At 48.6% G+C, this 72,089-nt stretch overlaps 1 protein-coding gene across 1 annotated transcript; it reads right to left on the bottom strand.

The window, feature by feature from the left end:
• Positions 1 to 18,245: 18,245 nt before the first annotated feature.
• LOC123060766 (peptidyl-prolyl cis-trans isomerase) lies at positions 18,246 to 28,230 on the bottom strand. Its single transcript, XM_044483601.1, has 6 exons — positions 27,920 to 28,230; positions 25,886 to 26,030; positions 25,590 to 25,678; positions 23,770 to 23,824; positions 23,483 to 23,568; positions 18,246 to 18,630 (listed from the first exon to the last, which is right to left on the bottom strand). Exons 1-6 carry the CDS (start codon positions 28,109 to 28,111, stop codon positions 18,475 to 18,477), a joined length of 723 nt encoding a protein of 240 aa, XP_044339536.1. The 5' UTR covers positions 28,112 to 28,230; the 3' UTR covers positions 18,246 to 18,474.
• Between the last annotated feature and the right edge of the window lie 43,859 nt (positions 28,231 to 72,089).

Raw genomic sequence — 72,089 nt, 5'->3', positions numbered from 1 at the left:
CCCGCTGGCCGCTGGACCGCCCGTCCCGTGCGCTGTCGCCCCCGTCGTGGAGGTGTTGCCGCTGCGCTGGGCTGACTTGGTGGAGGATGACGACCCGCTGCTGGCCGTCCCATCGTCTCGGTGCACGCCTCCGGCTCGCCGAGCTGTGCTGCGCCCGACGTTGGTCGACGAGCCGCGCCGAGGAGGTCCCTCCCCATCTCATGCTCACCGGCCTACATCGCGTCCCCTCCTCTCGACTCCAGGCCAAAGGGCTGACCTTGGATCTCGGACCGCTCGCCGCCGCCGCGCTCCGGCGTGGGGCGTCGCGGGGTGGTCCGACCTGGGTCATGCCCGGTGCTCGTGGCGCACGACGACGGCCCCTCCTAGCTCTCGGCTTGCTCCCTTCCCGTTGGTGGCGTCTCCGTCGGTGATCGTCCGCACCTCGCCGTTCCGGCCCTTCATCGCTTCGTTTGGCTCCTCGCCACTCCGGATCACGCCTGGCCATCCTCGTCGACACCCCCTGCCTACTGGAGCCCCTGCGCCGGCGCCGGCCACGGCCACGGCGGTGGTCGCGGCACTAGGGGAAACCCTAGCCGCTTCTGCCCCGCCTCGCTGGCTGGGCCGCCCGGCTGTGGACCGCCACCATGTTGGGCCAGGGAATGGGCCTCGGACCTGGGCCGACTCCGACATTTCCTGACCCAGCCTAGGTCTCGGACCTGGTGGGCCGGCCTGCCCTGCCATCCGGCCTATTTGGCCTCTAGCGGGCTTCCCTCGCCTCCCCACTCAACCCTCCCGTGCCCTAACCCTCGCGCACCCGTCTCCCGCCGCCAGCACCCCACACCCTTCCCCGTCGCCATCGAATTCGCCGCCGGCCTCCATGCCCCGCGATTGGAACCGCGGCCCAAGCGGCGTGCCGACGACCGCCGCCCCGACGTCTCCCGTGCGGAGGAGCGGCGCGACCCTAGGCGCCCTTCCCCCGACTCGATCCGCCATGAGGCTGATCTCCGCCGACACCTTTCCTCCCGCGGCGATCGTCGGTCCTCTGCACACGACGACCACCGCTCCCCTCCCCGTCGATCTCCTCCCCGCGCTGATCGACGTGGCCGCTCCCGCTCCCGCTTGCCTCCCCCGGCCGCGGACCGGCGCGAGCCCCGTCCCAGGTCGCCTTCCCTGGCACGCCGGCGGGAAGCCAGCCGCTCCTCGGCCCGCGGCAATAGGCCCCATTCCCCCGCCCGCTCCCAAGGCCAGCAAGCCCTCCCTCCCGCTGTCGCCTCGGTTCGCCGGTACCAGCCACCTCGGGGGAGCCGAACTTCCCCCCGGCCGGCAATGGGGCGGGACGGGGCCGACCCGGTGGCAAGCGCAAGAAGAAGCGCGGCCTCGGACATGCCAATGGCGCTGCCCCGGCCAGTAGCTCCACCCATGACCTGGCTGCCTCGACTACGACCGCTCTCCTCCCTGACGACCGCTCCGCCGACCTCATCAAGTGCTTCAACTGTGGCCTCTCCGGCCACTCCCAGGTGGCATGTACACACCCTCAGTGTTGCTATCTCTGCTCGGACCCAGACCACCCGCCTTCCTTTGCCCTGACCGTCCGGTGGCGGAGGAGCTGATGATGCACGGGCACGGGATTGAGAGCCTCGGCTACTTCCACATCGAAATGCCCGACATCCCCGTCCCCTCACCATCGCTCCTGGCCATTGTCATCGTCAAGGATGGGGTGGCCTCGCCGGAGATGATTGAGGCCAAGCTCAACCACCTCTACCACTGCACCTGGGATTGGCAGGTCACCATGCTGGCTGAAGGCCAGTTCTCGGTCGTCTTCCCGGACGTGGTCAGCCACGGGTACGGCACCCGCAGCGAAGACATCACCCTAGCCCTCAATAAGCTAGTGGTGGACATCTCCGTGCCGGTGCGGGACCCTATGGCGGTCGCGGTCCTGGACACGGCTTGGATCCTCATTGGTGGCCTACCGAACATCGCCCGTTCCGAGCGGGTCATCCGGAACATGTCTCGCATCCTCGGACAATGTGGTGGTGGTCGACGAGCTCTCCCTCCGCAAGGAGGAGGAGGTCCGGGTCAAGGTCAAATCCCTCGACTCTTCCAGACTCCATGCCACGATTTGAGTGTTCTTCAATGACCAGGGCTTCGACCTTCGCATCTCCCCTGAGCCTCCCAACCACATTGGCTGCCCCCGCATCGACGACAACTTCTTGGGGGGCGGCACAGATGGGGGAGGCGTCGGAGGCTACATCAGCGACCGAGACCCCCGTCATGGCCACCCCTCTGGCTCAGATGAGGACAACGACGATGACTTCGAGGACAGCCCCCCCACGACCAGCCTCCTGCGCCGGCCGCCAGGGGTGGGGCTGGGGCGGGCCGTTCCCACGCTGTGTCTCCCCCGTCCCCCGATGACGGCCTCGACGCCTCGGATGCTAGTCTTCAAGTCTTCCCGGCTTCTTCGCCCCGCTCCCCCGGTGATCCCTCCCTTGGCATCTTTGCCTCCCCCCCGCCCGGGTCGTCCCGGCGCTGCTCGCCCCGCCCTCTCCCGCAACGCCCGATCTCCAGATGGAGCCGCTGGGGGCGACAGACTCGGCCCCGGTCCCGCCCCATCCAGTGCTCCCAGAGGTGGAGGCTGGTCCGTCTGCACGGCCGGGCCTTCCGCCTCTGGTGGATGACGCGACTGCGGACCCGCCACCCTCCTCTGGCGCTCCCTGCGCGATGATCCCTGCTCCTCCCCCGGCGCCTCCGTGTTCCGCTTTTGAGGGACTAGCGGTGGTGGTGACCACCCCGGTGGCCGGTCCTCCGCCTCCCCCTCGGACTGCGGCCTACTCCAGGAGGGGCTATTCGACCTCGACCCCGGTGTCCTCCTCGCGCCACAGTGCTCGGATTGAGGCGGCCAGGCCAGTGGGTAGTCCGGCTCTACCTATCCCCGAGCAGGCCGCTCTCCGGGCCACTGCCCGGAACCTCGAGTCAGGTACCATGATCATCCCGGCCACCCCTGCTACTTGCTCCTTTTCTGCTTTGGAGTCGGCTCCGCTTGGCCACCTTGCTAAGGTGGCAGCGGACTCGGTCATAGTGTTCAGGGAGAGGTTGCTCCCCCGCTAGTTCAGATCAAAGCCATCCGTGCACGGGAGATACTCGATGGTCAGCTCGTCGAGGCCCGTGCACGCCTCCCTCCCCCTCGGGAGCGCCGCCCGGGGCTTCCTCGAGCGCCCTTCCTCGCGCGGCGGGCACTCCGCCTAAGATCCGAGGCCGCACCCGCTCCCGTACCGCTGCCCTCCACGCCCAGAGCGCCTCACGTGTCTTGGGGTCAAGCAGCCCCCCGATGGATGCGTGATGCGAGCCCTATTCTGGAACATCCGTGGTTTCGGCCAAGATGGTCGTCGCCACCAACTCATAGAGTACATGCAAACCGAGCGAATCGACATTGTAGCCATTCAAGAAATGATGCACACGGAGTTCTTCCTGTCGGAACTTGAACATCTGAGCTCCAACCTGTTCGCCTGGCACTGGCTCCCTTCTAGTGGGAGTACGGGCCACTCGGGTGGCATCCTCCTAGGAGTGAAGGATGACACCCTTGAGGTGGGGAGCATGGACCAGGGTGAGTTCTTTGTTAGCATGGAGGTCTTCAAGCGGGCCCTAAACTTTAAATGGGAGATCATTGCGGTTTATGGTCCGGCCGATCACCGCCGGTCTGAGACCTTCCTCGCTGAGCTCCGGAGGAAGGTGGCGTCGGCCCAGCTACCGGTGGTAGTGGGCGGCGATTTCAACCTCATCCGGACGGAAGAAGACAAGAGCAATAATTTAGTGAACTTTCCACGGATGCAAATGTTCAAAGATTGCATCGCTGATATGGGGCTGTGTGAGCTCGATCGATTCGGGGCCAGGTTCACTTGGACTAACCGCCAAGTTGATCCGACCCGCTCGGTCCTCGATCGAGTCTTCACCTCCCCTGAGTGGGACATTCGGTGTCCCCTAGCATCACTTTGGGCAATTACGCGGATTGGGTCTGATCACGTCCCCCTTCTCTTCTATTCGGAGAATGAGCGCCCCCCCTGCCGCCACGCTTTCGCTTCGAAACCTTCTGGTTGCGTCAGCCAGGATTTACCACCGCGGTGGCCGCCAGATGGCACGAGGCGAGGGATGCCCCCCACCGGGCCCTGTCAGCCGTTGATTCCTAGCACTTCTGCGCCAAGCGGTCACGGCAATTCATGAAAGGGTGGGGTGCAAACGTGGGTCGGGACATCCGTGAGAGGAAGAAAGCCCTCCTTGAGGGCATCCAGGTCCTCGATCTGCGGGCTGACGCCGCTGGCCTCTCGGCAGATGAATGGATGCTGAGATACGACTTGGAAGACCAGCTCACGGTCATCTACACTGACGAGGAGGCATACTGGCGCTTGCGGGGTACGCGGAACTGGGTCCTCAAGGGGGACGCTAATACTGCCTACTTCCAGGCTATTGCTAATGGCCATATACGCCGTAACTCCATCCCCCTCCTGTGGGATGCACCGACCCTCCTACAGCGGCCTGAGGACATCCGGGCACATGTCGACGGCTTCTACAGAGACCTATTCTCTACCTCCCCTCGGGGAGGTCTTGCACTAGCGCAAGACATTTGGCCTGTCCACTGTTGTGTCTCGCCTGCGGATAACGCGGCCCTCACGACCCTCACGACCCCGTTCTCGGAGGCGGAAGTGTGGGAGGCAATTAAGGGCATGAACCCTTCCTCGGCTCCCGGCCCGGATGGCCTCCCAGTGAAGTTCTTCCAGACCTTCTGGGAAGTGATCAAACCTGAGGTGATGGCCCTATTTGACGAGTTCCTGGTTGGGTCCATTGACCTCGCCCGGCTAAACTATGGGGTAATCACTCTCATCCCTAAAGTGACGGGAGCCTCAGACATCCGTCAATTTCGACCGATTACGGTGATTAATGTCATCTTCCGCATCCTCGCGAAGGGGTATGCCATTAGGGTGGCCCCTATTGCCGACCGGATCACTCATCCTGACCAGTCGGCCTTCATCCAGGGCTGCTATATCCTTGATGGAGTCTTGGTGTTCCACGAAGCTCTCCATGAGGTGCACGTCAAACAACTCAAGGTAGTCTTCCTGAAACTAGATTTCCACAAGGCCTATGACACTGTCAGCTGGACCTTCCTTCGGGAATGTCTGCTCCGTAAGGGCTTCAACGATAGGTGGGTGACCAGAGTGATGCAGATGGTGTCATCAGGCCGCATCGCGGTGAACATTAATGGGGAGATCAGCCCATTCTTCCCCACATTTTGTGGGGTGCGCTAGGGCGACCCCTTCTCCTCGTTCTTGTTTAACATGGTTGTCGATGCGCTAGAGACCATCCTCGATGAGGCCAAGGCGACGGGATCGCATATAGTTGGAGGCAACGGGATTTCCTTTCTCCAATATGCAGACAACACCATTATCATGGTGGAGGGGTCGGAGAGTGATATTTTGAACCCCAAGTTCCTCTTATTGTGCTTCCAGCAGATGTCCGGCCTTCGGATCAACTTCGATAAGAGTGAGGTAATGGTCTTGGGCTACGCCCAAGACAAGCGACAGAGCATAGAGGATCGGCTTAATTGCCAGCTTGGGTGTTTCCCCATGACTTATCTGGGGATACCCATTAGTGATGCCAGGCTTATGGTGGCCGAGCTGCGCCCCACTGTGGGGAAGCTCCAGCACCGTATCGAGCCCTGGCAGGGTCGGTGGCTTTCGAAAGCGGCCCGTACGGTGCTCATTAACTCGTCCCTCTCCAGCCTCCTATTATTCATCATGAGCTTCTACAGCCTTTCGGGGACATTACATCACGAGATTGCCACCGTTCAGGGGCGTTTCTTCTGGGCGGGCGAGGGTGATAAGCAGAAGTACCACATGGTCTGGTGGTCTGAGATCTGCAAACCTCGCGACCAGGGTGGCCTCGGGATCATGTCCTCCAAACGCATGAACATTTCCCTTCTGACTCGGTGGCTCTGGCGGATAGGCAACGGAGATGGTGGCCAGTGGCTTCGCATCATTCAGCAGAAATACCTCTGTTGGGGAACGTAGTAGAATTTTAAAATTTTCTACGCATCACCAAGATCAATCTATGGAGTCATCTAGCAACGAGGGAGAGAGGAGTGCATCTACATACCCTTGTAGATCGTGCGCGGAAGCGTTCAAGAGAACGGGGTTGATGGAGTCATACTCGTCGTGATCCAAATCACCAATGACCTAGCGCCGAACTGACGACACCTCCGCGTTCAACACACGTACGGTTGGGAAGACGTCTCCTCCAACTTGATCCAGCAAGGGGGAAGGAGAGGTTGATGGAGATCCAGCAGCACGACGGCGTGGTGGTGGAAACTACGGCGATCTCGGCAGGGCTTCGTCGAGCACTACGAGAAGGAGAGGTGTCACGGGAGGGAGAGGGAGAGGCCAGGGGCTAGGGTGCGGCTGCCCTCCCTCCCCCCACTATATATAGGGTCCCTAGGGGGGCGCCGTCCCTAGTAGATCCAATCTCCAAAAGGGGGGCGGCGGCCAAGGGGGTGGCTTGCCCCCCAAGCCAAGCGGGGCGCCCCCACCCCTAGGGTTTCCAACCCTAGGCGCAGGGGGAGGCCCAAGGGGGGGGGGCGCACCAGCGCACTAGGGGCTGGTTCCCCTCCCACTTCAGCCCATGGGGCCCTCCGGGATAGGTGGCCCCACGCGGTAGACCCTCGGGACCCTTCCGGTGGTCCCGGTACAATACCGATTACCCCCGAAACTTTCCCGATGGCCGAAACTTGACTTCCTATATATAAATCTTCACCTCCGGACCATTCCGGAACTCCTCGTGACGTTTGGGATATCATCCGGGACTCCGAACAACTTTCGGGTTACCGTATACTAATATCTCAACAACCCTAGCGTCACCGAACCTTAAGTGTGTAGACCCTACGGGTTCGGGAGACACGCAGACATGACCGAGACGACTCTCCGGTCAATAACCAACAGCGGGATCTGGATACCCATGTTGGCTCCCACATGATCCTCGATGATCTCATCGGATGAATCACGATGTCGAGGATTCAATCAATCTGTATACAATTCCCTTTGTCAATCGGTACATTACTTGCCCGAGACTCGATCGTCGGTATCCCAATACCTCGTTCAATCTCGTTATCGGCAAGTCACTTTACTCGTACCGTAATGCATGATCCTGTGATCAACCACTTGGTCACATTGAGCTCATTATGATGATGCATTACCGAGTGGGCCCAGAGATACCTCTTCGTCATACGGAGTGACAAATCCCAGTCTCGATTCGTGCCAACCCAACAGACACTTTCGGAGATACCTGTAGTGTACCTTTATAGTCACCCAGTTACGTTGTGACGTTTGGCACACCCAAAGCACTCCTACGGTATCCGGGAGTTGCACAATCTCATGGTCTAAGGAAATGATACTTGACATTCGGAAAAGCTACAACAAACGAACTACACGATCTTTGAGCTATGCTTAGGATTGGGTCTTGTCCATCACGTCATTCTCCTAATGATGTGATCCCGTTATCAATGACATCCAATGTCCATAGTCAGGAAACCGTGACTATCTTCAACGAGCTAGTCAACTAGAGGCTCACTAGGGACGTGTTGTGGTCTATGTATTCACACATGTATTACGATTTCCGGATAACACAATTATAGCATGAACAATAGACAATTATCATGAACAAAGAAATATAATAATAACCATTTCATTATTGCCTCTAGGGCATATTTCCAACAGTCTCCCACTTGCACTAGAGTCAATAGTCTAGTTACATTGTGATGAACCGAACACCCATGCAGTTCTGGTGTTGATCATGTTTTGCTCTAGGGAGAGGTTCAGTCAACGGATCTGCCACATTCAGGTCCGTATGTACTTTACAAATATCTATGTCTCCATTTTGAACACTTTCACGAATGGAGTTGAAGCGACGCTTGATATGTCTGGTCTTCCTGTGAAACCTGGGCTCCTTGGCAAGGGCAATAGCTCTAGTGTTATCACAGAAGAGAGTCATCGGGCCCGACGCATTGGGTATGACTCCTAGGTCGGTAATGAACTCCTTCACCCAGATTGCCTCTTGTGCTGCCTCTGAGGCTGCCATGTACTCCGCTTCACATGTAGATCCGCCACAACGCTTTGCTTGCAACTGCGCCAGCTTACTGCCCCACCATTCAAAATATACACGTATCCGGTTTGTGACTTAGAGTCATCCAGATCTATGTCGAAGCTAGCATCAACGTAACCCTTTACGACGAGCTCTTCGTCACCTCCATAAACGAGAAACATATCCTTAGTCCTTTTCAGGTACTTCAGGATATTCTTGACCGCTGTCCAGTGTTCCATGCCGGGATTACTTTGCTACCTTCCTACCAAACTTACGGCAAGGTTTACATCAGGTCTGGTACACAACATAGCATACATGATAGACCCTATGGCCGAGGCATAGGGGACGACACTCATCTTTTCTCTATCTTCTGCCGTGGTCGGGCATTGAGTCGTGCTCAATCTCATACCTTACAATAAAGGCAAGAACCCCTTCTTTGACTGATCCATTTTGAACTTCTTCAATATCTTGTCAAGGTACGTACTCTGTGAAAGACCAATGAGGCGTCTCGATCTATCTCTATAGATCTTGATGCCTAATATATAAGCAGCTTCTCCAAGATCCTTCATTGAAAAACACTTGTTCAAGTAGGCCTTTATACTTTCCAAGAATTCTATATCATTTCCCATCAACAATATGTCATCCACATACAATATGAGAAATGCTATAGAGCTCCCACTCACTTTCTTGTAAATGCATGCTTCTCCATAAGTCTGCGTAAACCCAAACGCTTTGATCATATCATCAAAACGAATGTTCCAACTCCGAGATGCTTGCACCAGCCCATAAATCGAGAGTTGGAGCTTCCACACCTTGTCAGCATTCTTAGGATCGACAAAACCTTCCGGCTGGATCATATACAATTCTTCCTTAAGGAAACCATTAAGGAATGCCGTTTTGACGTCCATTTGCCATATCTCATAATCATAGAATGCGGCAATTGCTAACATGATTCAGATGAACTTCAGCTTCGCTACGGGTGAGAAAGTCTCATCGTAGTCAACCCCTTGAACTTGTCGATAACCCTTAGCGACAAGCCGAGCTTTATAGATGGTTACGTTACCATCCGCGTCTGTCTTCTTCTTAAAGATCCATTTATTTTCTATGGCTCGCCGATCATCGCGCAAGTCAGTCAAAGTCCATACTTCGTTTTCATACATGGATCTCGGATTTCATGGCTTCCAGCCATTTGTCGGAATCTGGGCCCGCCATCGCTTCTTCATAGTTCGAAGGTTCACCGTTGTCTAACAACATGATTTCCAAGACAGGGTTGCCGTACCACTGTGGTGCGGAACGTGTTCTTGTGGACCTACGAAGTTCAGTAGCAACTTGATCTGAAGTTTCATGATCATCATCATTAACTTCCTCTCTAGTCGGTGCAGGCACCTCAGGAACAATTTCCTGAGCTGCGCCACTCTCCGGTTCAAGAGGTAATACTTCGTCAAGTTCTACTTTCCTCCCACTTATTTCTTTTGAGAGAAACTCTTTCTCTAGAAAGGATCCATTCTTGGCAACAAAGATCTTGCCTTCGGATCTGAGGTAGAAGGTATACCCAATAGTTTCTTTAGGGTATCCTATGAAGACGCATTTTTCCGATTTGGGTTCGAGCTTTTCAGGTTGAAGTTTCTTGACATAAGCATCGCATCCCCAAACTTTTAGAAACGACAGCTTATGTTTCTTCCCAAACCATAATTCATACGGTGTCGTCTCAATGGATTTCGACGGAGCCCTATTTAAAGTGAATGCGGCAGTCTCTAAAGCATAGCCCCAAAATGACAGCGGTAAATCGGTAAGAGACATCATAGATCGCACCATATCCAATAGAGTGCGGTTATGACGTTCGGACACACCATTACGCTGAGGTGTTCCAGGCGGCGTGAGTTGTGAAACTATTCCACATTTCCTTAAGTGTGTGCCAAATTCATGACTCAAGTATTCTCCCCCACGATCTGATCGCAAGAACTTGATTTTCTTGTCACGTTGATTCTCAACTTCACTCTGAAATTCCTTGAACTTTTCAAAGGTCTCAGACTTGTGTTTCATTAAGTAGACATACCCATATCTACTCAAGTCATCAGTGAGGGTGAGAACATAACGATAGCCACCGCGAGCCTCAACACTCATTGGACCGCACACATCAGTATGCATGATTTCCAATAAGTTGGTTACTCGCTCCATTGTTCCTAAGAACGGAGTCTTGGTCATTTTACCCATGAGGCATGGTTCACACGTGTCAAATGATTCGTAATCAAGAGACTCCAAAAGTCCATCGGCATGGAGCTTCTTCATGCGTTTGACACCTATGTGACCAAGGCGGCAGTGCCACAAGTATGTGGGACTATCATTATCAACCTTACATCTTTTGGTATTCACACTATGAATATGTGTAACATTACGCTCGAGATTCATTAAGAATAAACCATTCACCAGCGGAGCATGACCATAAAACATATCTCTCATATAAATAGAACAACCATTATTCTCGGATTTAAATGAGTAGCCATCTCGAATTAAACGAGATCCTGATACAATGTTCATGCTCAAAGCTGACACTAAATAACAATTATTGAGGTTTAAAACTAATCTCGTAGGTAAATGTAGAGGCAGCGTGCCGACGGCGATCACATCAACCTTGGAACCATTCCCGACGCGCATCGTCACCTCGTCCTTCGCCAGTCTCCGCTTATTCCGCAGCTCCTGTTTTGAGTTACAAATGTGAGCAACCGCACCGGTATCAAATACCCAGGAGCTACTACGAGTACTGGTAAGGTACACATCAATTACATGTATATCACATATACCTTTAATGTTGCTGGCCTTCTTGTCCGCTAAGTATTTGGGGAAGTTCCGCTTCCAGTGACCACTTCCCTTGCAATAAAAACACTCAGTCTCAGGCTTGGGTCCATTCTTTGACTTCTTCCCGGCAGCTTGCTTACCGGGCACGGCAACTCCCTTGCCGTCCTTCTTGAAGTTCTTCTTACCCTTGCCTTTCTTGAACTTAGTGGTTTTATTGACCATCAACACTTGATGTTCCTTTTTGATTTCCACCCCTGCTGATTTCAGCATTGAATATACCTCAGGAATGGTCTTTTCCATCCCCTGCATATTGAAGTTCATCACGAAGCTCTTGTAGCTCGGTGGAAGCGACTGAAGAATTCTGTCAATGACCGCGTCATCCGGGAGATTAACTCCCAGCTGAGTCAAGCGGTTATGCAATCCAGACATTTTGAGTATGTGCTCACTGACAGAACTATTTTCCTCCATCTTACAACTGAAGAACTTGTCGGAGACTTCATATCTCTCGACCTGGGCATGAGCTTGGAAAACCATTTTCAGCTCTTCGAACATCTCATATGCTCCCTGTCTCTCAAAACGCTTTTGGAGCCCTGATTTCTAAGCTGTAAAGCATGCCGCACTGAACGAGGGAGTAATCATCAGCACATGACTGCCAAGCGTTCATAACGTCTTGATTCTCTGGGATGGGTGCATCACCTAGCGATGCTTCTAGGACATAATCTTTCTTGGCAGCTATGAGGATGATCCTCAGGTTCCGGATCCAGTCTGTATAGTTGCTGCCATCATCTTTCAGCTTGGTTTTCTCTAGGAACGCGTTGAAGTTGAGGACAACGTGGGCCATTTGATCTACAAGACATATTGTAAAGATTTTGGACTAAGTTCATGATAATTAAGTTCATCTAATCAAATTATTCAATGAACTCCCACTCAGATAGACATCCCTCCAGTCATCTAAGTGAAACATGATCCGAGTTAACTAGGCCGTGTCCGATCATCACGTGAGACGTACTAGTCAACATCGGTGAACATCTTCATGTTGATCGTATCTTCTATACGACTCATGCTCGACCTTTCGGTCTTCCGTGCTCTGAGGCCATGTCTGTACATGCTAGGCTCGTCAAGTCAACCTAAGTGTATTGCGTGTGTAAATCTGGCTTACACCCGTTGTATTCGAACGTTAGAATCTATCACACCCGATCATCACGTGGTGCTTCGGAACAACGAACCTTCGCAACGGTGCACAGTTAGGGGGAACACTTTCTTGAAATTATTACGAGGGATCATCTTATTTAAGCTACCGTCGTTCTAAGCAAATAAGATGTAAAACATGATAAACATCACATGCAATCAAATAGTGACATGATATGGCCAATATCATTTGCTCCTTTTGATCTCCATCTTCGGGGCTTCATGATCATCGTTGTCACCGGCATGACACCATGATCTCCATCATCATGTTCTCCATCATCGTGTCTTCTTGAAGTTGTCTCGTCATCTATTACTTCTACTACTATGGCTAACGCTTTAGCAATAAAGTAAAGTAATTACATGACGTTTATGTTGACACGCATGTCATAAATAAATTAAGACAACTCCTATGGCTCCTGCCGGTTGTCATACTCATCGACATACAAGTCGTGATTCTTATTACAAGAACATGATCAATCTCATACATCACATATATCATTCATCACATCCTTTTGGCCATATCACATCACAAGGCATATGCTGCAAAAACAAGTTAGACGTCCTCTAATTGTTGTTGCAAGTTTTTACGTGGCTGCTATAGGTTTCTAGCAAGAATGTTTCTTACCTACGCGAAAACCACAACGTGATATGCCAATTTCTATTTACCCTTCATAAGGACCCTTTTCATCGAATCCGATCCGACTAAAGTGGGAGAGACAGACACCCGCTAGCCACCTTATGCAACTAGTGCATGTCAGTCGGTGGAACCAGTCTCATGTAAGCGTACGTGTAAGGTCGGTCCAGGCCGCTTCATCCCATGATGCCGCCGAATCAAGATAAGACTAGTAATGACAAGTAAATTGAAAATATCAACGCCCACAACTGCTTTGTGTTCTACTCGTGCATAGAAACTACGCATAGACCTAGCTCATGATGCCACTGTTGGGGAACGTAGATGAATTTTAAAATTTTCTACGCATCACCAAGATCAATCTATGGAGTCATCTAGCAACGAGGGAGAGAGGAGTGCATCTACATACCCTTGTAGATCACGCGCGGAAGCGTTCAAGAGAACATGGTTGATGGAGTCGTACTCGTCGTGATCCAAATCACCGATGACCTAGCGCCGAACGGACGACACCTCCGCGTTCAACACACGTACGGTTGGGAAGACATATCCTCCAACTTGATCCAGCAAGGGGGAAGGAGAGGTTGATGGAGATCCAGCAGCACGATGGTGTGGTGGTGGAAACTACGGCGATCTCGGCAGGGCTTCGTCGAGCACTGCGAGAAGGAGAGGTGTCACGGGAGGGAGAGGGAGAGGCCAGGGGCTAGGGTGCGGCTGCCCTCCCTCCCCCCCACTATATATAGGGTCCCTAGGGGGGCGCCGGCCCTAGTAGATCCAATCTCCAAAAGGGGGGCGGCGGCCAAGGGGGTGGCTTGCCCCCCAAGCCAAGCGGGGCGCCCCCACCCCTAGGGTTTCCAACCCTAGGCGCAGGGGGAGGCCCAAGGGGGGGGGCACCAGCCCACTAGGGGCTGGTTCCCCTCCCACTTCAGCCCATGGGGCCCTCCGGGATAGGTGGCCCCACGCGGTAGACCCCCGGGACCCTTCCGGTGGTCCCGGTACAATACCGATTACCCCCGAAACTTTCCCGATGGCCGAAACTTGACTTCCTATATATAAATCTTCACCTCCGGACCATTCCGGAACTCCTCGTGACGTCCGGGATCTCATCCGGGACTCCGAACAACTTTCGGGTTACCGTATACTAATATCTCAACAACCCTAGCATCACCGAACCTTAAGTGTGTAAACCCTACGGGTTTGGGAGACACGCAGACATGACCGAGACGACTCTCCGGTCAATAACCAATAGCGGGATCTGGATACCCATGTTGGCTCCTACATGCTCCTCGATGATCTCATCGGATGAACCACGATGTCGAGGATTCAATCAATCCGTATACAATTCCCTTTGTCAATCGGTACGTTACTTGCCCGAGACTCGATCGTCGGTATCCCAATACCTCGTTCAATCTCGTTACCGGCAAGTCACTTTACTCGTACCATAATGCATGATCCCGTGATCAACCATTTGGTCACATTGAGCTCATTATGATGATGCATTACCGAGTGGGCCCAGAGACACCTCTCCGTCATACGGAGTGATAAATCCCAGTCTCGATTCGTGCCAACCCAACAGACACTTTCGGAGATACCTGTAGTGTACCTTTATAGTCACCCAGTTACGTTGTGACGTTTGGCACACCCAAAGCACTCATACGGTATCCCGGAGTTGCACAATCTCATGGTTTAAGGAAATGATACTTGACATTCGGAAAAACTACAGCAAACGAACTACACGATCTTTGAGCTATGCTTAGGATTGGGTCTTGTCCATCACATCATTCTCCTAATGATGTGATCCTGTTATCAATGACATCCAATGTCCATAGTCAGGAAACCATGACTATCTTTTGATCAACGAGCTAGTCAACTAGAGGCTCACTAGGGACGTGTTGTGGTCTATGTATTCACACATGTATTACGATTTCCGGATAACACAATTATAGCATGAACAATAGACAATTATCATGAACAAAGAAATATAATAATAACCATTTTATTATTGCCTCTAGGGCATATTTCCAACAACCTTCGTGGCCAGCCTCTCGCCTTCTGCCAGCGATCTGGGGGCTCCCAGTTCTGGCAATCCATCATTCAGCTCCTCCCTGTCCTCCGGATCGGGACCTCGATCGAGATTGGTTCTGGCACCGCCACGCTATTCTGGTTCGATCGCTGGACTAGTGACACGCCCCTTGCGGCTCGCTTTCCGGACCTGTTCTCCATCGCGGTTGCCTCACAGATCTCCGTGGCGACCGCCCTTATTGACTTAGGGTGGCTCGCGTTCCGGAGGCCTTTTGGTCCGGCTAAGAATGCGGACTGGCAGGAGTTGCTTGATTGTATTGCTCTCCATGAGCCTGATCTCATGACAGATGATGACCGCGCGAGATGGCGCCTCGAGCCGTCTGGTCAATTCTCCACCAAATCACTCTACATGGCCATCGCCACTTCGCTCTGGCCATGAGGCGCTCTCCTCCATTCGGGAGATCCGCCTTCCCCTGAAAATTAGGATATTCTTGTGGCAATGGATTCGCGGCCGCCTTCCATCTGGCATAGAGGTTCTGAAGCGCAATGGCCCTGGTGATGGGCGTTGCCCGCTCTGTGGGCCTGAAGAAGATTCAAACCATATCTTCTTCACCTGCGTGTCCGCGCAGTTCCTATGGAGCTGTTTCCGCGAGATTGTGGGTGGAAGCTGGGACCATAACAACTTCCCCGTTCTCTTCGCCGAACTCCAGGCGACCCCTCCCCCCCCCCCCCGTGTTGCGCCACATTAGGTGGCTGACGATTGGGGTTCTTGCCTGGACGCTATGGACTGTTAGGAATAAACTTGTGATTCAGTGTATTCCTCTTCGTCGTGCTACTGACGCTTTGTTCAAATGGTCTGGTTACTTGTAGCTTTGCGGCCGCTTAGCCGTTCCAGGGAGAGAGACGCCATCACCTCCATCATCACCTAGCTTCGCGCGATGGCTCTCCGGTTGGCTCCACCGCTTCCCCCGCCATCAACAGAACCATATTAGTTTGTTGTCTTCTCGTCGCCGCCGCCACCGCCGTCTAGGGGTGTTTCGTTGTGAGTCTGTGTTGGGCTTGTTATGCTATGCCCACAGCGGAACTTGGGTCTGTGTATGTTGGTCTGTGTGTGAGTGCTGGACCTTGTCTGCGGTGGCATCGTGTTGTTGTGTTGTGTGTTCTGTTGTTACCTGATACTCTGTGCTTGGTGGTTGCTTTATTTATAAAGCGGGGCGAAAGCCTTTTTCGGTAAATTGTTGCTGCCGGTCCAAGCGAATTTCCTCCGTTTTGCATGATTTCAATGACTTCCATGCAATCACCTTCTACGCATATCTTGTTGCATCCAGTTTCACTTGCGGGGAGAAGTCCATCTCTTAAGCCTCATGCTTCCGCCGTAGCCGCTTCTTCAACAAAAGGGATATTGCTGCAAGATGCCGCCACAAAGAAACCGGAGTGGTCTCGAAGTATAGCACCTGTAGCGCCAGTGCCACTGTCAATGTTGAAACCTGCGTCCACATTCAGCTTGATTGTGCCCTCTGGTGGTTTCTCCCAGCCATGTCTCCTAATTCTGTTGTGCTTGAATTTTGCTCTTGAGTAATTTTTTGCGAGTGTCGATATTGTTTGTGCCGATCTGGTAGGCTCGTACAGTTGCTCGCCGTGTGTATATCTGCGTCGTTCCCACCACAAGTACCACACAGCTGTGGCAACAAGGTCATTGCGCTGAACATCATTAATCAATGCCTTAATTGGATTCTTGGACAAGAGGAGGTCAGCCATCACCAAGCCACCCTCTCTTTCCGCCATGCACACCTCATTCACCACCGCTGCCATACCTAGTAAACGCCACACCTCCTGTACACGAGGGCACAAGAATAAAGCATGCCGGATGCTTTCACAATCTGAACTGCATAAGGGGCATTGGGAACTCGAAATTATATGTCTGTTCGCTAAGACTCCTTGACATGGAAGAGCTCCAAGCAAAGTTTTTCACACATGAATTTTCACTTTTGAAGACACATGTAGTTTCCAAATGGTCCTCCAAACTAGACTAGTACTTGAGGCTTGTATCGAATTTGTCATCCTCAACTTTCGTCCGTGTTGGTGTTCCCATTCTTCATGATACGCTGACCTCACCGTAAAATTTCCGCTTATGTTAAAATGCCAAAAAACAAAATCATCCATCATCCCTAGAGCCAAAGGAATGTTGAGGATACTTGTGCATCAATTGGCCAAAACAGATCATTAATTAGCTGTTCATCCCAAGCTCTATTATCCGCATCAATGAGTTCCGACACCTTGGTAATTACAATGTTCGCCCTTGGTGTCATGACTTTCCAAGTGGGGCTGCTTGGTACCCAAGAATCCTCCCATATATTTATTTGAGACTCATCTCCTACTCTCCATATATGACCTCTTTTGAAGGTCTGAATACCACTCCAAATGCTCTGTCAGGTGTCAGAGCTGCCCTTCTTTAAGCTGCACGTAAGGAGGTTGCCCTCTGAAAAATATTTTGCTCTTGATATTCTGGCACATAACGAATCTGGCTCACTCAAGAGCCTTAAAATTCACAGCTTGTTTGTTGAGGCAAGGAAAGAATTCACAGCTGGGAGGACGGAAATGTTGACGGCCTCGGTCAGTTCTTCTTCCGCTCTGCCACACTTCGTTGAAAAAAAAGGAAAAAAAGATAGCAGCCCACGACAACAGGTGGAGCAACGCACGCAGCCCATATAACCCATAAAACACAAAAAAGCCCATGCCGGATGAACACAAATGCAAACCTGGCCCACCAAGGGACAAACACAAACGCCAGACAACTGACACAAACACCACCGCAGAGTTTCTCTTCTCTCTAAAAAAAACACCACTGCAGAGCGCAAGACAAACATTTGCTTTTTTTTTGCAAGTATCTGGCAGCAATTAATCATGTGGTGACGTTTTTTTTTTTGAATTTTTAACCGCCCCCTCCCCATTAATTTTCTGCCTAGTCTTCCTGTTGCTCTTTTTCACATTTGTGATGCCGATTCTTTGAAAACCAGTGTTTAATCTATGGTAATTTGTTTGATCCAAAATTGCCAATGGCAGTCAGTGTTTAATCTAGGGTAATTTTCATCTCAGGGCGTAGGGCTATTATCCATCCGGTGACCTGGACATGAGTAAAATCATGATGTCACCTTCATCGCCCACGATTTGGCTAAATTTCAACATTTTCAACATTGGTAAAATCATGATGTCACCTTCATCGCCCACGATTTGGCTAAATTGCCAATGACCCTTATTTGATTTGGCTAAATTTCAACATTTTCAATCAACTCATTTCAACCATAAAGGAGAAAGAAGACTAACCGGTAACCATAAATTTCAACCAACTTTTATTTGGTCAAACTTTATCATTTTTCATAACATCTCGACTTGAAGCACACTCTAAGCGTACCTCCGTGTCGTCAACACATATTTTGCCACCAAATGGGATTCTATGCTCTAAATCCGACACAGGAAAAACTTCCGATTCACATGGCAGAGAAAGAGTAAATCATGTTTAAACACATGGCATTATTTCAGTTTACCATATGAATACTGTACTGTTTTCCCTGCAACAATATTACAGCCGTGAAACAAAACAAGGTCTCATAAGATTTCTTTACTCAAAAAAAGTCGACTAGCTGGCTGGAGATTCAAGTAACCCTTTCCCCAGAGATTATAGCCGCAGAAAGAAAAGAAGGATATGTGAGGCAACCCTGAACCCTGAGCTATTGACCTACTCATCAGCCGTCCAAGGGCAGCTCACCACAATCCACAATTCGACAGGGCTGCTTGGGAATATCGGACCTGCTGGTTTCTTGCGATTCAAGCTCCCTCACAACGTCCATGCCCTCCAACACATGTCCAAACACAACATGACGGTCGTCCAACCATGGTGTCTGAGAAAAGCATTCCATTATTTTGAGTCAGAATAAGCACAAAGAAAATCTCAACGTAAAGGTTCTTGCGGATAAAACAAACAGGGAAATTCTTCAATTGGCTGGGGATAATTTATTCCTCATAAGTTATCCTATCCAATCTAATCTCCTGCGTTTTGTCTTGTTTATACATTGATAAACGCACTACAAATCTACCATCCCAAGTGGTTATTAAGTTATACTATCACTGGCTGGGAATCGCCGCCGAGCATACAAGTGCCCAGGCTAAGGGGGGCCGGTCGCTAACTCTGCTCACCATCTTGCAAAATTGGCGGCGGCGCAATGGCTGCATCTTCAACAGCACAAATCTGGATTGCAATCCCTTGGCCGAAAGTATCTAGCCGGATGTGGAACAGTGTGCAAGCTAGCCGACCGCAAGGTGCTGAGGAGGCTGCTGTTTCACACGACATCCTCCTGGCCTGCCATAGGCAGCAGTAATAGTAGGGCTTTGGTCTCATTTTGCCTTATTTTCGCTTCCTTTCCTCATTTTTGGCAGTTTTTAGGCTTCGCTAGCTTAATTTCTTTTTCAAGAAAACGCAAATGGCCTTTGCATTTCATTGCATTGGAAAGATAGGGAATTTAGAGCAACTTCAACGGGCCGACCCAAACGGACGGCGCTTTTGTCCGCTTTTTGTCCGTTTGGGTCGGCCCGGCGGACACAAACGTCCGGCGCTGTGTTTGGGTCGGCGCGAGCGCCCAACGCTAGCCCGACCCATTTTGTCGGCGTGCCAATTTTTTTTTAACATGCATTTAATTAAACATAAAAGCCGGCCACGGAGGCCGGCGAAAGTCCACATTATGTTAATTAACATTAAAAAACTAAAAACTAGACGACACGCAGCCCTAGGCGTCCTCGTCGGCGTCTGCGTCGGGGCCGGTGAGGTCGATCAGCATCGGCGCAGGTCCGGACCAGGGGAACGCCGTGTTCCAGAGGGCGGCGATGTCGGGCTGCACCGCCGCTCCCTCGGCCTGGCGCGCCTCCTCTTCGGCCTCACGCTCGAGCATCTGCAGGCGCTCGCCCTCCCGGCGCTCCTCGGCCAGCCGAACGCGGCGCCAGTGGTCGAGGTAGGCCGCCTCCTGCTTCTCCGTCGCCCCGAGCCAGATCGGCGGAGCGCTGACCCACTCGTGCACTACTCCGGTCCAGGAGTAGCGCTCGAGGGGGGCCGGCTCATCCGGCTCGGCTTTGGGCACCGGTGATCCAGTGACGGGGGGCTCGACAGCGGCCACTAGGGGCGTCGACGCAGCAGGTGTGGGCTCGGCTGTTGGCGGCCCATCCGCATTTGGCCCAACAGCAGTCGTGGGAGGAGGGGGGACCCCAACTTCAGAGGAGGGCTCGGGCGCGGGCAGGATGGCGAGGGAGGCGGCAACGAGGACGCCTCTTCCCGCCGAAACCGTCGCGGCGCGATCGTGGGGCTGCGGTGGCTGGTCAGCGGAGATTCCTGGGCCCGCCCGGGCGACAGGAGCGGGCGGGATGCCACTTTGCCCCGGCAAGGCGGCAGGCGATCCTGGCTCTCCTGAACAAACTGGCGCAACGGGCTGCAGTCTGGGACCTGGCCCAAAAGGGCAAGATCCCGACACGGCGTTGGATCAGCAGCGGCAGGGGTGGGACCGGCGGAATCATCCTCGGGATCATGGGGGGAGTCGGTGTTCGTCAGCTGGCCTCGGCACAACCGTCGTGGCGTCGTCAGCGGGCTCGACGGCCGCATGCGTCAGGCCTGCTTCCAAAGCCTGCCTTTGCGGGGCCCTTCTTTTCCCTCTTTTTCCTCTTTTGGCTCGGTGACGAGAACGAACGGGGCCCAACTGACCCGGCCATGACAACATGCCATCCCGCGTCGGCAAGGTGGGCAGCACCGCCACTGCCGCCGCCGGCCGGGGCCAGGAGGTTGCCGTGTTCGTCCCGTCGGCCTGTCCTGAGCGGTCGACGGCGTGCCAGGCGAACGCGTCCATGGCCATGCCGTCGGCCCAGCCGTCCGACGCAGCGTTAGTCTGCCTGCGCTTCCGACCATGGCGCCGCGCCCGACCAGGTCCGGAGCCCTGGCCATGCCCATTGCCGGCGCCATCGCAGCCGGGGTTGTCGTTATTGGCCTGGGCACCGGGAGGGGGCGCTCCGAGCGGGGTCGCACGTACGAGCGTGATGGAGATGGGATACGTGAGCGTCCTGACCACCGGCGCCTCCGAGGGCACACGAGACGGCAGGAGCTCGACGATCTCCAGGATGGCGGCGCGGCGGACGTCGGCAGGGTCATGCACACGGCCGGATAGGCGGAGACGACCAGGTCCGCGCGAGAGCGCGTGCGGGGATGTAACCTCTTGATCCAGCAGCTCTCCTCGAGGACGTGCTCGGCGGTGGAAAGATGCCAGGCTTGGGCGGGAATGCCACGAAGCTCGAGCTCGACGCGGTGTTCGAACACGCCGGCGCCGGCATGCGCGAGCTTGCACCATGGTCGTAGTGACAGCGCGAAGCGCGGCGAGCTGATGAAATGCTCGCTGAGCCAGCGCATGGTGTCCAAGGTGGAGAAGAGGATGAGGAAGTCTTCGGGGTGGTGCTCGTGGACGGTGAAATCGCCTTCGGATAGCTCGAGGGAGCGGTAGAGCAGTTCGGCCACCTCGGCCGCGATCACCCGCGGCCTGTTGCCGGTGATGGAGGCCACCATTGCACGGCCAAGGACCCGCTCAACCTCCTCCATCTCCGTGGATTGCGCCATGATGACACGCACGGGCACGTCGGGCCGCGGCGGGGGAGCCGGGGCCAGCTGGGGAAGCGCAGGTGGTGCCGGGGGTGGGTGCGCGGCGGCGCACTGGGGGCGGGCCGTCCCTGCTTGGGGCATCACGAGGAGGCCGCGCGTCGCCGTGGCGCCGGTAGTCGCAGTCACGGGATTCGTGGCCAGAGGTGAGGCAGCGCCTGCACCAGACGTCGTTGGTGCAGTCCCTCACCCGGTGGTGGTGGTCGAGGCAGCGAAAACACAGCCCAGCAATCTCCTCCGGTGACGAGCTGCGGCGGCGGGGAGGCGAGGAACTGGGGGTGCCGTCCTAGCGCGGGCGGCGGTGGCGGTTCCTGTGTCGCGGCTGTGGAACCCATCAGCGTCGAGCACAGCTCCGCCTGAGACGCGGTGGACTTCCGAGCGGGGTCCAAGGCGTTGCCTGGCGGGCACGCGGGCAACCAGCGCGGCGCGGCCAAGGGCCCCAGGTGCCGGCGAGGCAGCAGTGGCCGGCGGGGTGAGGGCGGCGTCCCTGTACGAGCGCGCCGAGGACTCGCTCTCCGAGCTAAGCCCGCGGTCACCGGAGGACACGCGCTCGCCGGAGAGGGTCGCCCGACGGTCGACAAGGGCAGCACCAGGTGATTCCATGGCAGAGGGTGGGGGGGGGGGGGGGCTGGGAGGCGGCCGGCCGGCGGGGGCGTCGGCGGCAGGCAGCGGGGGCTTGGAGGAGCTAGAGGGTGGGAGCGGAGCTAGGTGGGAGTGGAGCCATCCTGTGGTTACTCGGAAAGAGGGCCAGTACAATCTGTCCTTTCCCATTACTCGCTAGCTTAATTTCCCATTCTCTTCTTTTCGACTTTGGCAGGTTTATCATTTAAGCTTTGTACCATCTTGGCGTTCTTCTTCTAATACAAAATGGCACACATCTTGGTGCGTGTAAGAGAATTGTTTTTGAAAATGGCATGGCGATGACATGTAAAATGTCATGAATGGGAGAACCTATACAGCTGTAATATGGAATGTGCCTTTTTCACCACATATTGTGGGAAACTTAAAGAAATGTGGAAGGTGCACTTTTCAACAGCTCTAACAGCTATAAAGAATCAAGTAGTAACCTAAAATGAAGTTCTGAAAACAATAAGATGATGAAATATTAGGACGTGTACAATGATGCTGTGCCACATATGATAAATGATGAGGTGGAGGAACGAGAAATCAGAAAAAAGGGATTGTCTTCTCTTAATTAAGAGATTATCTCTTAGGAACAATATCTCTGACAACATATTTAGTTACTATAGAGATAAGCACTGGCGGAGCTACGTGTAACAAAAATAGGCCAAGGCCCGCCCAGCCAGTAGCAAATGCAGTGGAGAATTCAGAGTAGACTGAGCTGTGAAAGAAAAAATAGTGGATTTCCTTTGTATTGGCCCGCCCACCTTTGATAGTGTAGCAGCTCCACCACTGGAGATAAGACTAAGAGATAACCATTATACATCATAGTTTTTGTTTTCATTTCTAGATTACGTGGCAGATTTAAGATAGGGCGGTTTTATTAACCATTGTACATGCCCTTACACACTTTGGACTACTGCAATGATTGTGACTTTATGCCTCTCTGCTGAAGACACACTATTTTAGAAACAAGAATTCAAGTATCGTCAATTGTTACTTTGGGTGTAAGTGTTTTTGTGGGCACAAACAATCTTACAAAGAAATTTAGGGAGCGGATTGAAGGATTAAAGTTTTCTGTCAGGATCAGGAATCTAAACCACATCCTACTCCTTTTCTGGTATACAAAAGGGAGTAATGGTTTTTGTGAAGCTAATTTGTTAGTGGGGTATTACAACACTGATTTCAGTTCTGTCAATACAGAAAAATACCCCCATTTTCAAGTGTCTGAACTTGGAAGTAATACCTAGGGCTAGTAAATAAATCTCAATGGTATTGATCGAACACAAAATAGGGATAGAAATGTACCCCTCTGTTCATAATTTGCAGATACTTTCGAACACTAAAGCCTTTACTTATTACTACCATATATGACTCTGAAAGCGAAGAGTTTGGCAAATAGCGACCTAAAAATGATCCTACCATATTGAATATTAAGGATTTCTTACCTTCACAGTGCAAATGAAAAACTGACTTCCATTTGTGTCAGGGCCAGCGTTGGCCATGCTTAGTACACCAGGACCAACATGCTTTACTGAAAAAGGGGTAAGAAATAGAAACTTTCAATTTAACTACTACTGAACTAAAACTGAACCTATTGCAGGCAAAAAATTCAATACACAACTCTATGCAAATCAATGAAGCTTCAGTCCATAAATCAGAAGTGCGGCGAAAAGGCCAAGGTTATAAAGTGGAAAGTTCATTCAAAGATAATGTGCAGTATAAAACCACTTACATGTAAAATTTTCATCATCAAAGCATTCACCATAAATACTTCTCCCACCAGTACCCTGCGGTCACCAAAAAATCCTTAGCACCTAACAAGTGAAAAAGTCTGTTACCTTGTCACAGAAACAAGTTTGCTGATAAATAAGTCACTGAACTCCAAACCTAGATTATGATGAACTTCACTTGTCTTTCATAAGGTGCTTTTCGACCCACTTTAACATTTATTTTGTACACTATCTTAGCATTGCAGTGCTTCCCAGAACTAAGAAAGTTGCCAGACTTTCCCTAGATGCATCCATAACAGAAATACTACTATTTTGAAATTAAACATGTTCTCTTCCAAACTTATATACTCAACACATTATCGTCTATCTTTCTTTTTTTGTGTGTTTAAGCAATTTGATTGTTCAAATTTCATCCTTGCCCTTGGTAGTTTCTCAACACATGTAACTCATGAAAGGATAAAAATGAAGAATCTTGGCCTGGTAAACTGTTGTGTGATAGATTTGTCACTTAGCTTATCATAGGAAAGGGACATAAAAGTGAAGAGGTGAGGAGTAGCAATAGGAAAAATGAATTGCATTAGGAAAGGCTGTGTTGCAGAACTGCTTAGCCTAGCAGCACAACCCTTGTATTGCTCTCCCACAACCCTGTTCTCACAGTTTAGGCTGCTCCCATTCGCACGCCGCTGCTGCGGGAATCGATTTTGCTTTCTTTCCTCTGGTTACTAAGATGTTTAAGTTCGCCAGGTTGTCTCTTGCCTGCTCATGGACTTAGCAGACGGTTTAAAAGGTTGACCTATTTGAGAATCTCTGGATCTATGCTTATTTCCAACTCCCTGGAGCATTTCGTTGCTTGATATGCCCTTACTCGTCTCTGGGTGCCTTGGTATACACTGCAAGCTTTTCCTCTTTTGAACCTCGCCTTTAACTTAAGGCTGTGCCATCCTAAGGTGATACGAACGTCCATGAGTGTGAAATCATAGATCGAACTGCCGAATCGGCGAATTCAGTGTTATGATAGTATCCGCTAAGTTCACGGGTTGGAGATAAGTGGACTCGAAACAGCTAACAGCCACCGCAGGGTAAACCACCGCCTCTCAGGTCTCCCCGATGGGTTCTACCAGAGGCACAATACTAGGCAGCCACTGTGGCTACTAGCCAGTATTCATCTAACTTTCATAAATATTGGATGAGCCATACAGTCATAGTACGACGCCCCTTCAACATATTATATTGGCATAAATATAAATTAACACATTTAAGAACCCATCTTAACTAACTAGAGAATATCATAAATCAATAGCTGAAGTGGTACTGCATGATACCACAGACTCCAGGGGATGTATAGACTCAGTGTGCTGAAGAGGATAGGACCTAGTACATTCACTTAATCCAAATATCAGTAAACTTGTAGGCAGCTGGTACAATAACTGGCAACTCTTCTGCTAAAATAACTCTATTATGCCATCTTTTTCATGGGCGGTACTTGTTGAAGACTTAAATCACTCCCTTGGGTGAAAAGTACTAGTTTCTGCAATGGCATTGATCGGGATCCTCTATTTCCCCCATCCATTTTATTAGTTGACTTGGTGAAATAGAAGTAGAATGCACCCAAATTCATAATTCCAAAGGGTCATTTCTGCAGACCTGAAGAATATAAAATCTACATTACAGACATCTGTGCACCCTGTAAGTGAATGGACATATGCTGCACAAACACCATCTGAAACAAAGCTCACAATTTGATTGTACTGGAATGTATGGTGTACAGGGAGGAGTGCAGAATAAAGTGAGCTGACTAGTTATCAGGGAACACAGTACTTACATTGTTGTTCTGGAAATCACCGCCCTGAATCATGAAATCCTTGATAATTCGGTGGAAGGAGCAGCCCTTGTATCCATAACCTTTGTCTCCTGCCCCAATAAAAAAGAGAGCAACAATATCTGAGTCCAGATATATACTACTCAGCACATTTACTGACACTAGCAACTCCTACGAATTTGTTGTCGACGTTAAATAGTGAGGACCGAGGATTGCTAATTAAAACTTTGGAACCTTGGTCTTTATAGACTGGGCATCATTAATAGATGTCTTTTATCTGAAAAAATAGCGTGCTATACCAGTGCACAAGGCGCGGAAGTTATCAACAGTCCTAGGGACGACCTCGCCGAAGAGTCCAATTACCACCTTGCCTGCGCGTTCCCCGCCGATCTCGACGTCAAAGAAGCATTTGCTCGTCACCTTAGCCTGGAGATCCAAGTCACCCTGCAGAAGCAGCAACAGGACAAGGCAAATTACAAGCTAGATCTCCGCGTCTGCGACTGTGGTCGCGCCCATCATCGACAGGGAATGACCCTGGTTGCTCACTTGGCGGCTGAGACAGTGTGGTTGTAGTAGGGAAGTTCTGAGTAATCGATTCATCTTTGATGTCAGTAGATTTCTGGTACATGTGGTTGTTTTCCCTCTATCTTAATGAAACGACGCGCAATGCTCTTGCGCGTTCCGGAAAAATAAAGGACCAGTGGGGCAACTCCAACGCTGAACATCAAAACAGACACCTCAAATGTCCACGGACACGTCCAGACATGTCAACGGACAGCGATTGTGGAGCCGGTCATCCAAATCGTATGCATCAAATAGCATCAAATGCGTACAACAGGATGGGCCAGGCGGACCTAGAGGAGAAAACACATTGGTTGTGAGGACATGTGGTCCAACTGACAATGGGCAAGCGGACTATCCGGACTTCCCCCAAATCTCCCCAGGTTGGGTTCAGGTTTTTGATAATTCGGACGTCCGGATGTTTGATGCATGGCGTTGGAGGGAAAAAAGTGTCCGGACCTCTTGGTCCGGACATTTTGGGAAGGAGTTGCCCTGATCGGACATACTGTGCGCCGGTTCTCAGGGAGCTGAGTGCGAGGACGCAGAATCCATCGCAATGGTGAGCGCTGTACGAAGAACTTAGAGAGATTTTCCAAACGTATAGGGCTCCTTTGATACAAAGGAATTTGAAAGGATTTTTACAGGATTTGGATCCTTAGGATTTTTTCCTGTGATGGTCGTTTGATTTGTAGGATTGGAATCATTAGGATTTTTTTCACAGGATTCATTTGTACTATAGGCCTCTTTGATTCACAGGATTTTCAAAATGCAGGAACAGGAAAAATGTAGGAATAGAGTGTCAGGTCCTCTTATATCCTATGGGATTTGCAGAAGTGTGTCATATCCTCTTGTATCCCATGGGATAGTGTTTAGAACAGGAACTGCATATCCCATAGGATATAAGAGAACATGACACTATTCCTACATTTTTTCCTGTTCCTGCATTTTGAAAATCCTGCGACTCAAAGAGGCCCTTAACATACAGAAAGCTGATAGAGAGCAACGTTGCCACCCACCTCATTTGGTTTGGAGGATTTTCGTAGGAATAACATAGGAACACGGATTCCGGAGGAAAATTTCCTATATATGCATTCGGTTTGTAGGAAATGCGTACAGGAATTTCGTAGAAATACTACTCATTTCTTGTGTTTTTGGAGGAAACTATAGGCCTCCTTTGGTTTGTAGGAATTTCATAGGATTTCTAGAGGATAGGATTCTTATAGGATTTTTTCCTTTAGAGCCCTTTGGTTCATAGGAATGGATTCCTATTCCTACATAGGATTGGTTCCTATCCTCCACATTTCATAGGAAAATAAAAATGAGCCTAGACTCAATGGAAAAATTCCTTTGGTGTCAACCAAATGACATCTTGTTTCCTATTCCTACTCATAGGATTTGAGATACATGTCATCTCATTTCCTACAAGATTCCTATTCCTACGATAATCCTATCCTATGAACCAAAAGAGGCCTACACGTCCACTCAAAGCTCATTTTACGTGTAGGAACGAGGCAAGTCGATTCCTTAGGATGGCAAGTGTCATCCTATCAAATTCCTATACTACTCCTAATTCCTACATTTTGATTTCCTCCAAAAGCCCTCAGACGGCAGCCCAAGCCAAGAATGTCAACCATGTAACCGCATGTGATTGTAATCGAGAATGGATATACTAAGCTCTCGCTTTCACCTCAAAATAAACAGAACAATGAACATTCAAACCCCCAGAATGAGTAGCGAGCACAGAACTGCCAGGTGGGGGGAGGCGCGCGTACCTCGGCAGCCGCCGCGCGGACGACGAAGGCGGCGGCAGGGGCGCGGCGCGCACCGAGTCTGACCGCACCCGCGGAGCTGGAGCGGAGGGAGCAGTCAACGCGTCCCCTAGTGCTGCTGCGGCCAAGGACGACGCATCGGCGCGGCGCCGGCGTGAGTGCGGAGGGGTTGGACACGGCCGGCCTGCACGCCATGTCAGGGTTGGTTGCTAGTACTGGGATTATCAGATTTTTTTTTTCTTATTGATGAGAGCACTTGGATTATCAGATAGAATTCGATCAACGGGGATTGGGATAAGGAGGACAAGACAGGGCGCACGAGGCATTTCCAGAGCGGACGCCTATTTCACAGTTTTTTTTAAGAAAACAACACGCTTTATTACTCAATGTTTAGGGGAATACTAGCAAAAAACCCATAGTTATAGTTTTCTTGTCAAGAAAGGCAAACAAAATCCATCAGAAGACGTTAACTTGCCATGCAATTGTATGTTTGTGTATCTTGTCGGCAGAAGGTCTTAGCAACTGTCAAGTTTGGCAACTAAGCAGTGCCGAGTAATTTACTTCATAATTATGCACTCTGACAAGTAGCAACAGCAAGGTATTCCAGCGTTATTCCCTTTCGAATATAACGTTGTCGCCATCCCTTCCATCCGTCCTCTGATCTCTCTGTCCCTGGTGATCAACATTATTAGAATTCAGAATAGGACCAACAGTTTCTTACTTTACGAAACCTGCAGAAACCATCGAGCGACCAGCGGCACACCCACACACGCACACAAGCGGATTCCATCGCCATCAATTTTCTTGAATGGATAGATAGATAGTACACTACATTATTCAATACTAAAAAGTATTAGTGGTCTTCCGCTCTTCCTTATTGAAGCCTTGTCTGAAGTACATCTAGCCCCCATCAACTCAAAGGAAAACAAAAGAAGAATTCATAATCGCGATTGCTGCTATCGATCACAGTCATGGCTCTTCACAAGCTTCTGCCGGTCTCCGTGCAGCCGCCCTGTAGAGCTACTCCACCGCGGCCGCGCACTCCAACGGCGGCGCAGCGAGGGCAAAGGCCAAGCCGGTTGGCTACCTTGGCTACCGGGATGATCGGGCTATCGTTGGCGCTGGGGCTGCACACAGCGCGCCAGCAGCTTGCAAAACATCCGCCTCGACAAGCTGAAGTTGAGATCGTGGGCTCGTGGCCTAGGTAGCGGACCTTGACCTCGCCCTCCATGACACCGAGTGTTTTCATGGCAGCTCCATGTTCCAGATGGTCGCCCACGTCCGGGACGATCGCTCTCTCGCCGGATCTTGGTATGGTGGCGGCGATGGATCCGTGAGGTTGGATTTTTCTGCGGGGTGGGAGATGAGAGAAGAACGTGCGTGCTAGCCGACTTAGGAGCGGAGGACGTGTTCGGATCTGTCTTGTTTTTATGGGCCTCTGATTCGTCTTCTAATCGGTCTCTTCGTTCGATTTGTTTGTTGGGCCGAACACGTTGAAGCCCAATATACCGTAGGTCGCTTGTGTTTGATTTGAGCGGACGAAATTTCAATGGTAAGAAGCAATAGTACCACCTTGGATGTAGAAAATAATATAGGTGAGAAAAATGAAAGCGTAAAATCACGGGAAGACACGTATTGTGACAGTGAACCCACGGAGTCAATTCGTGCTTTATTATTAGGGATAGATAAGACGTCCAATGCACTGATGCTTAGAGCATCTCCAGTTGGTCCCCAACAGGCTCTTTCCAGGCGATTTTGCCGTGCCGGTGTCAAAAAATCGGCCCAGTCGCGTCTCCAGTAGCCCGTTTTTCGCCTGCTTGAGTCGAAACTGACGCCGCGGACCCAGGCTGAATTCGGCGTGCTGGGGCGCCCGGGGAGGCTGGGGCGAACGGTTTTGACGCGAAAGAGCCGCGGGCCAGCCACGTCAGCGAGACGACGCCTCATCTTCCCCAGCGCGCCTCGGTTTCCCGCGGGGAATCAATGGCAAAGCTGTCGTCGGTCAATCTTCCATTGATTCCTCATGGGCCGACGCGTCACGGGCGGCGCGGCGACGCCTCCCTTCCCACCACGCGTACACACGACACGAGCTATAAAGACCCGTCGCTCCCCCTCGCTGCTGGCCACATCATCCCGAGCCCAAACCAGCCGTCGCCGAGCTCTTCTCTCCCCCAAGTACGCCGCCGAGCTCTCCCCTTCCCTCTTTCCCTCTCCAACGATGGCTGAGCGCTTCCCCGGCGACGCCGCGGCGGCCAACGGCTTTGGCCGTTGCTCGCTTCAGTCATCGGAGGCGTGGCTCCTGTTCGAGGCCAACATCCCGGCGTCGCTGGACATGCGCGCTGGGCCAACGGGGTGGAGGCTCAGCAACGGTGGCGTCCCCATTCCCCTGGTGCCCGACGTCGACGCGCGCCCCGACTTCTTCGCCGACGAGGTTGACCGCGTGCGGTCGGCCCTGACTGAGGAGCAGCGCACCCTCCCCCAGTACATCGCCGACAACCACGCGGCATGGACGGAGTACTTCCAGCGGCGGCAGGCGCAGCGGCTGGCGTCCACGAACGGGGCACCGGTGATGGGGAGCGTCAAGAACAGCGACGGCCGCCGCCTCTGGTGGGGCGTCCCTGGCCGCACACTTCACGGGGTGCTGACGCACCTCGAGGGCGGCAACAACCCGCCCCTGGCATACCCTGCCGCGCCGCCCGTCCTGCCCCCTCCCCGCCAGAGCGCCGGGCCGTGGGTGCCGAGGAGGTTTGGCTCATCATCCTCTTCCTCCTCCTCCCACTCCTCCTCGCTGGTGCTCTTCGGCGTCAAGCCCGAGCCCGCCGCGGAGACGCCGCTCGGCCTGTGCACCCGCAACGCCGGCATCGTCATTAATGAGGGCGACCGGCGCGCCCCCTCCTTGGCACCTCCGCGCTTCGTCAAACCGAAGACGGAGTCGGGGCTCGCCGCCGTCAAAAAGGAGCCCGTCGGCAGCGTCAAGGAGGAGGTGCTCAACGATGAGGCGGCCCTGGGTGCGCGACGACTGGGCGCAGACGAAGCTGCAGCGTCAGATCGCCGCTTTCGAGCACTTCGAAGCCCGGCGCCATGGCTGTGACGAGGGAGGCGTCGTCGTCCTCGACGACAGCGACGACGACGACGCGCTGCCGCCACCACCGGTCCGCCTTGGAGACGCCGGGCAGGGGTCCAGCAGGGGCGGCCGCGCCATCAAGAAGGAGAAGGCCGCCGCCGACGAGGACGGCGGCGACTTCGCGACGCTTAGCGACTTATTCGCCCCATAAATGTATTTTTTTTAAAATAATTTATGTAAACGTCAAACATATTTAATATGAATGTCAAGTTAGCCGAATTTATGCCAAATTTGGCCAAACTTTGCCGAATTCATAGGTTTTAAAATAAAAAAATACGCGTCTGGGGCGACCCTGGGGCGAGCGGCTGGGAACCCGCTCGCCCCCACGCGCCAATCTACCGCCGGCTCGCCCCCAGGGTGCTCTTTTTTGGCGCCCTGGGGGCCGAACGGCTGGAGATGCTCTTAGATGAGATGTTAAGTGTATTAAATCAGTCAAAGCAATGGCCTCCCTACATGCATGCGCTTCAAGTGTTGTCGGGTCCGTCGCGCCATTGATTACCCAACTGACGCTCCTAGAAACCGGCCTCCTTCGTCACGACAGACAGCCGCCACCGAGCCCCTGTAAAGGAGCTCGGCCACCGCACCATCTGCTTCACCCGTCCCGCCTCTGTTTTGATCCATATTGCTTCTGGCCGAGAGTGTAGGCGTCCCACTTCGCATGTAGCTGTTTGGGTACCATACAATCCAATTTCTTCAATATACCTCTTGATGAACATGTAAGTGGACAGTGGGCTCTAAAATTCTTTCTCATGTATGACGCGACGACGAGCCCACCAAATTGCCCATAGGGTAACTAGGTGTCGAGGATATTGATACGTCTCCGTCGTATCTACTTTTCCAAACACTTTTGTCCTTATTTTGGACTCTAACTTGCACGATTTTAATGGAACTAACCCGTACTGACGTTGTTTTCAGCAGAATTGCCATGGTGTTATTTTTGTGCAGAAATAAAATTTCTCGGAATGACCTGAAAATCAATGAAGAATTATTTTGGAATATATAAAAATACTAGAAGAAAGATCCATGTCAGGGGGCCCACACCCTGTCCACGAGGGTGGGGGCGCGCCCTACCCCCCTGGGCGCGCCCCTGCCTCGTGGGCCCCCTGATGCTCCATCGACCTCAACCTTGACTCCACATATACACTTTCGAGGAGAAAGAATCAGAGAGAAGGATTCATCGCGTTTTACGATACAGAGCCGCCGCCAAGCCCTAAACTCTCTCAGGAGGGCTGATCTGGAGTCCGTTCGGGGCTCCGGAGAGGGGAATCCATCGCTATCGTCATCATCAACCTTCCTCCATCACCATTTTCATGATGCTCACCGCCGTGTGTGAGTAATTCCATCGTAGGCTTGCTGGACGGTGATGGGTTGGATGAGATTTATCATGTAATTGAGTTAGTTTTGTTAGGGTTTGATCCCTAGTATCCACTATGTTCTGAGATTGATGTTGCTATGACTTTGCTATGTTTAATGCTTGTCACTAGGGTCCGAGTGCCATGATTTCAGATCTGAACCTATTATGTTTTCATCAATATATGAGAGTTCTTGATCCTATCTTGCAAGTCTATAGTCACCTATTATGTGTTATGATCCGTTAACCCCGAAGTGACAATAATCGGGATACTTATCGGTGATGACCGTAGTTTGAGGAGTTCATGTATTCACTATGTGTTAATGCTTTGGTCCGGTACTCTATTGAAAGGAGGCCTTAATATCCCTTAGTTTCCAATAGGACCCCGCTGCCACGGGAGGGTAGGACAAAAGATGTCATGCAAGTTCTTTTCCATAAGCATGTATGACTATATTCGGAATACATGCCTACATTACATTGATGAACCGGAGCTAGTTCTGTGTCACCCTAGGTTATGACTGTTACATGATCGATCGCATTCGGCATAATTATCCATCACCGATCCAATGCCTACGAGCTTTTCATATATTGTTCTTCGCTTATTTAATTTTCCGTTGCTATTGTTACAATCACTACAAAACCCAAAAATATTACTTTTGCTACCGTTACTTTTGCTATCGTTACTACTACTATCATATTACTTTGCTACTAAATACCTTGCTGCAGATATTAAGTTTCCAGGTGTGGTTGAATTGACAACTCAGCTGCTAATACTTGAGAATATTCTTTGGCTCCCCTTGTGTCGAATCAGTAAATTTGGGTTGAATACTCTACCCTCAAAAATTGTTGCGATCCCCTATACTTGTGGGTTATCAAGAACATTTTCTGGCGCCGTTGCCGGGGAGCATAGCTCTATTCTTTGAGTCACTTGGGATTTATATCTGCTTATCATTATGAAGAACTTGAAAGATCAAAGAACCAAGATTTTTCCCTCAACTACAAGGGGAGGTAAGGAACTGCCATCTAGCTCTGCACTTGATTCACCTTCTGTTTTGAGTAAGCTTGCGACACCTACACCTGCTATCCATTCTAATATGTCGCATGTTATTGATGATGTCACTTCTGCTATGCATGATACTTATGATGAACTACTTCTATGCTTGATACTACTGTGCCACTTGGTGAATTTCTTGATGAACAATTTGCTAGGGCTAGAGAAAATGAAATTATTGAAACTGATAATATTGACGAAAGTGATGATGAAGATTCTCCCCCTAGATATGAATTGCCTGTTGTTCCTGAGGGTTATGTTATGGATGAAGAAACTGCTAGAGACTTCCTTGGTTGCAGTGATAGAAGTGATCTTAAGAAATTATTAGCTAAGCTGAAAGAAAAATCTCTGAATGCTAGAATGAAATATGATCCTGCTTATGCTACTTCACCTATCTTTATTACTGATAAGGATTATGATTTCTCAATTGATCCTGAGTTAATTACTTTGGTTGAATCTGATCCTTTCTATGATTATGAATCTGAAACTGTTGTGGCACATCTTACTAAATTAAATGATATAGCTACCCTGTTCACTAATGATGAGAAAACTCGCTACTATTATATCCTTAAATTATTTCTGTTCTTATTAAAGGGTGATGCTAAGATATGGTTTAATTCTCTTGATCTTGGTTGTGTGCGTAGTCCCCAGGATATGATTTACTACTTCTCTGCTAAATATTTCCCTGCTCATAAGAAACAAGCTGCTTTAAGGGAAATATATAATTTTGTGCAAATTGAAGAAGAGAGTCTCCCACAAGCTTGGTGGAGGCTTCTCCAATTACTTAATGCTTTGCTTGATCATCCTCTCAAGAAAAATGAAATACTTGATATCTTTTATAATGAACTAACTGATGCTTCCAGAGATTACCTGGATAGTTGTGCTGGTTGTGTTTTCAGGGAAAGAACTGTTGATCAAGCTGAAATTCTATTGAATAATATGTTGACTAATGAAAATAATTGGACACTTCCTGAACCAACTCCTAAGCCAACTCCGAAGAAAAGGGGTATTCTATTTCTCAGTCCTAAAGATATGCAAGAGGCAAAGAAATCTATGAAAGAAAAGGGTATAAAAGCTGAAGATGTTAAGAATTTACCTCCTGTTGAAGAAATACATGGTCTTAATTCATCACCTATTGAAGAAACACACGGTCTTGATAACCCGACACAGGTAGTAAAGGTAAATTCTCTCTATAGATTTGATGAAGGTGATATTCCTCGTAATATGTCTGCTAGCCAATGCTTAGATGAGTTTGATAATTTTATTGTTAAACAAGACAATTTTAATGCTTATGTTGGTAGATAATTGAAATATAATGCTTATATGATTGAACACTTGAGCGATTATATGGCTAGTGTTAAAGGTGAACTTAAACTTATTAGTAAACATGCTTCTATGGTTACCACTTAAGTAGAACAAGTACTTAAAGCTCAGAATGATTTGCTCAATGAATTGAATAGTAAGAATAATGACTTTGCTGTTAGAGTTGCAACTAGAGGAGGTAAAGTGACTCAGGAACCTATGTATCCTGAGGGCCACCCTAAGAGAATTGAGCAAGATTCTCAGAGAACTAATATTGATGCACCTAGTCCTTCTAAAAGGAAGAAAAAGAAAAATGATAGGACTTTGCATGCTTCTAGTGAACCTGTTGTTGACACACCTGAGAATCCCAATGATATTTCTATCTCTGATGCTAAAACATAATCTGGTAACGAACATGAACCTAGTGATAATGTTAATGATGATGTTCATGTTGATGCTCAACCTAGCAATGATAATGATGTAGAGATTGAACCTGATGTTGATCTTGATAACCCACAATCAAAGAATCAACAATATGATAAGGGAGACTTTGTTGCTAGGAAGCACGGTAAAGAAAGAGAAACATGGGTTCAGAAACCCATGCCTTTTCCTCCTAAACCATCCAAGAAAAAGGATGATGAGGATTTTGAGCGCTTTGCTGAAATGATTAGACCTATCTTTTTGCGTATGCGTTTGACTGATATGCTTAAAATGAATCCTTATGCTAAGTATATGAAATATATTGTTACTAATAAGAGAAAGATACCGGAAGCTGAAATTTCCACCATGCTTGCTAATTATACTTCTAAGGGTGGAATAACAAAGAAACTTGGAGATCCAGGAGTACCAACCATACCATGCTCCATTAAAAGAAACTATGTTTAAACTGCTTTATGTGATCTTGGAGCCGGTGTTAGTGTTATGCCTCTATCTTTATATCGTAGACTTGATTTGAATAAGTTGACACCTACTGAAATATCTTTGCAAATGGTTGATAAATCAACTGCTATACCTGTCGGTATTTGTGAGGATGTGCTTGTTGTGGTTGCAAACGTTACTATTTTAACGAACTTTGTTATTCTTGATATTCCCGAGGATGATAGTATGTCTATTATTCTTGGTAGACCCTTTTTGAATATTGTAAGGGCTGTTATCGATTCACCAAAGGCAATGTCACTTTTCATGTTAATGGTAATGAGCATATGGTACACTTTCCAAGGAAACAACCTCAAGTCCACAGTATCAATTCTATTGGAAAAATTCCATTGATTATATTTGGAGGTTTTGAATTTCCTCTTCCTACTGTCAAGAAGAAATATGATATTCTTATTGTTGGGGATGTGCATATCCCCGTTGAGGTAACATAATGTTGTTCGAAATTTCTCCGGTTCCATGTTATTCAGAATGAGTTTGTTAACAAGACTTGATCAACCTTGTTAGTGGATTCCTTTTGATGAGCATGAAATGGATGAAGTTAGAAAACACAATTTTCTGTACCCTCCTTTTATTTTCTGTTGTTTATATTAAATAAAGCAAATATAGTATTTTTCTGTCTGTTTTCTGAATTATCCATGCAATAAAAAATACCCCGAAAATAAAAGTTCTCCAAATGCCCTGAAAATTAAATATGATTTTTTCTAGAATGTTTGAGAATATCTGGCACTGAAAACACAACAGGGGGAGCAGCCATGTGCCCACGAGGGTGGAGGGCGCGCCCTACCCCCTGGGCGCGCCCCCCTGCCTCGTGGACCCCACGTGGGTCCCCTTCACTTATTCCAGCCACCACACACTCCTTCTTCCTCCCAAAAAATCACCAACCAGCTCAAACCCGAGTTCAAGCTCATCTTGCTGCCATTTTCGATCTCCTAGCTCAAATCTCCATTCACAAAACTGCTTTGGGGGATTGTTCCTTGGTATGTGACTCCTCCAATGGTCCAATTAGTTTTTGTTCTAGTGCTTTATTCATTGCAAATTTTTGCTGCTTAGGTGACCCTGTTCTTGAGCTTGCATGTCAAATTTATTTGGTCAAAAGTAGTTTTAATGCATGATATTGCCTCTAGGCACTTGAAGGAGTAGTTGCTATCAATATTGTTGAGTTTGATTCACTTTTATTTTGAAGTTACTAAAAATTTCAGAAATTTTTCAGAGGAAGAAATATGTTTAGGAAAATGTACCAAGGTGGTTCTTCAAGGAAGCAAGGACCTAGGCCTGCAATACGCGATGCGGACGAGGAACCACCAAGAGACACTTAAGTGCGGCCTTGCGAATGGCCGTCAGAGGATTTCATGATCCAAGCAGGAATTAAAGAGGAATTTGATGCATATGTGCGTAATGCTGATCTGGAGAGCTTGGAGGCAGATAAGTGCCATCAATACCTCTATTTAACTGATTCATTTGTGAGAAGGTTTAAATTTTCATCATCACACAATTCTCAAACTGATCTGTTTGATCTTTATGATAAATCTTATACCATGGACTTAGAAGATTTTAACACTGCTTGCAAACTCCCACAGTGGGGTAATGTTAGTGAACCTCGCAAATATGAATTTAGAGATTTTCTTGCTAGTATTACAGTAGGGGAATCTAGAGATGTAACACAAGCCACCATAGGGAGCATTCATTTTCCTGCTATACATTATTTTGCTCTCTTCATAGGAAGGTGCATAAACGGTAAAGATGAAGCATGTCACATGTGTGTACCTGATCTTAGCGTTCTCAGGAGCGCTGTTTTAGGAGATAAACAATACAACTTGGGGGCTATTGTTGCACGTAGGTTGCATAATAATCGTATTCATGGAGATTTCATTGGTGGAATTTATGCAACTCGTATAGCTAACTTTCTTGAGATACCCATACGTGGAGATGATATTGAGTTGCCTCCTTCTTATCTATATTATGATGCTATGGTTCGTCATCATTTTGTTGAGAGGAACGATCAGTTCCTCCAGTCCTACCCAAGTTCGAGGCTCTCTGTGGAGATAACACACTACTGCAGGATGCTGCTAACGCGACACTACGATCAGAGACCCTGCGACGAAACTGTGTGCAATGCAATAATCGCAAACGGTGGTGTAGAAAACCTGTCAAAAAAAGGTGCAAAACATTTGCGATGGAGGATGCATCAAACATAGTTCAGATTTTAGTTGCGTGTGCGATGCAGGGCATACGGTTCAGTTCAATTAACCATTTTCGATGAGGAGGAACAAAAGAAACGGGCAGCTAGATGAAGGTGTGTGCGATGTACATCATACGGTTCACTCGGATGAACTGTTTGTGATTAGGCAACACAAAAGGAACGGTCAACCAGATCAAGGTGTGTGCGCTGTACAACATACAGTTCACTCGGATGAACTGTTTGTGATTAGGCAACACAAAAGAAACGGTCAGCCAGATCAAGGTGTGTGCGATATACGACATGCGGTTCACTCGGATGAACTGTTTGCGTTGAGACAAGAGAACAAAAACGGTTCAATATAACAATTACCATAAATATTGCAAGGTTCAAATTCAAAGATTACAATGCCCAAATTCAAACATTGCAAGCTGCGTCATTTCTGAAAAGGGATGAGCTGCTGACAAGTCATGTACGGGTTTGACACAATGACTTCCAATTGCTTTGCCATATGCTCTTCCAATATGAAGTTTGGCATTTTTGGAGGCTCTTCCATTCCGTAGTACCTGCCGGCTCTGATAATCATACCATTCATCTTTCCTAATTAAATGCGTGTTCAACCTTAGTACCCTCAACAGCTTTGCTTTGGCAAGAAAGAACCTGGCGAGTGTAATCTCCGGTAAGGTCCCTCAGTAGGAGTTTAAAGTAATATTTGAGAGATGCAGATCCAGGCATTCGGTGTGATTGTCATTATAAACATTATCCACCTCTGAGCCTATTATTATTTGCAAAAGAAGAGAATGTGTTAGTGCCTACATGCAGTTTTGAACACTGCTACACACCCATTTGGTTTGCAGGATTTGTAAAATGCACCAAGGTGCCATCTCCGATCTGGCATGATTAACATGGGCATTTGATTACAATCTAGAAACATGTAGCCTTCTTCACAGGAGGTTGGATTGGATGAAAAAATCCCTAAGAAAACTAGTACAGATGAATCTGAAGGAGAAATGCTTATGTACGATTGTAACCATATGAATGAAGCAACCAATATGGGGTGGGGGTGTATGTCCTAAAATCCTCCAAAATTCCTTCAGAAATCGTAGTACATTGTCATTGTAAGCTTGGGAAAAGGTGCAAAAATTTGAACTCCCTTATGGTTAACATTTAACATGAAAGGAACATCACCTCGATATACAACTGCTTCAGGCACGGAAAGAATCTCAGGCAACTGACAACTTAGTCCAGGTTGGGGCTGACAGATTCTAGTGCCAAGACCTTCACTACGCCCAGAGTCTGGGTGAAGCTTCGCTGGATGACAGATGAACATACATCTTCAAAACTAGAAATAACGTTGATATCAAGAAGGAGAGGTATAAGGCGATTGTTGTACCTGAAAGTTGTAGTATTTGAGAGACGAGTAGCCCATCACTTTCAATTTCGGCGCAGAAATGACATTGATTCTTGTTGGACCTTGTTGATCAACTACAAGTAATCTCTCAAGTGAAGGTGTGTCCTGGATGACCATATTGTGGTCCACCTTTTGTGATCTCTCGTTGCAGCACCAGCAACACACATAAATAGTCCGGAGAGTCCTGGAGGTGATGTGCAAGGTACTCGACCAATTCATCGCCTGAAGACGAAGGAACTCGAGTGCAGTACGGCCGTGGAGCAGGTGCTCCATGTCATCCTTTGGGATGCAAACGGCGACGAGCTCGAGGTGCTTCGGTCGTGGTAGAAAAAGAGCGGGCGCGTCATTAAGGGGGGATGGAAGTTCACGAACTTGGCGAGGCACAGCGTGGGCACGAAGCGGAGTGCGGATGTTGGTAGCAAGCGCATATGCCCATCATTAAAACTGAGCTTCTCGAGCTGATCTATGGCGGGGGATCGGAACCACTCGTCAAACTTGGCTCGGTCCTTACCACTGGAACGGAACTTGCCCGTGATAAGGCCTTTGATTGGGCCATGGTGACTGCCGAGGATGTGGGAGATCGCATCCAAGCTTTGGCGATAGCCATGGCAGAGCTTGTGGGCGTCGAGGAGGTCGACAGGGGTGAGGAGCCATAGGGGCGCCACTTTCGAGAAAGGGCGGCTATCCTCGCCCGATATTTGATTGGGAGGAGCGATATGATGACTATCAACATATCATCGGGGAGGTTGTTGATGAAGTCTAGGTCTGCTGGAGTCGCTTGTGGTTCTTTCTCGACCCGCCTCCGCTTGTTGGCAGCCTCGTTCTCCACCTCGTCGGCGGCGACGGAAACCTCTGCCTCCATATTCGCGTCGTGCTTCGATGCTTCAGCAGCCCTAGTGTCACCACTCCCTCCGATGGGGCGCTTCGGTGGCATCCTCGTACACTGACGGCTTTGAGGACTCAAAGCGGCGTCGAGGATGCGAGCGGAGAGAGAGGATTGTGTGTGTGGCGAGGATGGGAGGGGGGTGCAGCCGCTCGGCAGCACCATTAATATAAACCAGTGGGAGTGAGGCGGGCGGCGTTCCAAGGCTGTCTCGCTTCCCGGTGAGAACGACTGCTTAATCTCCATGAATGAAATCTATGCTTAATTAATGAATTTTAGTTGCAAAAAATAGATAGTGTTATTGATTTTTAGCTGCATATTTTGACAAATCGCAGTGTCTCTTGGCTTAGCGCCGAAGTCTGGCTTTAATTTGCATACCGTAATCTGAACCGTTTGCATTGAAGAGATGCACAGATCCTGCGTTTAACAGCTTGTACGCTTCCCGGTGAGCCTGCGCACCGGACTGCGCTCGCACACCTCCCGTTCAGTCAAGCATCTATCCACACGGCACCTCTTATAGCCATTAAAACCAAGACATGTGGCGTCACGTGAATGGTTAACAGAACGCACATGGTTTGAATTAGACAAACGTTTGAGATACTAAAGTGGCAACTATTTTTTCAAAATGCCTTTGTTGGCTGTTATTCGAGTGCGCCTTCTCTCAAAATGGACACAAAAAATACCACAGCATGTCGGGTGCCATTCCATGAAAGCATGCCAAGTTTCATGAATTTCAGACGAGTTTTGGATTTACTAGAATTTAAAAACAAAGTATCTCAACGTTTTGCCGGCAATCAATGGTGCCCTGGTGTTTGAAATTCATTCCAAATTCTTGCATGGGACCTAAGCATGCACCCAAAGACAGATATTTGAATTTTCAATTAGTTTATATGCATTAGAGCATGTGCATGTAGTTCAAATTTAAATTCTGCACATAAATGTATTGAAAACTCAATTAATGCATAAAATGTCCAAGCACACCCCGAAAATCCCAAAAATTGACACAATACTCTTGTTGTTCTATGTTGACACGAGAAATTTTTTGAAAGCAATAAGAGGCAATGGATATCGTTTCGTCCCCAAAGGTGGGACGTTCCCTACCGAAACCATCATGCTTGTTGTGAGAAGTTCTAGTTTGTGAGAATCATATACCCAAACCTGTTCCAAATGGGACAAAAAATTACCACAACATATTGATGCCGCACGGTGATAGCATGCCAAGTTTCATGAATTTCAGACGAGTTTTGGATTTACTAGAATTGAAAAATAAGGTATCTCAATGTTTGCGGCCGAGTGACGGTGGCAGGGTGTTTGACATTCATTCTCATTTCTTGCATGGGACCTAAGCATGCACCCAAGGACAAAGATTTGATTTTTCAACCAATTTATATGCACTGGAGCATGTGCATGTAGTTCAAATTTGAATTATGCACATAAATGCATTGAAAACTCACTTAATGCATAAAAATGGCCAAACGAACCTTGGATAATTCCAATTCTTTTATGGCACAGATATAGTTGCATGTTCACTGCAGATAAAAGGTCTAGCAATTCAAACACCTTCCATGGCCGTTGTGACCCCATTATGTAATTCAAATCAAGACGAAAAATCAAGTAGATCCCACACAGTTTATTATAATCAACCGTGTGAGATGCAACACAAAATATCTTGGAGCACCGTCAGAGTATAGTATGCATACGGCTTACACGAGAAGGTGTGGCGGCTATAGTGCACAACCCGCTCTGAATAAGGGACCGTGTCTGATGACACTTTGCGCGCCAGTTTTTTCGCTGAAGCGATTCCAAATTTTTGGCTTCCACGGAAATATCTACCTCCCCGCCCCCTCCCCTTTCCAAAAGCCACATTTCCCCTGTTTCCGCTTTCCTTTCCAAGTTGAAACCTTCACTCCTTGCTTGCAGCGCCGCCTCCTCACTGGCGACCCTCCTTCAGGCTGCTCGGCCTCGCCTATCCAGGCAGGTAATCCACAGCCGACCCCCATCCTCCTACTCCTTCCACATCCCACATGCCCTGACCACTGACGCGAGCGCGACACCTTCCACCCAAATCACAGACCCCTCCACCAAATAAGCGCTGGCCTAAGCCATGGTGCACGTAGTATAGCCAGGATCTCAAGGAGCATTTGGCAGTGGAGAAGCAAATCGCGACCGCACGCACGGATGTCGTCACGATGGCTGTCATTCGTGCCGACCCCCAGATCTTGGAGGAGCACCTCGCCGTCGAGGCCACCATTGATGCCTCACGCGTTGACATCGCGACGTGGTTGGCTGCTTTAAACGACAGTTCATGGCGTTTTCTCGAGGCCACCATCAGTGCCTTCGACAAAGACTACGAGGTGTTTTCTCAGCGTGCACGTGCTTACCTCATCTCGAGAGCCATCAGGTTGGTGCTCGGAGCGGCTCAGGCAACTCACTACTATAACGAGGGCACCTAGGATGCGAGGCCTCGACCTCTTCCATGTCCAAGGAGCCAATCGTCACCGATATCTCCGACAATGAGGAGTAGTTTGTCTTATTAGCTCACTATAAGGACCCATGTTCAGTTTGCTAGCTACTGCCTTTCCTTAACAAATTCTAGTGAATTGTGCTATCTACTTTTACCATGCAATCTTCTGCTATAGTGTATATGTTCTATATGTCGTGCAATGTGGTGTTCAGTTATCTGCTTGGTTCAATTATGCAAATGTGATGTTCAATTCTTCAGGGTGCAATATTTCCAAGTTGTTAAGCATGCTTGGTTTGGTTAACTGTCTGATCTTCTATTACGAGTATGTTATATTGTGCAATGTGGTGATTAGTTAATGTTTGGTTTAGTTGTTGTGGTGTTTAGTTAACTGCTTGGTTCAATTCTGCAATGTGATGTTCAATTGTTGTGGCTGCATTCTGTTATTGTATACCATGTGAGAAATAAATCGAATTTTGGTTGTACTAAATACATGAGAAACAAATACAATTGCTATATTTCCAAGTTGTTAAGCATGCTTGATTTGGTTAACTGTCTGATCTTCTATTAGGAGTATGTTATATTGTGCAATGTGGTGCTCAGTTAACGTTTGGTTCATTTGTTGTGGTGTTTAGTTAACTGCTTGGTTCAATTCTGCAATGCGATGTTCAATTGTTGTGGCTGCATTTTGTTATTGTATACCATGTGAGGAATAAATCGAATTTGGCTGCACTTAATACATGAGAAACATATACAAGTGCTATATTTCCTAGTTCTTAATCATGCTTGGTTTGGATAGATGGGTTTTCCATGTGGTTTGAATTAATCTGATGAATCTGCAATGTGCTTATTTATCATCAACATATTTTACTGACAGCATGTGAACCCTTACTTAACCTGATGACTAACTACCTTATATGTGTTGCAGGGGAACAATGGGAAGCACTGAGGTTTACAAGATGGTACTAACTATTATACCTTGCCTTTTTTTATTCCTTTGCCCCATTTCCAATATAGAGAAGATATTTATGCACATCCTTGTTTTCAGGGTTCACTGATGATTACCTCTCAAACCACCTCTGTGGCCAGGAGGTGAGGAAAGTTTTCATACAACACCCACGGTTCAATATTGAAGTGTTCCTGAAGAGGTCGAAGGATGGACGGTCAATCATCCACAGGCACTGGCCTAAAGTTGCAAAGACCTTCAACATGAATGAAGGCTCAATATTCGCCTTCCGCTTCAACAGTTTTCCAGATGATATGCATCTCTCTATGTACCGTCTATGATTCTAATTTCGAAAGGTTCTAGATGTTGCATGTGAAACTTGCTGCTCGTGTAGTTGTGTAATGGGGTAGCTGAGTGCTGAAGCTATATCATGTTGTACTTCGATGTATTTCAATTATGAAATCCTGCTTCCTTAATCTGGAAAGGGAATATATTATGTGCTTAATATGAATGTTAATTAGATTAGTAAATGGATTATTAATAATAGGGCAATTAGCCTGCTAATTGGCCAATTAGCTTGCTAATTGGGTTTTCCTATTGCAAACGGTTGTTGAGAAAACACCATGAGTGATGAACTCAAGCAACGCACACAGTTTCTAGGAATAAACCGTGTTGGATCAATGAACAATCACACACGACATTCTCTTGAAAACTGTTTGTGTTACGCCACCTTGCACAAACGTTTTCCTTGGAGTGACTGTGTGGGATGTATATACGAACGGAAACGTTTACCGGGGACTGACTGTGTGGGATGTACTTATGACCTGAAGCGATTTCGCTTGTATAATTGTATTTTTAGCACTATTGTATGTATTTCTGTATTTGAGTGCTCGCCGGTCGCACACGACCTCATTTTGCCGAGCGTGTGTGCCAGGAGGGCATAGCCCTGACGATTTCTGGGTCGTGTGGGAAGGACCCCCCTATCGCCCACATTCACTAGGTGACGGTTCCAAACGCCATTGCGGAAAGGGGTTAAAAACCATTTGTATAGCACTGACGGGTACTAGTGACACCCCTAGTCCTGCTCTGTGGGGTCTTCGCATGATGACTAATGTTAATAGGTGGCTACAAGGTTGCTCCTTGAGCTGTTCGGCTAGAGGAGGAAGAAGGGCAAGGCTAGATCCATTGCCTCCCTAGCTATGAGTGTGTGTATTTGCGTCGGTGCTGAACCCTTTGCATGGGTGAACCTGGGGGGGTTTATATAGGCCTACCCCTAGGGGTACAATGGTAATATGGCCGGGTGTAGGACCCACATGTCAGTGTCTTGGGGCGCCGAATTCTCCGCCGGCTGCTAGGGCCCACCGCCTGGTGGGTCCTGTCGGCTGCCATGAACCCGATCGACGGGCCCACCACTTGCGGGCCAGGCTAACCGCCTTTTACTGTAGACTTGCTCTTGATGACGGTTATCCTCGTGGTACGTCGTCTTCTAGCTGCTCGTGGACAGGTAGGGCCCGCCACCTATGGGCCGTACCGACCGCCCGTCGTTGGAGCATGGCCCTAGCTGGCATAGGCTGCGTCATGAGCCGCGTGGCTACAGTGCCGCGCCGGGCGAGGGGTGTCTGCTTGGTACGCCCGCACTATGGCCACGCTCCTCCGGGATTCGGGGGTAGCAGGTGGTCCTGTAGCCACGCCCCGTCTTGTCGTAGTAAATGGGTGCAAACTCTGAGGGAGTGCAGGGCCGCCTGCTAGGAGCCAGCTCTCTGAGGCCGCCTTCTAAGAACACGCCATCTTCTGGCAGCACTACAAAAAAAAGACACATCTGTGACATTTTGGGCCGAACGAATTTTTTTGTCATACATATGACACTTCTATGACAATAATTGTGACAAAACCCGGTATCATCATAGATGTGGTGGGCTCCTACTTCTATGACAAAAAATCATGACAGAAAATGGGCTTTTCGTCCTGGGCGGGCCGGAGACGTAGCTGCATGACATTCTTTGGGCCGTCCATGACGGAAAAAACCGTGGTAGAAGCGAGGGGGGAGGAAAATTTTGGGGAGTTCCCGGTTACGGTGGGAGGTCGGGGGCCGAGCAATGCGCGTTTCTCTCGTACACGTACGCGCGTGTGTGCGAGGCGTTGGCTCTAACTGAACCCGAGCGAGGCGTTGGGCTCTAACTGAACCCGAGCGATTGCACTACAGGCTACGCGTTACTGAACCCGAGCGATCGATCAATGGCTGTTAACTGAACCCGATCGAGCGATTCCTTCGCTACTGCTGCTAACTGAAGCTGATTGATGCTGCCTCTAAATGAACAGTGAGCGTTGCAGGGGGGCGGGGGGGGGGGGGTTGGATGAATAGTTCCCGGTGGGGGTGGATGAACAGGACCCCGTGGTGTTGCCTCTGGATGAACAGTACCCCGATCGATCGAGCCGGTTGGGGCTGGATGAACAGGACCCCGTGGAGGGCTGGATGAACAGGACCACCCCGTGGAGGGCAGGATGAACAATAGACGGTGGAGGGCAGGATGAACAGTAGCATGGAGGGGTGGTTGAACAGGAGCCCGTGGAGAGGGGTGGTTGAGCAGTAGCCGGTGGAGTAGCGCGCGGTGGAGGTTGGAGGAGGTCGACGGTGGATGAACAGTAGCTCGTGGAGGCTGGAGGGGGTCGACGGTGGAGATGAACAGTATCTCGTGGAGTCCCGTTTTGCGGTACGCCACACCCCTCCCGATGAACAGGACCCCCGTTTCGACCGTAGCGCTCCAACACAAGTCCATTTCGTCCATTTTGCGGTACACCACATCCCTCCCGATCAACAGGACCCCCGTTTTGACCGCAGGAGGTCCGTTTCCTCCGTTTTGCGGTACGCCAGACCCCTCCCGATGAACAGGATCCCGTTTCGAACATGGCCGGTCAAACACAAGGCCGTTTCCTCTGTTCTGCGGTACGCCAGGCCTCGTTTCCATCGCATGTTCCGTCCAAGCCCTCCCGATGAACACGACGCATTCTGCTGCCTCCCCATGAACACGACGCATTCCGTCGCCTCCCCATGAACATGACGACGAGGTTGTTTCTCCATTCTGACCCAGCCATGTACACGAGCCCTGGCCGTACGTATGCACGAGTAGGCATTTGAGACCCCGCCCGTATGTACACATACGTGGCCGTATTTTCTTTCTTGCACCCTGGCCACTGTACGTACGTGTACATGCTACGTGCGCGCCTCTACATTGACCAGTATATATGTACGTACACGTTCGCGACCAGAATGACAACGCTACGTATGCTTCGACCAGGTGGGTCCCGACTGTCAGGCACTTCCTTGCCTGCGAAGATGTAGCTGGTGGGTCCCAGCAGTCAGGGGGCGAATTGTTTTTTTTGCCCGGACACACTTCCTTGCGTGCGAAGATGTAGCTGGTGGGTCCCAGCAGTCAGGGGGAAACGTTTTTTTTCACGAAATACAGTGGCCCGTCCGGTGGGTCCCAACTGTTAGGTGGAGGAATCATTATTTTTCCGCGTAATAAGGAGGCACTTCCTTGCTGCGGCCGTGGACCCAGCTGTTAGCCTCTCCACGTACAGTCCACGTCCGATCGAAGTCGTTCCTTGACCATGTTGACCACACCGCGCCGAGAGCACCAAGGCGGTGGACGACGGCGAGGCCTATGAAGGGGACGACACGAAGCCAGGGAAGACTCGATAGTTGTTTCCCACGTGGAGGGGAGTACGACTGTATGAGGGTTTACTGGTTCGTCTGCCGTCGCCGGAGAATAACAACAGGTGTGGGTGAGTAGAGGGATGGCTAGGCCAGCGATGGGAGTACGGTCGGGCGGTGAGGCCTGCGCGGCAGCACAGCCGGCCGCGAGCAGGGAGCAGGCAGTCCCGCCGGCGCTTGTTTGAGCGGCTGGAGCAGGAAGAGCAGAGATTGAAGAAGCATGACGGCCGTTGGATGGACAAACAACAGTCAGTGCTTGTGCGCCAACCTTTTTTTTAGGAAAGCCTCAAATCTGTGGAAAACAGCATACATCCCATCTGCCATTATTTCTAATAATTTACAGCCCATTTGCTAATTCTTAAGGTTTTTTTGGAGCCCATATTCTTTTTTTAGCATTACAGCCCATATTGTGGCAACGGTTAAAAAATTATACGAAATTTTGCATATTTCGGTGCAGTCCGAACTGTTTTTAATCTCGAAATTTCGACTCACATTCAAACTGATTTTAAAAATAAATGTATATCAATATAAAATCCAACAAATTCTGCACGCACAAAAATTAATGTAATTTAAAATCTTGAAAAAAAAGATATTTGAAACTAATTGCTGGTATGATGTGTTTTAAAAATGTACAACCCATTTCTCATTACTGATGAGCCATTTTCTCGGCCAGCCGAATGAAAGCTCTCCTCGTCTTGAAAGATTTGCAGCTCAACAGGCCTGACAAAGCGACTTACTTGGCAAATCAAAAAAAACTGTGCTGTGGCCGTGGACCCAGCTGTCAGCCTCTCCATGTACAGTACTCTTCTAATGGAAGTCGTTCCTTGACCACGTTGACCACGCCGCACGGAGAGCACCACGGCGGTGGATGACGGCGAGGCCTAGGAAGGGGACGACGCGGCAGTGGAAGCCCGCGCAGAGAGGACTACGGGGGTTCACTGGTTCGACTGCGGTGTGAGGCTGCCATCGCCGCAGGGCCTGGCCAGCGGTGGGAATAGTAGGGGCGGTGAGGCCTCTGCGGCAGCACAGTCGGCCACGGGAGGCAGGAGCATGCGGAACAACTGACGCTGCTTTGGGCGGCTGGAGCAAGAAGACCAGAGGTTGAAGAAGCACTACGGCCGTTGGATGGACATCGTACGGTCACTAGAGCTAGAATCATTCATTTGACTAAGTTGACAAAGCCCTTCGTCCCCGTCAACTTAGTAGGCCCACAAGTCAGCCTCCCAGCAAGGTGGGTCCCAGCTAGCCGGGGGAGTATTCATTTTTTTGTGCGTAATAAGGAGGCACTTCCGGTGGGTCCGAGCTGATAGCGGGGGGAACGTTTTTTTTGCGAAATACGGTGGCCCGTCCGGTGGGTCCCAGCAGTCAGGGGGAAACGATTTTTTCGCAAAATACAGGTGGCCCATCCGGTGGGTCCCTTCTGTCAGGTGGAGGAATCATTATTTTCCGCATAATAAGGAGGCACTTCCTTGCTGCCGCCGTGGACCCAGCTGTCAGCCTCTCCACGTACAGTCCACGTCCGATGGAAGTCGTTCCTTCCATGTTGACCACGCCGCGCCGAGAGCACCAGGGCGGTGGACGACGGCGAGGCCTAGGAAGGGGACGATGCGGAGCCGGTGAAGACGCGGCAGTGGATGCCCACGCGGAGAGGAGTATGAGGGTTCACTCGTTCAGCTGCGGTGTGAGGCTGCCGTCGCCGCAGGGCCTGGCCAGCGGTGGGAATAGTAGGGGCGGTGAGGCCTCCATGGCAGCACAGCCGGCCACGGGAGGCAGGAGCAGGCGGCACGACCGGCGCTGCTTTGGGCAGCTGGAGCAAGAAGACCAGAGGTTGAAGAAGCACTACGGCCGTTGGATGGACATCGTACGGTCACTGCAGCTAGAATCGTTTATATTGACTAAGTTGACAAAGCCCTTGGTACGTCAACTTAGTAGGCCCACAGGTCAGCTTCCAAAATGGTGCGCCCCAGATGTCAGGGGGAGGAATCATTTTTTGGGCGGGTGAAGCTAGAATATCCGAGATTGAAGAAGAAGCACGGCATCCGTTGGATGGACATCCAACGGCCACTGCTGCTAGAACCGTGTGTTGACTATAAGTTGACAAAGCCTTGCATACGCGTCAACTCTGTTTTTTTAGGGGACGCGTCAACTTAGTAAGGCCAGAAGTGTGTGGCAGAGAACTTATAGCCCATTTGAGATTTGTAAGAATGTGTAGCCCATTTTTGAATTCTAATGGAATTTACTACAGCCCATTTACAGTTTGTTAAAAGTACAGCCCATTTCAACCAACCGTTCAAAACAGAATTCAATAAAATTTCCCACATTTTGATGGGATCCGAAATATTTTTATCCCGAAATTTCTAGTCAGATTAAATACAATTTCAATATAAATTTATATTACGTAAAAATCCAACGAAACATTGCGCTCGCAACAATTAATGAAATTAAAATTTTCAATATCCAAAAATAATATTTTATAAAGTAATCACGTGTTTGGTGCATTTTTTATAGTTACTGCCCAGTTTTTATAATTACATCCCATTTATTATTTCTTAAAGCCCATTTTGTTGTTAAGCCTAATGCATCCCTCCTAGGAAAGATTTGCAGCCCAGCGGGGCGGAGAATAACAACTTGACCTTGCCTGGGTATTCCTAAAAAAAGTATAGCTGGGCTAGCCATTTTCAGCTTGTAAAAAATTAATATCTGGGCTGGATATCTGGCCTGGGCTAGACGGGCTACAGCCCGCCCAGTTAATACCTGCAGCGATGTTTTCGTTGTTGTTCACAGGAGAAAAATTAATATCTGGGCTAAACATCGAAAAACTCTGCAGTGCTCACACCTCAAAAACACAAATACTGCTCGAGCTGCTTGGTCCCAGCTGTCGGTCGCTTCTTGTGCAATTCTCTCGTTTATTGACTAGTACTACATAGGTTGACAATGGTGTGGGACCGTGATGTCAGGAAACCAGGGGGAAGCAAAATAAATAACTCCAGCGAGCGCTTCCACCTCTGCCTCATTGTCTCCCGTGGAAACCCCTTTCCTCCCGTTTTTTTGTTCGGGCAAGGACCAATGCATGTAGCACGTCCATGCGGTTATTAGGCAAGAAATAAAAGCGCTTTGCATGCTATGAATTACGATGGCCTGCATGGGTAGCTAATAAGGCATCCTCTTAACTGCTGTGATTAAATGTTGTGTTTAGAAGAGAGAAATATTCTTCTTTTCCACCAATCTGCTTGCACCTAGGTCGTGATGCACCTTCTAATACGACTTATTCACCTAGACGGAGGGAGTATAGTTTTATACACACACACACACACACACACACACACACATATATATATATATATATATATATATATATATATATATATATAATAAGGAGGCACTTGCGTATGTGAGGCTATGGACCTGGTGGGTCCCCATTGTCATCCTCTCCAAGTAAAGTCATCTCCTCGCCCGCGCGCGCTTTCCGCCCAAAACAGTCAGCGCCGCCTGCCCCGCTTCCCGGTGCAGGCGATTGCTCCGCCTTCAAACGATGCAAGTGTCGTCCGTCCATCTGCCGCCCACATTAATGATATGCAGTTGCCGAGGCGGCTACTTCGGCGCCACACGTTCGTCCCTCCGCCCGCCCACCATTGCTATATAAACTGCTGCACCGGCCATAGCCGCAGTCATCCGCATCCGTTCCCTTTCTCCTGTCCACACCACTACTGCCCACCATGGCTTCCTCGCGCTCCAGCGCTCTTCGGGGCGGGCGGATGACGGACCACAAGGAGATGGCAACCATTGCTGCTGACCGGCTGGCCGGCAGGCAGCCGGAGGACGATGAAGTCCCAATGGAGAACATGGTAGTCGACGATCCGGCGCCAACCCCCTCCTCCGCGCCATCCTCGCCGGTGCATTGCACCATGACCATCGGTGAGGCCCGTGCCCAATATATGGACAGTTTGAGGCAGATGCGTCAGGAGCAGTTCCGGGAGGCGCAAGCCGACGCCGCCTACAACCACCATCTCCTCCAGGAGCATCTGCAGGCAGAGGAGCAGATCGCCGCGGAGCGGGCGGAGCAGGAGGCGCTGCTCGACTCGTACCGCTCCGCTCGCAAGGGCCGCCTCGAGCGCTGGCGGGAGCGCATGCGGGTGGCGGAGGCTGCGGCCGCCTACAAAGAGGCTAGCAAAGAGGGCGATGAAGCGGGCGAGGCACTGTTTAGCGAGACCGAGGACGAGACAGAGGACAATGCCAGCTCCGACGAGTCCCCGCTCCGCTGGCGTCGACGAGGCCCTGCTCCGCCGAGGCCCCACGGCGCCAACAACGAGGCAGAGGACACCGCCGGCTCCGCCGAGGCCCCGCCCCGCCAACAACGAGGCAGAGGACATCGTCGGCTTAGCCGAGGCTCCACCCTGCTGGCAACGCGGGGGAGGATTTCCACCGCTCCGCTGGGGCGCCGCCCGCCGGCAATGAGACAGAGGACATCGCTGGCTCCGCCGAGGCCCCGCCCCGCTGCCAACGAGGCCGCGCCACACAAAAAATGAGGAAGAGTAGAACACGGTAGGTCGCCGCCGCTCGGGTCCAAGTAAGGCCACCGCTGGCATAACCCCTCCCTGTTGAAGCCAAGCTAGGCGGGTTGACCATTGACGGCTGGTTAGCTTCTTGGCGGCGACGTGGAGTCGGGGAGTTCTGCTGGGGAGTAACGCTGCTTCTACTTAACTGCTGGTGCAGTTGGCTGACTGACACGTGGGCCCAACAGGCCACATGTCAGTTACACAACTGTACCTGCAGTTAAGTCACTGAAGCTTCTGTTCGGCTCAGCGGGACACAGGTGGGTAGCTTCGGTTAATTAATTATACCTCCAGCGCACCCCTTTTTAGTTGAAGAATGTATGAAATGTAATGAAATCTGGCATGTTTATATGAAATCCGACCGTGTATGAATGAATTTATTTCGATTAGTTCGAATTCTTGTATCACTAGCATTGGATGAACATGCAAAACAATATGTACTAGCATTATTCCCAGGGTGATCACCTCGTTTGCAGCAGTTTCACATGTACTCCCTCCGGTCCTTTCTAGTCTGCATACAAGTTTTGTCTGCAGTCAAAGTATCTCTACTTTGACCAATCTTATACAAAAAGTATGCACTTTCACAATGTGCGAAGTAAAAAGGAACAGAAGGAGTACAAAGAGTTTGAGCAGGTTTTTAGCGTTTCTGTACATTGCAATAAAACACACAGGCCTGGCAATTCATAGAGAACATTCAAAACAATCGATGATTATGCATCTCAGCGACTCACATGTCAGAGGCAATATTTACTTCACAACTAAAGAATAAAGAAAAAATTGATCGACGCTGCTGACAGCAAGGGCGTCCCATTCGAAAATATCAAACGCATGTCTTGCTAAAATCAATGAGCAAAATTTGACAAGGTTGTCCCATTCCAAAATATCAAATGCCTACGACTGTGGAATGGGCAGGGTTTGCCATCAGTTCGGACATTGACATGGCACCTCGTGCTAAATAAACCAGCTGTTCTTTTTGTGCAGTTCCACCAAAATCAACCAAATTCGCGCGTAGCTTGTATGATTTCGCCCTTATATGTTGCAACGCCTTGAACTTATCGGCACCTCCTTTCTTGTGGTGGAAATGAATGATTCGATGTATTCATGAACATTTTGTGCAGTTCCCATTGAAATCAAGCTGAGCACCCCTGTTTGCACAAATACAAAAAAGTGATTAGTATAGAGCAAACTGTACTATGAATTGACAGTTTCAACAGGCACATACATGGTCCATGTAGAGCACACTTTTAGAAAAATGGAACTCACCAGAAAGAATCCTAGAACAACATTGTACTCGCGCATCACAGCAAAAAATGGAGATTTTGTCAGTCCTTCTGAGCTGAAGTTAGTTTGGTCTTGTGGGGAGTAATGTAACCATCCTTCAACTGCTCCTTCTGATGATAAGATAGACAGGGCTTCTTCATCCTGGCATAATCGGAACTAGTCACTTCACGTACTCCATATTCTTCTTCAGAGGAAGATGATCCTGTTGTGCAAAGACAAGAGGACTACTAAATGCTAGCATCACTGTTTGCTCGAAAAAAGGAAAGGAATTATTTAAAACAGCACAGATGAAGCACTTCTCAAGGACAATACCACTTTTTCATGACAGCACCGGGAGTTGATTTTTGTTTTTCTTCCCCTTGTTCTTCCCCTTCATCACTTGGTTCAATAACAAACAAGCTTCGCCTTCAATGTAAGATTTGGCATGTCAATTAGGGAGCACAAGTATAGTACTAAACTTAATTTTCTGATGAAAGTGGCAAAATACAGGCCAACAGTTGTGAAATATCCTTATCTTACCTCAATGGGATATTACGGTGCACATATAGATTGGAAGTCTTGTCTCCATTTGTGCAGTTCACTAAAATCAAGCAACATTATCGTACAAGTAGCACAACAATGAATGCACACTGCAGAATCATGTGAAAGAAGGCTAGTACTGACCTCTCATGATGCGGAATTCAAACAACTCACAAGAAGAAGATCTGAACCAAATTCGCCTTAACGGATAGGAAGTAAGATCTCCTCTTGTGCAGTTCCACTAAGATCAAGCAATCAAGCAATGTTGTCGGTGTGACATTTTGCAAAAGTGTTTTGTGCAGTGCAACAAAAGGTCACAATGGCAACGAGGTGAAGCAGATAATCCTGTTTACACAGTGGTGCAAAGGAAACAATTAGTGGTCAATAATGGCGGATGACACAGAAGCCAACAAAAAGAAGCATATACCTTATCTAAATGGGAAAGAAAGCAAGACAGTAGCATTTCTCAAACGGTGGCATTGATTAATATTAACATAGAGATTATATTAACAATAAAATTCGTTAAACATGTAATTTGCTTTTAACTGTGGCATTGCATCAATTTTGCAGCGGCATTATTAGAGGGTGTTTGTTTACAGGGACATTTTGGTGTAGGGACTAAAAAAACTCCGTGTCAGTCCGTGTTGGTCCCAGTTTTGTTATCAGACGCCTTTCCCTATGTGAGCGCAGCAAATCTAGTCCTGCTCAAACTCTACAGCCTTGTCCCTTCCTTTCCTTTTTGAACTAGTACTTTCGCCCCTTCCTTTCCTTTTTGAACCACGTCCTAGATTTATGCGATACAACTTTCCCCACTACTTTCCCCCATTCCTTTCCTCTTTGAACCACGTCCTAGATTAATGCTATACAACTTTCCCCCTTCATTTCCTCTTTGAACCACGTCCGAGATTCATGCTATATACAACTTTTCCCACTCCTTTCCTCTTTGAACCGCGTCCTAGATTCATGGTATACATGCAGCTAGAGCAATGCATGTGGAGTAAGTAAATTATACCTTAAGGTTCTTGGGGCGTGGTTCGGCGGGCGACGGGACGGCGGCGAAGAAGAAGGGGTCGGAGGCCCTCCCGCGCCACCGCTGGGTGGAAAGTGAACAGCTGCGCCGGTAGTCCCTCGCCGACGGCGACAGCGTTAAGCCTCCTTCCCTTCCCGGCGGACGGATCCTGCCGGCTCTTTGAGCAGCAGTGAGGGGAGAGAGAGGCCAACGAAGTCTTGTTTAGATCTGGAGAGGGCGAGAGAGTGTGAAGAGAGCAACTACAAGCGCTGAGGCTCCAGCGGGAGAGGGCGAGAGAGTGTGAAGAGAGCAACTACAAGCGCTGAGGCTCCAGCGTGTATATATATACTGGAGAGAGAGTGTGAAGCGTGCAAACCCTAGAAAACATTTTGACCAGTCAAAGAATCCTCCTGGCACAAATTATGCTCAAGTGTAGTTATCGAACCCAAGACCTCAAGTTTGATGAGCGAACAGGCTAACCAGCTACACAACCCTCCCGTTATGTTCAACGAGAGGGAAATAACCTTTTATACATTCCTGAATCCTTATTATAACATGCACACAAATTTTGGGCACTTGTATTCGACTTAAGTCAGTGTGCCAGCGTATCTCGTATACTTACTACTCCCTCTGTCTAGGTGTAATAAGTCACGTTAGAAGGTGCAACGGGACCAAGGTGCGTGCGTGTGCGCGCGCGCGTGTGTGTGCGTGTGTGTTTAACACCATGTGTGTGTTAGAGAGAGCGACAGATCGACCTACTCCTACAGAGAGATGTTGTGTAGTGTACGATTTTAGCCGCGAGAGTCGGTGCATCCTCTCGTTTCCAGGCGTGTCCGGTAGGGACATGCAGATAGCTGCCACAGCCGCTCCTGACAGCCTGGCCCACCCAAAGCCCCTCCATCGCCCGCGCGCGCTTCCCGCCCGAAACGGTCAGCGCCGCTCCAAAGAATCGGTGCCGCATTCATGCCCGGGCAGAGCGGACGCGACCTCTCACTGGCGCAAGAGTGATGGTTGCTTCGTCCGTCCAACTTACTGCTGGGTCTATGTGATTTGACGGCTCATTGGTCTTTATTACTGAGGTCGTAGGACTGCTGGATGTCCCACGCTTTTGGCGAAAGGAGGTATACCTACTAGATTACAATTTTCTCTAATCTTACAGCGGAGGCGTGCAAGAGCAGTGAAAACAGGCAGGCTCAGTGATCCGCATGTGGTTCATGGTGAAATCTCTACAAAGACTTATATTTAGGAACGGAGGAAGTACTAGTATAGTACGTACTGTAATTTATCAGCGAGATAAATTTGTACAATGCTATGAAGCTTCCAGCTTCTGTTACATGTATCTTGCGTCCAAGGTTGCCCGTTGCAACATTTCATCAAATACAAAGGAGACTAACATGCATGCTATTGCATCTCAATGATTGACAGATCATAGCAAATATGTACTCCCTCCGTTCCAAAATAAGTTTCTCAACTTTGTGCAAACTTTGGTACAAAGTTGTACTACTACTAAAGTTGACACTTATTTTGGAACAGAGGCAGCTAAAGAAAAAAACGATCCATGCAGTCCCTAGCCCTTGAACCGTGAACCCTGACCAGGCTTCAATTTGCTGGCAACGTTCGAGCTTCCTAATAAATGAAGTTTGCAACCTTTTGACCATCGGATCATTTTGTGCAGTTTCACCAAAATCGAGATGAGCATCCCTGTGGCAAAGAAATTGAACAAGCGTGATTAGAATAAGATTACTGGGACTAGTTGATGAGACATAAACTCATCACAAATACAGTACGTAGAAGCCAGTAGAGGTATGTGCGGGGCAAAGAAGTAGAGAAATATCCACAGGGAGTGATGTGGGCAGCTGGAGCAGTGGTGCAAGCCGGCTGTAAAGGGAGTTGTACCTGAGGGACGTAGCTCAACCTTGAGGAGGGCGGCGGGAGGCGGCAACTGCCCACGTCGCGGCAGTGAGCAAGGGACGAAGGCAACCTCACCGGCTTTGTGAGAGAGAACGGCGGGGACCCCTGATCGGGACGTGCCGACAGTGGTTTTTCGCCGTCGGCGACGGCCACCGCATCTACACTAAGCATCCACCCCTTCCCCAAGCGGACGTGATCCGCCGGGATGTTAGAGATGTGGCCACAGTCGTTTTGTGCGAGAGAGTGTGAAGAGAGCAACCCCAGCAAGCAACCGTGTAGGCTGGCCCGTCCTGACTATGTATATAGTGGAGCGGTTTCCTTTTCTCTCCATATGAACCTATCATATTGCGTACGTGCCACTGAAGAAAAAAAACTTTATTTATAAATGACGCGGCACCTACTACTCGTTCTCCTATAACCTTGCGCTTGGCATCTCCAAGATATTAACCTTGCGATTGGCTCTTCGCCTCTTCGGGAAGTCGAGCAATAATGGTAGTGCAGTATATATCGTTCTGGCTATATGAGACCGAATGAATTGCTGCACGTCCACCACGTGGGCGAGGGTCGAGGGGCGAGGGAGAGTGCTACATACAGAGCAAAATGAGTGAATCTACACTCTAAAATACGTCTATATACATCAGTGTTTGGAGTATGTACTAGTAGTTCATATTGAAATCTACTAAAGGACATATATATTCCAAACAATATGATAGTATAATCTCTATAACCAAGGTAGTAGGGACGAGGAGTAAACGGAGGGAGTAGTAAAATTTTCTCCTCGGGCTGCGAGCCACCGCGCGCGTGGGCGAGGGAGCGGGCGTAAGGCGTGGTAAGCAAGCTTCACCTCATCCTGCGAGCCACCGCGCCCGTGGGCGGGGGAGACGGCGTACTAAGCAAGCTTCTCCTCGTTCTGCGAGTTGACGGGACACATCAAAAGTACTCCAGTGTATAGAGCCTTGCCTCTAAGGTAGGCCCCACATGGTTTGCCTCTTTTTTTAATTTAACATAACGCGTCAAGTCGCAATTTGTTTGTTCACCCGTGGTAGACGATCCTCCCTCCACCAAGTGGACAACCAGTACACGTGCCAAATTACCACGTGGGCTGCCTTTTTCGTACAGAAATGAGCTCCACCGTGTACCCGCGCGGGTGTGGTTGGGAAAGAGATGGGAGTACGTGCGCCGTGCATGCACCTCTTCTCTTCGTGCACGTCCCCCACCTACGTGGGGTGTGTGTGAGAGATACAAACCGCGTTCGTGAGTGTTTTTTGTTTTGGGGTGGGGGTGGGGTGGGGGTTGATTTCGTGAATTATTTGTGGGAATATGTGTCGATGACATCTCAAACAAAATTTTGCATGCAATGTGTGTGAAATGGAGGCCTATCCATATCATACATAGAGGGTCGGGCAATCCACGAGAAGAGAGGGAGGGGTCATAGCTATCGATAGAGTCAAAGAGAGGATCAAGTGGGTGGGTGCGAGATCGATGAAGAGAGCCATCGAAATTGTTTGTGTGTACAAGTCAAAGATATAGGGCGACTAGCCTACCGGAACGTTAGAGGGCACACGTCAAGTTTGTGTGTGGCAGGGAGACATGACTAGAGCGCTCGATGTATCGGTGTGTGTGGGGGGAGGGGGTGGTGGGAGGGGTAGGCAGAGGCCTAACTATAGAGGTAGAACGACTCGTATATGTGTTGAGAAGGAGAGACCCAGCTATGTCTTGAGGGAGATAGGTCGACATCCATACATAACTGAAGGACGGGAAATATGATGGGACAGAGAGAGAGAGAGAGGAGGGAGAGAGGGAGGGAGAGGGAGGGAGAGGGGTAGAGTGCTGGATGGGTGATGGAGTTGCTTCTCGAAGATGGTGGGAGAGGCCTACTAGACAAACTGAGGGTGGAACTGCAATGTTATCAATAAGAGTGGGGATGTGTTTCTGTGTGTGCCTGTGCGTGATAGATCTGTCGGGACGCATCCATGGATGATGAAGGGGAACCATGTGTTTGGTAAGCAAACCTAACTAGATCGGTAGATCAATTGTTGTTTGTCGGAGGAAGGGAGAGACACAACTAATGAGGTAGATCGATTGACGTGTGGGTAAAAACGAGTTATAAGGACCTAGCTAGCTATATGTATAGCGAGAGATCGGTCGGTGTACGTCCATTTGTTAGAGGCAAATAAGGCCCAGCGAGACGGATAGACAGAGAGAATGGAGCTAGGAGGTGGTGCGAGAGGCCCAACTACTAGCTAGATAGGGGGAGGAGTGTGCGGTTGTGAGAGCGATGAAAAGAGGGGCGAGAGTTTACACGTGTGTCTGACCGTATGAGAGACACGAGGCAAGGACACATAAAGGAGGAGATTGAAGGTGTGTTTGTATGTTGTAGGCAGGCACCGCTGGAGAGGTTTATCGATCGGTGTGTGTCGGAAAGGAGTTGTGGAGACTCTGGGAGAACGACCTAAAGAAAAAAATGAATGTGCCAGGTGGATAGAATGCCGAGGGAGGGGGAGGGCGAGGAGGGCATGTGCATGCACGAGAGAAAGTTAGTGGTAGCTACAAAGGTTAGAGGATTGTGTGGGTGTAAGAGACTAACAAAGATCATAATTTGATATGAAAGCGGATTCATATATTTGAATAGGAGATCATAGTGTTTTAAACATTGCATGCATGAATATAGCGGTGATACACGTGTTGTGCACATGTTATACCATAATGTGATAATGCATGGCGTTTGCAACTCACAGCTAAATGCCGAACAATCTAAACCATACTATACATCAAACAATCTCACATTTTATTTGAATTTGTGATAATGTGTGGCGTTCGCAGCTTACAACTAAATATCAAACAATCTAAACAATACTATATATCGAACATTCTCACATTTTATTTGAATTTGTGGTAATGTGTGGTGTTTGCAACTCACATCTAAATACTTGTAGGCGTAGGGGGCGGGGCACCATACATAATGTGATAAACACATTATACATATGAGACATGGTTTAGATTATGAAGATCTAGCTAGAGCTAGAAATGTAATGTGATTTGAAATCAAAATAAAGTGGATTCAAAAAATCTAGTTGGAGTTCATATAGGAGTACACATAGTTCATATGTAACTCGAGACTAATCATGTGGTGTGCTGTGAAGATAATACACAAACGATGGTTTAACTTGACAATAATGATGATTGTAGATCTTATTAAAACAGAGAAACGAATTCAAATGCTTTGACTTCACAACAATCATTACTGTAGATCTTATTCAAATAGAGAAACGAATTCAAATTTAGTTCATATTGAAGCGGTAGTATATACGTTTGGAATGCACTAAAACGTTCATTTGAGTAGTAGGTTGCATGCATTATACACGTAGCGAAATATTTTAATTGAACATAACATGAATTCAAAGTTTTGAATGACATTTGTAGGGCGCATTGATTTGGGACAGTACACGTTAGGCTTGTCCGAAAATTTCAACCCCTGCCTTGTTAGCCCGAAATATTTAAGATATATCTTTGTCTCGTTGTGCTCCGACAACTCCCTCCATCTCAACCCGCGCCTTGCTATTCCGAAATTACAACGCGCGCGAAAACTCCCACCTCCTGTGAAATCCAGACACGCGAAATGCCCGTGGTACCCCTGAACCGAAAGAACCGCCTCAAATCGGTGGGGGTACTTTCGTAACTTACCCCACATTTCGGACAAGCGCGTCTCTAAGCCATGGTTCCCCACTGCCATCCCATCCGCCCACCCATTCGTACACCGAGGCCGCGAAAACCCGTGACGAAACCCCACACCCTGCTCCGTCCGCCACCCAGCCGGAGCCTCTTCCCCGACGACGTCGTCCACAGCAACACCTCGACGTCCCTCATCCACCGTACCGGATGAGGATCCGTCGTTGATCTCATCGTCCCGCCGGTTCAGCCACCCCGTCCTCCACCTCCAAGGAGCTGCCCCGACGTTCCCCTCGTCTTTCGTGCCACCTCCATTCCCACACCGCCGTCTTCACCTGCACCACCGGAAGAGCATCATCATCACCGTTTCCTCGGATGAAGCTGCGGCCTAATCGGCGCCACCAAAGAGGTTGTACACTAATCGCCGCATTTTCTTCTTGATTCGATCTCACGGTGCTGCCGGCGCTCGGTCCCGAGCCGACACGGCGCGGCTCCATCCACGGCGGCGTCGCCGGCCACTTCCTCCACGGCGTCGCTCCCTCGGCGGCGACGTCCACATCAGTAGGACCTGCTGCTGCTTTAGCTCTCGCTCGCGCTGCTGCTCTGCTCTTGCTCTCGGTCCCCTGCCTGGTCTGCTCTTGCTATTGCTCTTGCTCGCGCTGCTGCTCTCGCTCTTGCTCTTGCTTGCGATGCTGCTCCGATTTAGCTACACTTCAGTCGACTGAATCGACTTTTGGGTCAGTCGATTTTCAGGTGGTGGGGGGGCTCGCCGGGGTGAAGGAAGAACCAGCCGCAGCGGGGAGGGGGGCTCGCCGGAGAGATACCCCACTATCTATCTTAGGGTTCAGGATGGGGGCGGTGGTCGCCGGCGGTGGCGGGGCGTTGGCGGGGCGGTGGCGTGGGGATCGCCGGAGAAAAAGCTCGGCACGGGGTGGCCTAGAGGGATGGCCGGGGCGGCGGCGGACCGGCGGTGGGGAGTGTTTTCGGGGCGGGCGGGGCGGCGCACCGCCGGCCGCGGGCGGCGGGGGGCTGCTGTTTGGCCGGCTCAGGGGGGTGGAGGTTGAAGATGAACCGCAGGCCCTTGATTTCGTATCCAACGGCTGCAAAATCGACTGACCAGAGATGAAAAAGTCAGTCGACCGACGTGTAGCCTCACCTTGCTAGTGCGTTCAGTTTCGACAGCAAAATTCAGTTTCGACAGCAAAATTCAGTTTCGACAGTTAAGTTCAGTTTCGACAGTTAAGTTCAGTTTCGACAGTTAAGTTCAGAGATGAGCGGCTGATGTATTTTACATCTAGCACTTTGTGGTTATGTATTTTACGTCATGTATTGGAGATGCTATTAGAATTCCACTCAGGTTAACGTTGTTCGTTGTCTCTCTTGTCCTGCTTCAGCCTCGGCGTCGTACAACTCACCGGAGCTGCTCCAACGACGAAACCCTCCATCACAGCGGAGCAGTACCTCGGGCTCCATCTCCAGACGCCTAAGATCTTCTTCCCCTCCTCCGACAGCCAAGTCAGCCGGAGCATCCTCACCGGCCAACCCAATCACGCTGAGATCGACATGGCTTCGCCAAAGAGGTTCTACACTTGTTGCATCTCTTTTTTACTCTACATGTTATATATATTGTCCACTGAGCACACGGATTTGTTCCTTTAGTGTCTCCTTGAAAGAAAAAACGTAGGAATTTTAATTTTCACTTGTCCTCCTTTTCAAATTCCTATTCATGAAGCACAAGACTAAGAGATAGTAGCATAATAGCATTATAACCGTACATTTTCTTGTGGTTTGACTTAATGTCACCATGCTTCTTTGCATCCTGTGATCTTCCAATTGTTGTGAATCAAACACCCAGATTGGCAGAAATCCTGTGTTTTTAAATTCTCTGTTTTGCACGTGCATTCCTATCCTATTCCTGTCTATTTCCTATCCCTGCATTGTTGGAATCCTCCAATTCAAACGAGCCCTTACAGAATTACTTCTCTTACAGATAGTTGTCAAAGAAAACCTTGCGTGGTTTGTCCCGCTCCTGCTGCGCCGTCGTCCACCCCAGCTCAGCTGCTCCAACGACAGAAGGGTCCAGCACAGCAGGGATCCGGCCTCCAGACTGTCTTTCGCCGCCTCAGATCTTCTTCCCCGCCGCTGGCAGCCATGAAAACTGCACTACCATCATCAACCGAGCAGATGACCTCGAGGACTACACGGGTCCGCAAGAGAGGTCTCACTCTTTCGTGTCTGCTTACGTTATGCATCGCTTAATATTACATGCTACTTTATCGTCCTGTTCACCGATTAGACTCTGAGTCAGCTCCAAACTAATGGTCAAACTTGAGTTTTTAAATGGTTGTGGGGTACATATCGGGGCCGCTATCAATAGTATCTATCTACTATCTGGTTAATCTCCGGTGTCTACTATGAGTTTCATGTTGGGTGGGAAACAAACAGTAAAGAAGCCATTATCTGTATTTTTTAACTGAAGCCATTATCTGCCTGCTATTATTGGTTTTGGGTCTATCCACAGGTTGCTACCATCACTCTGGATTTCTGCATGCACTCCTTACATAATCTCACTATGTTTTATTCCTATGCATGACAGTTATTGTAAACAATGGAACTGAACATGTAGAGCAAAAGAGACGAGCCTTGCGTGGCAATAAAATTTCATGCAGACGTCGCTCCATGGTAGGCGCAAAGGCAGCCCCCCTCCACGCATTTCGATTGTAATCGAGAGGAAGATATCTGTTCTGAGGGGGATTCAGAAGGAGAAGACAACTCCTATTTACCCCCTGAGGTCTTCGCTCTAACTTGGCATGCTGATGTTGGTTATATCATGCATATGGTGTCTTGCATTGCTTACTTTATACATCAAATATGTCATCTGCTTAGTTTAGACATCCTTTGTGCGAATGCCATCTGTTTAGTTTATTCATCGTTTATGTGAATTATGCAACGCCATCTTGTTTAGCCAGGCATCATATATGTGAATTTTGCAATGCCATCCTGCTTAGCCAGTCATCTTATATGTAAATTATATCAGGCCATCCTTTTTTTGGTTACATATTACATTTGTCAAAAATGTTATTACATTCAACTGCTCTTCGTGTGCATCAGCCATTTGACACGGTGATGGCAAATTCTGGAGTGAAAACAAGGTCTTCAGAGCAGACTATGCTATCTGACGAAGCGCATATCTCGCTGGTTACGGATAGCTCCTCAGAGGAGGATTCAGAGACAGATGACCAGTCCTATCCCCCCCCCCGAGGTGTATGCTCTAACTTGGCAGGGTTATGTTGCTCATATCGTGCGTATGGTGTCTCGCATTGCTATGTCATTTGATTAGTTTAGACATGCTTTGTGTGAATGCCACCTGTTCAGTGTCTAATTACCATATATGTGAATTATGCATTGCCATCTTGTTGCAAGACATTATATATGTGAATTATACAATGCTATCTTGTTGCAAAGGCATTATATATGTGAATTATGCAATGCCATGCTGTTTAGCCAATCATCATGTATGTGAATTATATCATGCTATCATTTTTTTGTATTACGTGTTCCATTTGTCGACAACGTTTGTATATTCAACTACTCTTCCTGTGCATCAGCCATTTGAAGCGGTGATGGAAGTATCTGGAGTGAAAACAAGGTATTCAGAGCAGACAATGCTACCTGCTGAAGCAGACATCTTGCTGGTTACAGAGAGCTCCTCAGAGGAGGATTCAGAGACTGATGACCAGTCCTATTTTCCCCCTGAGGTCTATGCTCAAACTTGGCAGGGTTATATTACCCATGTCATGCATGTTGTCTTGCATTGCTTAGTTTTTACATCATATATGGATTGCCATCTGCTTACTTGCTTACTATATAAATCATATATTTGAATTATATCATGCCATCATGTTTACATAGTACATACACATCATCTATCTGAATTATGGCATGGCAACCCATTTAATAAAGACATCATATAGTTATATCATCTCATCCTGTTTAGTGTTTACAGTCATCATATTTTGAATTATGGCATTCTATCCGTGAATGTATGTGAATTATGGCATGCCAACCTATTTAATAAACACATTATATAGTTATGTCATGTCATCCTGTTTACATAGTCTCATATTTTGAACTATGTCTTTCCATCTTTTTTAGTTAGCCATCATAATGTGAAATTGTGTCATGCTATCCTGTTTAGTTAGCCATCATATATGTGAAATTGTGTCATGCTATCCTGTTTGGTTAGACAACATAAATATGAATTATTTCATGCCCTCTTTTATTCCCCACTATCCATTGCACCTGTCTATCATACAATGTCTATACTTTCAATTACTTTTCTTGTTTATCAGCCATTTGAATTGGAGAGCGTGATGGCAGTATCTAAGGGAGTAACAACACGGTCTTCAGAAAAGATAGTGCTACCAGTTGATGCAGATAGAACCACGGTTGTACTTGCCCAAGGACCAGATCCACCGCACATAACCCAGACTCTCGCAGATTGTACCCCTACCCAGTTGGACAGAGAACCAGCTACACCCCTTCTAACCCCAACCCCGGCAGATAGTAACCCAGTTCCAGTTGACACAGCACCGTCTCCACCACAGAGCACCCAAACACGAGCAGTTAGTAAGGGAACTGCAGTGCCCAAAGCACGAGGACCACCACTCCGAATCCCAACTCAACGCTTAAAGGAGAAGAAGATTTGTTCTCAGGTCAGGTTCTGTAGCTATGGTTCATACTCCTTTGCTCTTGCATGACTGTATTTACTCATACCAACTATTTTCAAATTTGAAGGATGGAATTGAAACTCCAATGGCGCAACAGGTATGTTTTAAACTTGTTTCTTTAACTGGTTTGCTGTTGTAACCTGCTCTATGTTGATTTCAGTTTCAATTGAATAAACAGTTATGTTCTCATGTCATGCACATTACAAGTGTTGTTATTGCTCTATAGTTACCCACACTTATATTCTGTCTATTCTGCTTTGTCTTGAACAAATATTATTTGAACTGTGTCTCTATCTTGATTTGGCAACAAAAACTAGAATGATATAGACCATAAAGTGACCATGGTACATAGATATATGTTTGTTTCATGCTGTTATCCTGTCCACTTTACTACTGAACTCATTTACCAAAATGAGTTTCATATACAACATGGTAAACATGTGATGTGTCTGCTTGTTTCTCTTTTAGAATGCGGACAAAATATTGGAGAACAGTACCGCGTTATCCAATGGTAAAGGAAGTAATGCAGATAAGGTTCAAGATAGTGAGACATCCCTGTTGGTCTCCAAGAAAGCTGATAAAAACTATCTTGACGACAGTGAGGGAACCCAAAAGTCCTGTCTTGATGTAGTGTTCGAGTTACTGGCCACTACTGCTGGCACAAGCTCTTCGAACTCGCTGCCTGAATCAGTTCGTCTTCTTGAGTCTCAACTTCAAGTTGAAAGACATCGATCAGATGTGCTGCGACAGGAAGCTGAAGGACTGAGGAAGTCCCTGCAGAATTCAGATGCATATTTTCTGGTGCAACAGCAAGCGCTGGAGGATTTAAGCGCCAAACAAGAGAAAGTTAATAAGCTTGCTAAGCATCTTGCCAGCATTATGGGTACCCAGGATATTGTTTCTTGAGATCTTCTGAAGTGGTTTCAGTTCTGGATTTGTTTTGCTGCGGCGTTTATTTGCGCTGGTCGCCAACTTTGACAACCAGTGTATATGATATGCTGCTTTGTTCCCTATATTTGCACTGGTGGCGAACTTTGATGCCCAGTGGATGTAATATGTGTAATAGCCGTGATAGCCTAGCGTTAGTTGCTTGCGTATTTATTTCCTTGTTGTCTTGTTTATTTGTTTGCTTGTAGTCATTGCAGTTCTTTTTCCGCGGTTAGCTAGTGGCTGCAATAACCTATTTTTTAAAACTAGGCCACAATAACCATGGGCTAATATTTACTGTAGTGACACTGGGCCTCCTACTGGCCGTAGAAACAGTGGGCCTTCTACGGGCCGTAGAAACAATGGGCCTTCTACGGGCCGTAGAAACAATGGGCCTTCTGCGGGCCGTATTATCAATGGGCCTTATACGGGCCGTATAATCGATTGGCCAAACATGGGCCAAACAGACCGCATTATGGCCGTAAACGGGCTAGAGTTGGAATCGTCCGTTCATGGGCCGACCATAACGGGCCATCGTTAATAGGCCGTATTTGATGACGCTACGAAATCGGCCCAACGTATTAACGGACCACAAACGGGCCGACTGTAACCACGGGCTGAATTTGGCCCACAAGCAGAAAATGACAGTAACGGGCCGTAAGTAAACGAATGCTGGAAATGAGCCCAAGAATAAATGGGCTCTGAGAAGGCCAAAAGATAACATGGGCTGGAAACGGCCCAACGGAATAACGGGCCGTTAATGGGTATAAAGTGATACACTGTTCATTACGGGCCAGTTTCACCACGGGCCGTTAATGGGTGTAAAGTGATACACTGTTCATTACGGGCCAGTTTCACCACGGGCCGTTAGTAGGCCAAGAGTTACATAGGGCCTCATATGGGCCGAAAGACGTCATGGGCCATACATGGGCCAGAAGTGAAAACGGGCTGGAATCATATTGGATGGCCCAGATGACGCTACTGGGCCTAATTCGGATAGGGCGTAACGGGCCTTGGGTTAGCGGGCTGTAAATGGGCTATATTCGAACAGGCCGTTAACAGGCTTTCCATGGGCCGGCCCGCCAGCTTTTGACCAAGTCAAACGGGCCGGCCTTTTCACAGGAATGGGCCTCTGTTGGGCCGTGCCACGTGTCGACGTATCATAGGCGCCTATCTGACCCACTGACGAGCTGACACGTGTTTCGTCCGGCCAATAAGAATTTTACACGTGGAAATTTCCCATTGGTCGGGGCTGTTAACGGGTTATCGGATCCAAAACCCGATCCGATAGCTTAACGGCGTTCCGTTACGGTGGATGCCACGTGTCGGTCACCCTTGACGAAAGCACTTCTGTGACGCGCGATTTATCGTCATGGAAGTGGACACTTCCGTGATGATAATTTGGTAATGTCATGGAACACTTCTACGACAGCACAGGTATGACTATCTTGATTCTGTCATAATTTTGTCATGGATGTACATGCATGACAAAAAAGCGACCTACCGTGACAAACGCGTATCATCACAGAAGTGTATTTTTTTTGTAGTGCAGGCGGCCTCCTGGACTAGTCGGCCCAAGGGGCTAGCCATACATTCGGAAGGTGCGAGGGGCTTTGCTAGCCCCAATGTCTTGAAGTGTTATGAGGTGCCGATGAGGCTACCTGTGGTCAATCCCTCCGACAGTAGTCCCCGAAGCTGATGGGGCACCACGGCTCAAGCTGGAGTGCCTCAGCAGCTTCCTACTCCAAGTGGTCTATGAAGGAAATATGCCCTAGCGGCAATAATAAAGTTGTAATTTTATATTTCCTTATATCATGATAAATGTTTATTATTCATGCTAGAATTGTATTAACCGGAAACTTAGTACATCTGTGAGTACATAGACAAAACAGAGTGTCCCTAGTATGCCTCTACTTGACTAGCTCGTTAATCAAAGATGGTTAAGTTTCCTGACCATAGACATGTGTTGTCATTTGATGAACGGGATCACATCATTAGAGAATGATGTGATGGACAAGACCCATCTGTTAGCTTAGCATAATGATTGTTAAGTTTTATTGCTATTGCTTTCTTCATGACTTATACATATTCCTCAGACTATGAGATTATGCAACTCCCGAATACCGGAGGAACACTTTGTGTGCTATCAAACGGCACAATGTAACTGGGTGATTATAAAGATGCTCTACAGGTGTCTCCGATGGTGTCTATTGAGTTGCCATAGATCAAGATTAGGATTTGTCACTCCGAGTATCGGAGAAGTATCTCTGGGCCCTCTCGGTAATGCACATCACTATAAGCCTTGCAAGCAATGTTACTAATGAGTTAGTTGCTAGATGATGCATTACGAACGAGTAAAGAGACTTGCCGGTAATGAGATTGAACTAGGTATGATGATACCAATGATCAACTCTCGGGCAAGTAACATACCGATGACAAAGGGAATAATGTATGTTGTTATGCGGTTTGACCGATAAAGATCTTCATAGAATATGTAGGAGCCAATATGAGCATCCAGGTTCCATTATTGGTTATTGACCGGAGATGTGTCTCGGTCATGTCTACATAGTTCTCGAACCCGTAGTGTCCGCACGCTTAACGTTCAATGACGATTTGTATTATGAGTTATGTGTTTTGGTGACCAAAGTTTGTTCGAAGTCCCAGATGAGATCACAGACATGAAAGAGGAGTCTCGAAATGGTCGAGAGGTAAAGATTGATATATTGGACGAAGGTATTCAGACAGCGAAATGGTTTCGGGAAGGTTCGAGTATTTTTCAGAGTACCGGGAGGTTACCGGAACCCCCCGGGGGAATATTGGCCTACATGGACCATAGGGGAGAGGGGGCAGCCCCCAAGGGTTGGTCGTGCCCCCTCCCTATAGGGAGTCCGAATTGGACTAGGGAGGGGGGTGCGCCCCCTTTCCTTCTCCTCTTCGTCTCCCTTCCCTCTTCCCCCCTCTGGAAAAGGAAAGGGAGTTCAACTAGGATTGGGAGTCCTAGTTGGACTTCCCCCTTTGGTGCGCCCCCGGGCCGGCCGACTCCTCCCCTCCTCCTTTATATATGGGGGCGGGGGGCACGCCAGAGGTACACCAAGATTTGTTTTAGCCATGTGCGGTGCCCCCCTCCACAGTTTACTCCTCCGGTCATAGCGGCGTAGTGCTTAGGCGAAGCCCTGCGCAGATCACATCACCAACACCCTTGCCACACCGTCGTGCTGACGGAACTCTCCCTCGACCCTCTACTGGATCAAGAGCTCGAGGGACGTCATCAAGCTGAACGAGGTGTCATACATTTGGTACTTGGATCAGTTGGATCATGAAGACGTTCGACTACATCAACCGCGTTAACATAACGTTTCCACTTTCGGTCTACGAGGGTATGTGGACACACTCTTCCCTTCTCGTTGCTATGCATCTCCTAGATAGATCTTGCGTGATCGTAGGAATTTTTTTGAATTACTACGTTCCCCAATAGTGGCATCCAAGCCAGGTCTATGCGTAGATGATATATGCACGAGTAGAACACAATGAGTTGTGGGCGATAATAGTCATACTGCTTACCACCAACGTCTTACTTTGATTCGGCGGTGTTGTTGGATGAGGCACCCCGGACTGACATTACATGACTGTGTTCATGAGACTGGTTCTACCAATGTGCTTCGCACACAGGTGGCTAGCGGGTGTCTGTTTCTCCAACTTTAGTTGAATCGAGTTTGACTATGGCCGGTCCTTGTTGAAGGTAAAACATCACACTTGATGAAAAGTCGTTGTGGTTTTGATGCATAGGTAAGAACGGTTCTTGCTAGAAGCCCGTAGCAGCCATGTAAAACTTGCAACAACAAAGTAGAGGACGTCTAACTTGTTTTTGCAGGGCATGTTGTGATGTGATATGGTCAAGACGTGATGATATATAAATTTTTGTATGAGTTGATCATGTTTTGTAACAGTTATCGGCAACTGGCAGGAGCCTTAAGGTTGTCGTTTGATTGTATGAAATGCGACCGCCATGTAATTTCTTTACTTTATCACTAAGTGGTAGCGATAGTCGTAGAAGCAGTAGTTGTCGAGACGACAATGATGCTACGATGGAGATCAAGGCGTCAAGCCGGTGATGATGGAGATCAAGGCATCAAGCCGGTGATGATGGAGATCAAGGCATCAAGACGGTGACGATGGAGATCATGACGGTGCTTTGGAGATGGAGATCAAAGGCACAATATGATGATGTCCATATCATGTCACATATTTTGATTGAATGTCATGTTTATCTTTTATGCATAGCATTATAAGATGACCCCTCACTAAATTTCAAGGTACAAGTGTTCTCCCTGTGTATGCACTGTTGCTACAGTTCGTCGTGCCGAGACACCACGTGATGATCGGGTGTGATAAGCTCTACGTTCATATACAATGGGTGAAAGCCAGTTTTGCATGTGCAGAATACTCGGGTTAAACTTGACAAGCCTAACATATGCAGATATGGCCTCGGAACACTGAGACCGAAAGGTCGAAAGTGAATCATATATTAGATATGATCAACATAGAGATGTTCACCATTGAAAACTACTCCATCTCACGTGATGATCGGACATGGTTTAGTTGATATGGATCTCGTGATCATTTAGATGACTAGAGGGATGTCTATCTAAGTGGGAGTTCTTAAGTAATATGATTAAAGAACTTAATTTATCATGAACTTAGTCCTGATAGTATTTGCATATTTATGTTGTAGATCAATAGCTCGCAAATAGCTCCCCTGTTTTATTTTTGATATGGTCCTAGAGAAAACTAAGTTGAAAGATGATAGTAGCAATGATGCGGACTGGGTCCGTGATTTGAGGATTACCCTCATTGTTGCACAGAAGAATTACGTCCTTGATGCACCTCTAGGTGACAGACCTGTTGCAGGAGCTAATGCAGACATTATGAATGTTTGACAAGCTCGGTATGATGACTACTTGATAGTTTAGTGCGCCATACTTTACAACTTAGAACCGGTACTTCAAAAATGTTTTGAACGCCACAGAGCATATGAGATGTTCCAAGAGCTGAAATTGGTATTTCAGACTCATGCCCGTGTTAAGAGGTATGAGACCTCTGTCAAGTACTTTTCCTACAAGATGGAGGAGAATAGATCAGCTAGTGAGCTTGTGCTCATAATGTCTGAGTACTACAATCACTTGAATCAAGTGGGAATTAATCTTCCAGATAAGATAGTGATTGACAGAGTTCTCTAGTCACTATCACCAAGTTACTAGAACTTCGTGATGAACTATAATATGCATGGGATAACAGAAATGATTCCCGAGCTCTTCGCGATGTTGAAATCGGCGAAGGTAGAAATCAAGAAAAAGCATCAAGTGTTGATGGTTGACAAGAGCACTAGTTTCAAGTAAAAGGGAAAGGGAAAGAAAGGAAACTTCAAGAAGAATGGCAAGCAAGTTACCACTCCCGTGAAAAAGCCCAAAGCTAGACCTAAGCCTGAAACTGAGTGCTTCTACTACAAAGGGAATGGTCACTGGAAGCGGAACTACCCCAAATACTTGGCAGATAAGAAGGATGGCAAAGTGAACAAAAGTATATTTGATATACATGTTATTGATGTGTACTTTACTAGTATTCATAGTAACCCCAGGGTATTTGATACCGGTTCAGTTGCTATGATTAATAACTCGAAACAGGAGTTACAAAATGAACAAAGACTAGTTAAGGGCAAAGTGACGATGTGTGTTGGAAATGATTCCAAGGTTGATAAGATCACCATTGCACACTCCTTTTACCTTTGGGATTAGTGTTGAACCTAAAATAAATGGTATTTGGTATTTGCGTTAAGCATGAATATGATTGGATCATGTTTATTGCAATAGGTTATTCATTTAAGTCAAAGAATAATTTTTGTTCTGTTTACATGAATAAAACCTTCTATGGTCATACACTTAATATAAATGGTTTATTGAATCTCGATCGTAGTGATACACATATGCATAATATTGAAGCCAAAAGATGCAAAGTTAATAATGATAGTGCAACTTATTTGTGGCACTGGCGTTTAGGTCATATTGTTGTAAAGCGCATGAAGAAACTCCATGTTGATGGGCTTTTGGAATCACTTGATTATGAATCACTTGATGCTTGCGAACCATGCCTCATGGGCAAGATGACTAAACCTTCGTTCTTCAGAACAATGGAGCGAGCCACTGACTTATTGGAAATAATACATACTG

Source organism: Triticum aestivum, chromosome 3A (assembly GCF_018294505.1).
Source record: "Triticum aestivum cultivar Chinese Spring chromosome 3A, IWGSC CS RefSeq v2.1, whole genome shotgun sequence".
NCBI classification, from domain to species: domain Eukaryota; kingdom Viridiplantae; phylum Streptophyta; class Magnoliopsida; order Poales; family Poaceae; genus Triticum; species Triticum aestivum.
This window is presented reverse-complemented; position numbering and strand designations above follow the sequence as displayed.

Bases quoted from the DNA above. Each gene is read 5' to 3' on its own strand.
- LOC123060766 (XM_044483601.1), bottom strand. From the start codon at position 28,111: ATGGCGTGCAGGCCGGCCGTGTCCAACCCCTCCGCACTCACGCCGGCG. The intron at 26,031-27,919 runs GTACGCGCGCCT...CTGCTTCTGCAG, and splicing joins TCCGCGCGGCGGCTGCCGAG to GGTGACTTGGATCTCCAGGC. The intron at 25,679-25,885 runs GTATAGCACGCT...TTATTGGGGCAG, and splicing joins CTTCCGCGCCTTGTGCACTG to GAGACAAAGGTTATGGATAC.